Consider the following 72089-nt stretch of genomic DNA (forward strand, 5'->3'; position numbering starts at 1 on the left):
GTATAAAACTATATCCTTTGATCAACTTATCAAAGCGTATATTCCAACTCCGAGATGCTTGCACCAGTCCATAGATGGATCGCTGGAGCTTGCATATTTTGTTAGCAACTTTAGGATTGACAAAACCTTCTGGTTGCATCATATACAACTCTTTTTAATAAATCCATTAAGGAATGCAGTTTTGTTTATCCATTTGCCAGATTTCATAAAATGCGGCAATTGCTAACATGATTCGGACAGACTTAAGCATAGATACGAGTGAGTAACTCTCATCGTACTCAACACCTTGAACTTGTCGAAAAACCTTTTGCGACAATTCTAGCTTTGTAGATAGTAAAACTACTATCAGCGTCGTCTTCCTCTTGAAGATCCATTTAATTTCAATGGCTCGCCGATCATTGGGCAAGTCAATCAAAGTCCATACTTTGTTCTCATACATGGATCCTATCTCAGATTTCATGGCCTTAAGCCTTTTTGCGGAATCTGGGCTCATCATCGCTTCCTCATAGTTCGTAGGTTCGTCATGGTCAAGTAACATGATCTCCAGAACAGGATTACCATACCACTCTGGTGCGGATTTCATTCTGGTTGACCTACGAGGTTCGGTAGTAACTTGATCTGAAGTTACATGATCATCATCATTAGCTTCCTCACTAATTGGTGTAGGAGTCACAAGAACCGGATTTTTGTGATGAACTACTTTCCAATAAGGGAGCAGGTATAGTTACCTCATCAAGTTCTACTTTCCTCCCACTCACTTCTTTCAAGAGAAACTGCTTATCTAGAAAGGATCCATTCTTAGCAACAAAGATCTTGCCTTCGGATCTGTGATAGAGGGTGTACCGAACATTTTGGGTATTCTATGAAGACGCACTTCTCCAATTTGGGTTCAAGCTTATCATGTTGAAACTTTTTCACATAAGCATCGCAACCCAAAACTTTAAGAAACAACAACTTTGGTTTCTTACCAAACCACAGTTCATAAGGCGTCGTCTCAACGGATTTTGATGGTGCCCTATTTAACGTGAATGCAGTTGTCTCTAATGCATAACCCCAAAACGATAGTGGTAAATCGGTAAGAGACATCATAGATTGCACCATATCTAATAAAGTACGGTTACGATGTTCGGACACACCATTACGCTATGGTGTTCCAGGTGGCATGAGTTTGTGAAACTATTCCACATTGTTTTAATTGAAGGCCAAAATCGTAACTCAAATATTCGTCTCCGCGATCAGATCTTAGAAACTTTATTTTCTTGTTACGATGATTTTTCACTTCACTCTGAAATTCTTTGAACTTTTCAAATGTTTCAGACTTATGTTTCATCAAGTAGATATACCCATATGTGCTCAAATCATCTGTGAAGGTCAGAAAATAACGATACTTGCCGCGAGCCTCAATATTGATCGGACCACATACATCAGTATGTATGATTTCCAACAAATCTGTTGCTCGCTCCATTGTTCCGGAGAACGGCGTTTTAGTCATCTTGCCCAAGAGGCATGGTTCGCAAGCATCAAGTGATTCATAATCAAGTGATTCAAAAAGCCCATCAGCATGGAGTTTCTTCATGCGCTTTACACCAATATGACCTAAATGGCAGTGCCACAAATAAGTTGCACTATCATTATTAACTTTGCATCTTTTGGCTTCAATATTATGAATATGTGTATCACTACGATCGAGATCCAACAAACCATTTTCATTGGCTGTATGACCATAGAAGGTTTTATTCATGTGAACAGAACAACAATTATTCTCTAACTTACATGAATAACCGTATTGCAATAAAAATGATCCAATCATATTCATGCTCAACGCAAATACCAAATAACACTTATTTAGGTTCAACACTAATCCGGAAAGTATAGGGAGTGTGCGATGATGATCATATCAATCTTGGAACTACTTCCAACACACATCGTCACTTCACCCTTAACTAGTCTCTGTTTATTCTGCAACTCCCATTTCGAGTTACTAATTTTAGCAACTGAACTAGTATCAAATACTGAGGGGTTGCTATAAACACTAGTAAAGTACACATCAATAACATGTATATCAAATATACCTTTGTTCACTTTGCCATCCTTCTTACCCGCCAAATACTTGGGGCAGTTCCGCTTCCAGTGACCAGTCCCTTTGCAGTAGAAGCACTTAGTCTCAGGCTTAGGTCCAGACTTGGTCTTCTTCACTTGAGCAGCAACTTGCTTGCCGTTCTTCTTGAAGTTCCCCTTCTTCCCTTTGCCCTTTTCCTTGAAACTAGTGGTCTTGTCAACCATCAACATTTGATGTTTTTCTTGATTTCTACCTTCGCCGATTTTAGTATCGCGAAGAGCTCAGGAATTACTTTCGTCATCCCTTGCATATTATAGTTCATCACGAAGTTCTAGTAACTTGGTGATAGTGACTAGAGAACTTTGTCCATTACTATCTTATCTGGAAGATTAACTCCCACTTGATTCAAGCAATTGTAGTACTCAGACAATCTGAGCACATGCTCACTGGTTGAGCTATTCTCTTCCATCTTGTAGGCAAAGTACTATCAGAGGTCTCATACCTCTCGACACGGGCATGAGTATGAAATACCAATTTCAACTCTTGGAACATCTTATATGCTCCGTGGCGTTCAAAACATTTTTGAAGTCCTGGTTCTAAGCCGTAAAGCATGGTGCACTAAACTATCAAGTAGTCATCATACCGAGCTTTTGTCAAAACGTTCATAACGTCTGCATTTGCTCCTGCAATAGTTCTGTCACCTAGCGGTGCATCAAGGACATAATTCTTCTGTGCAGCAATGAGGATAAACCTCAGATCACGGATCCAATCCGCATCATTTCTACTAACATCTTTCAACTTAGTTTTCTCTAGGAACACATATAAAACATAGGGAAGCAACAACGCGAGCTATTGATCTACAACATAGATATGCTAATACTACCAGGACTAAGTTCATGATAAATTAAAGTTCAATTAATCATATTACTTAAGAACTCCCACTTAGATAGACATCCCTCTAATCATCTAAGTGATCACGTGATCCAAATCAACTAAACCATAACCGATCATCACGTGAAATGGAGTAGTTTTCAATGGTGAACATCACTATGTTGATCATATCTACTATATGATTCACGCTCGACCTTTCGGTCTCAGTGTTCCGAGGCCATATCTGCATATGCTAGGCTCGTCAAGTTTAACCCGAGTATTCTGCGTGTGCAAAACTGGCTTGCACCTGTTGTAGATGGACGTAGAGCTTATCACACCCGATCATCACGTGGTGTCTGGGCACGACGAACTTTGGCAACGGTGCATACTCAGGGAGAACACTTTTATCTTGAAATTTAGTGAGAGATCATCTTATAATGCTACCGTCAATCAAAGCAAAATAAGATGTATAAAAGATAAACATCACATGCAATCATAATATGTGACATGATATGGCCATCATCATCTTGTGCCTTTGATCTCCATCTCCAAAGCATCGTCATGATCTCCATCGTCACCGACATGGCACCATGATCTCCATCATCTTTATCTATATCAATGTGTCGTCACATGGTCGTCTCGCCAACTATTGCTCTTGCAACTATTGCTATCGCATAGCGATAAAGTAAAGCAATTATTTGGCGCTTGCATCTCATGCAATAGAGAGACAACCATAAGGCTTTTTCCAGTTGCCGATAACTTCAACAAAACATGATCATCTCATACAACAACTTATATCTTCATCACGTCTTGACCATATCACATCACAACATGCCCTGCAAAAATAAGTTGACGTCCTCTACTTTGTTGTTGCAAGTTTTACGTGGCTGCTACGGGCTGAGCAAGAACCGTTCTTTCCTACGCATCAAAACCACAACGATAGTTCGTCAAGTTAGTGCTGTTTTAACCTTCTCAAGGACCGGGCGTAGCCACACTCGGTTCAACTAAAGTTGGAGAAACTGACACCCGCCAGCCACCTGTGTGCAAAGCACGTCGGTAGAACCAGTCTCGCGTAAGTGTACGCGTAATGTCGGTCCGGGCCGCTTCATCCAACAATACCGCCGAACCAAAGTATGACATGCTGGTAAGAAGTATGACTTATATCGCCCACAACTCACTTGTGTTCTACTCGTGCATATGACATCTACGCATAAAACCAGGCTCGGATGCCACTGTTGGGGAACGTAGTAATTTGAAAAATTTTCCTACGCACACGCAAGATCATGGTGATGCATAGCAATGAGAGGGGAGAGTGCTGTCCACGTACCCTCGTAGACCGAAAGCGGAAGCGTTAGAACAACGCGGTTGATGTAGTCGTACGTCTTCACGATCCGACCGATCAAGTACCGAACGTACGGCACCTCCGAGTTCAGCACACGTTCAGCCCGATGACGTCCCTCGAACTCCGATCCAGCCGAGTGTTGATGGAGAGTTTCGTCAGCACGACGGCGTGGTGACGATGATGATGTTCTACCGACACAGGGCTTCGCCTAAGCACCGCTACAGTATTATCGAGGTGGACTATGGTGGAGGGGGGCACCGCACACGGCTAAAAGATCAAACGATCAATTGTTGTGTCTTTGGGGTGCCCCCTGCCCCCGTATATAAAGGAGCAAGGGGGGGGGAGGTGCGGCCGGCCAGGAGGAGGTGCGCCAGGAGGAGTCCTACTCCCACCGGGAGTAGGACTCCCTCCCTTCCTTGTTGGATTAGGAGAAGGGGGGAAAGAGGAGGGAGAGAGGAAGGAAAGGGGGGGGGGCGCCGCCCCCCTCTCTTTGTCCTATTCGGACTAGGGGGGAGGGGCGCGCGGCCCTGCCCTGGCCGCCTCTCCTCTTCTCCACTAAGGCCCACTATGGCCCATTAACCCCCCCGGGGGTTCCGGTAACCCCTCCGGTACTCCGGTAAAATCCCGATTTCACCCGGAACACTTCCGATATCCAAATATAGGCTTCCAATATACCAATCTTCATGTCTCGACCATTTCGAGACTCCTCGTCATGTCCGTGATCACATCCGGGACTCCGAACAACCTTTGGTACATCAAAACTCATAAACTCATAATATAACCGTCATCGAAACTTTAAGCATGCGGACCCTATGGGTTCGAGAACTATGTAGACATGACCGAGACACGTCTCCGGTCAATAACCAATAGCGGAACCTGGATGCTTATATTGGCTCCCACATATTCTATGAAGATCTTTATCGGTCAGACCGCATAACAACATACGTTGTTCCCTTTGTCATCGGTATGTTACTTGCCCGAGATTCGATCGTCGGTATCTCAATACCTAGTTCAATCTCGTTACCGGCAAGTCTCTTTACTCGTTCTGTAATACATCATCCCGCAACTAACTCATTAGTTGCAATGCTTGCAAGGCTTAAGTGATGTGCATTACCGAGAGGGCCCAGAGATACCTCTCCGACAATCGGAGTGACAAATCCTAATCTCGAAATACGCCAACCCAACAAGTACCTTCAGAGACACCTGTAGAGCACCTTTATAATCACCCAGTTACGTTGTGATGTTTGGTAGCACACAGAGTGTTCCTCCGGTAAACGGGAGTTGCATAATCTCATAGTCATAGGAACATGTATAAGTCATGAAGAAAGCAATAGCAGAATACTAAACGATCAAGTGCTAAGCTAACGGAATGGGTCAAGTTAATCACATCATTCTCCTAATGATGTGATCCCGTTAATCAAATGACAACTCATGTCTATGGTTAGGAAACATAACCATCTTCGATTAACGAGCTAGTCAAGTAGAAGCATACTAGTGACACTCTGTTTGTCTATGTATTCACACATGTATTATGTTTCCGGTTAATACAATTCTAGCATGAATAATAAACATTTATCATGATATAAGGAAATAAATAATAACTTTATTATTGCCTCTAGGGCATATTTCCTTCACTGCCAGCGCGACGCTGGCGGCGGCGGGTCGCTCCTTTGGGGGGCGCAGGGGCCCCCTGACGGTGGTAGTGCTGCTCTGCCGGCAATGGTGTGGCTCGGCGGCGGTGATCCTGTGGGCCACAGGTGCCCTTGACGCGTCCGTTGGTCGTGGGGATGCCTGCTCGGCCCAGATCTGGTCCCTTTAGGGCCCGATCTGGGCTAGTGCGGCGGCGTTGTTCCCTGGTGGTGGTGAGGCGTCAGTGGTCTACGGGCGGTGCTGGCTTCGTTGGCCGGCATGCTGTAGCATGGGGACAGGGACTGTCCGGACCCGTTTGGGTCCGACCGGGCCGCCGGGGCCTGGCAAGTCCTTGTCGCCGCATCCGGTCGGCTCCGCGAGAGCGATGGAGGTTGTCCCCTCCTGCCGGTCGAGTTGTGGTTTCCCCCGTGGCCGTTGTCTCCTTTCCCTCCCTCCAGGTCTCGTGTTGGCGTCCCCAGTGAGACGGCGATGTTGGTTCGGTGACCGTGGTGGCACAGGCTGGTGGGCGGAAGATTGGGTGGTGCATTATGGAGAGTCCGGGGTGGTGGTGGTTGTTTGGGTTGGGAGAAATCCCTGGCGGCTCGTCCGGCTCCAACGCGGTGACGTCTGCGGGCGCCGCCGGACCTTCCTGAAGGGCGTCGGGTATGCCCCTTCCCCACTGCCCCCCGCGTACTGAGGGAAACCCTAGGACTCCTTCAGGCAAAAGCGGCGGCGCCGTCGCATTCCTTCTTGAAGGTGTTGCTCGGTACGTGATGCTCCAGAATGCTAGGAACGACGTGGTACTTCTCCGGAGGGTGCAGCGGTTGCCTGTCTTCATCGCTTAGTTGATCTGCCGGTGAAGGCATTTGTTTCTCTTTTCTTTCTCTTGTTTTTCCTTTTGGTCTTGTTTGTGCTATGGCCCCAGCAAGTTGGATGTTTGGATGGTTGCTTTATATTATAAAGTGGGGGGAAACCCTTTTTCGTGATTCACTTGGTGAAGGCACTAATGTTGTACTTATGTACCCTCTCGCTCAGCCCCCAGTTTATAAATAATCAAAACCTTTAGTGCTACAGAGTTCACAAGAAGAAGAAATGTGTGCTATGATTGCTAGTTGTGCAAGCATGGGGAAGATATCCATGAAATTGATGCAATGTTTGACATGATGAGACCAAAAAAATACTGCATGGGAGTAGGAGGTAGCAGGAAACTTAATTTGTGGCCAACAAGGTAACCAAGCTCAGGGCAGAGAAGGTGCTCTGCCGGCGGCTGGGTATACTTCGCGAAGGAGACAACGTCATGAGAGATGCCATCACCAAGTTATTGAGTTGTTTCGTGGAAAGCTGCCTGCCATTGCTGTCAGTGCACTTGACACCCTTTTTTGGCTTGAATGTGACCTTGCCACAGTGGTTGAAGATGCGCTCATCGAGCACGGGGGTGCTGATGTTTTAGATCATGAGCAGATCGAGCCGGCTGACGGCACAGTTGTGGTCTGATCGTCGCCTCTAGTGGCCATCACTACAAAAAATACACTTCTGTGATGATACGTGTTTGTCACAGTAGGTCATGTTTTCTCTCATGCGTGTACATCAATGACAATTTTATGACAGAATCAAGATAGTCATACCTGTGTTGTCGTAGAATTGTTCCATGACATTACCAAAATTATCATCACGGAAGTGTTCACTTCCATGACGATAAATCGCGCGTCATAGAAGTGCTTTCGGCAAGGGTGACCGACACATGGCATCCACCGTAACGGGACGCTGTTAAGCTATCGGGTCGATTTTGGATCCGATAACCCGCTAACAGCAACGACCAATGCCGATTTTCCACTTGTAAAATTCTCATTGGCTGATGGAACCACGTGTCAGCTCCGTGTTGGCACAGGTGTCACTCATCCAATGGGCGAGATACGCCTATGATACGTTGACACGTGGACCGGCCCAAAAGTGGCCCATAAAGATTAAATGGGCCGGCCCAACTAAAGGCCCACAAGATTTAGCGGGCCATAATGGGCCGGCCCAGCTAAAGGCCCACAAGATTTTGCAGATCATAATGGGCCGGCCCAGCTAAAGGCCCAACATTCTTAGTTAAGGCCCGTACGGCTAGTGTTAAATCGGCCCGTCAACGGCCCGTCCTAAACTTGTCATCATTGCAGCCCATGGTCACTTCTGGCCCATTAGCAGCCCGCTAAGAATTTGGGCCGAATTACGGCCAGGTGTGTTTCTGGCCTGTTAAAGGTCTTGCTTCATTTGGGCCCATTTATAGGCCATTGAAACTTTCGGCCCATAAACGACCGTGAAGGGTATGGGTCATATTCGGCCATGTATGACATTCGGCCTGTTAGAGGCCCACTACAGATTTGGGCCACTTTTAGCCCGTTGTGACTTTCGGCTTGTTAACGTTAGACGAAATCCATGGGCCATATGTGGCCCAATGCCACATCGGGCCTACTAACGGCCCATATAAAAATGACACTAATCAAGCCCGACTGAACTTCCGGCTTGTTAAAGGCTCGTGTAGTAGGTCGGCGCATTTACGGCCCGTCTGAATTTCAGCCTGTGGACGATCCGCATTGTAAATGGGCCACCATTTCGGCCTGATAAGACCAGTGGGTTATTTGGCACAATCAGGGCCCAATCTTACTTTCGGCCTACTAAAGGCCCATGTTTTTTATGGGCTCGAGATATTTACACATGTAAACGGCCTATTATTACTGAGGGCCCAAATTATATTTAGGCCTGTTAAAGGCCCGCTATGGGCACGGGCCTACCAGAAAAATATGAAAGCTTATGCTGATTTAGGCGTAGATATTTTTAGTGGGCTACATGCAAATTTCGGCCCAAAATCGTTTTTAGCCCAATTGGAATGGGCCCGATGAATGTTGGCATGTTGGGCTCCTACGAAGCTTTCGGCCGAATACATTACTAAGATAAACCTACACTATACAAAAATAGCGTCGTAATTACTGCAACCTTTGGCAGCATCATAAATGCTGTATCACAACAAAATAAATTCCAACCATACAACAAAAGGCCTGTTGGCATAAAGTTTAGAGTCCTTGCAGATAAGCACCATCAGATGTATAGAAGCACAGATCATTTGACCTAAGTGCTTATGCTTCAGGCTGTAGAATCTAATGGAGCAGCACGATCTTCCCCTTTTTCCCGCCATTGCTCTTGAACAACAAAGCAAATGTCTGATAGTCTGGTTTCAAAACCAATCATATCTTCACGACATTTGTCAACCACTATTTTTGTTTTCGACACAACGTCCATTAGGGATTGGACTTGTGTCTGGAGCACATATATATCACTCTGTCTAGCCGGAAGATTTTGTTCAGTAGGCAATTTGGACGAGGTTACCTTGACAACCAACCCAGAATTACGCACGAAGGTGCTTTTTGCACTGTTAGTGGATAGATATTGACGCACTGCAGCAAGAGGTGACATTGTGCCTGTGGTAGCCTCATCACCTTCAGGTGGTTGTGGCTGTTCAATCATTTGTTCCATAGCTTGCTAAAAGTTTGAACTTGTAGATTAGTGTACCAGATAAGTTACTAATGAGACAAAAACAAACAAAGTATGTTTCACGTTTATACATAACTTATTTTGGTGAACTACTGTAATACACATTAGCATGTATTGTAGTGCCAACTACATAATAAAATCACTTTCGGAACATATGTCCATGTAGCATGCCTACTGTATTGTCTATTTCCTCACATTCGTTGACATCTAAGGATGAAGAGACATGGTTTAAAGTAGGATAAAGAGACATCATTCATATCACGGGCAAACAGATATAAAACAAACAGGCTATTGTATCATTGTGTGCGCACGTGAACATCACAACTAGATTATAGATCAAGACCAAAAGAATATCCTTCATCTCTTTTAAACCATGTAAGGTGAAATGATACGTTAATACAACTGTGTATAAAAGTGAACAGAGTAACTGACATTGGTTGCAAACGAAGCAGTTAAATGAACACATCATAGTACCAATCAGTTCAAAGGCAGGAGGAGTAAGGACTTACAACAGCAGCGTGAACTGGTGTGCTCATGCCCTTCATCTTGCTGGTGTGGCAATCCTTGAAGATTTGCACTACATTCGGTTCAGGTTCTTTTTGGTCCGCACGGGTTTTCCTCTGTATTTGGAACAAGTCAATATAGATAAGATAATATGGCACAGAAAAAAGAAGGAAGTAGCAGCTATTTACAAGACCCTCGTAGTGTGCAATATAGCTACGAGATCCTGTTGTCTGTTGGAATTTCACTTTAGAACGGTTGGTCTTGTTCTTCAAATAGTTAGCCTAGAAGAAGATACACTTGTAAGGCACATACATAAATACAAGTTCAATATGTGGTCTGATCAAATACATATACCCTACCTGATACTTTGGACCAGACCAGTGTTTAATAAGGGTTGTCCAGTCTTCATCTGTAATATATTCCACTAGAGATGTTTGGGCGATTTCATTGTTAGCCTTGCCTTCAAAGTGAGATTTTCTAAGGTGGTACCGATACTGTCGCAGAGCAGACTGAAAAACATGAGTGCATGCTTGTTTAGTTGCATCATCTTTCGGATCCAACTTGAACCTCATCTGTTGAAAAAAGAATGTGAGTCTTATTAGGAGGAAGCTAGAAAGTATGGCACAGAGCAAGACAATATTACAAATTGCAATGAATAACATCACTTACGGATAAATGGTCAAGGAAGGTGTTAAACTGGGTATTGTCTTTCTCATTCCTGTACTGGATCCACGTTGGGAGGATACGTGCATGACACCTAACGGCAATGGCTGCCTCTGATACTAACTTGGCTGACTCTGTAGCATCACGTGGCCTTTTTAAACCGCCTCAAAATGGATCTCCATTCTTCCTCCTTTAGATTTTGTTAATCTGTCAAGCATTATCCCTGATGTCTGTGTGACGCCCGGATAATTAAGCTACAGTAATCCCTCGTTAACGATGCCACGTCACCCCGTTACTGTTGATAAACTCTCGATGGTTCAGAACCGAAACAAATTCAAAATTTAAATAAAAGCAAACAACAAAAGTTTTCAGATGTTAAAACTAAAATGTTCGGATCGTGACAAATATTGCGTAGGTAGTTATGGTGAAGAAACAACATTTTTATAAAAAGTTTAAATACACTTAAATGATTAAAACAGTAGGTAAAACTATTAAATAAATGCCTTTGATATTTTATAAAATCATAAACTATTTTATCTTGAGGTAAAACTTTTTAGGGTAGTGGGTTGTTTTGGAACACTAATTTGGAGCTATTGTCATGTTTTACTGAACTAAGAATAAAGTGTAACTAAAATAAAACAGAAAAGGAAAAAGAACTAAAACTAAAACAAACAAAAAAAAGAAAAAGAAAAACAACTGCCCCCCCTGACTTGGCCTTGGCCCAGTTGGCCGTGTGGCCGAGCGGCCTGCCGGCCCAACCCCCCCGCGCCCCTGGCCTACTAGGCCCCCCACCAGTAAACCCTAGCCGTAACCCCCCACTTCCCCACTCCCTCGTCTCCCTCCTGGCGCCCCCCTGCACGCACGCGACACACACACACCATCGCCGCCACCCTGGGCTCTGGAGCACCCGCGCTCGAGCCCCGCACCATCCGGCGATCCGGCGGCCGTGGATGAGCCGCCCGCCAGCGACGACCTCCGCCACCTCGCCTCCCCGCGTCGGCCTCGACACCCCCGGCCCGAGCCACCACCCGTGGCCCCATCACCGGACCGCCGCCGCCCGGAGCTGACCTCGCCTGACGCTGCCCTGCCGTCGCCGCGTCCCCGTCCTCCTCCCCGCCGGACTGCGTCCGCCTCCCCGACACGGCGACGACGCCTCGTCCCCATCCTCCTCCACAACGGTCGCCCCGAGCCTCGCCGCCCCGCTTCTCTCCAACGCCGGTGAGGCCACCTCCGGCCTCCAGTCCCTTCTCCCTTCCCCGCGCCATACCCGCCCGCTGCCCGCCTCGCATCGCCCCACCGCGCCTGTTCCGGTAGCCGCCCGTGGCGCCGCGGATGTCGACTCCGCCGTCGACGCTGGCCAAGTCCGGCCGCCCCGCGACCACCGGTCGACGTGGTCGACCCCTAGCTACCCATCGGTCCCCTTCGCGCACTATAACTCCTCGCCGGCGTTAACCACGATGACGTGGACGTCATTAACCCCCCTAACCAAATCCCTAACAGCCACTGACATCGGACCCCACAGTCCTAATTAATCTCATCGGTTTTGTTTAAAAGTCTGTTAAACAAATCACTCAATGACACTCGGGCCCCACTGGGCCCTTTGACCAGTCAAACTACTGACTAGGACTAGCCCAGTCAATGGTAGGTGGGACCCCGTGGCCCACTTTGACCAGTCAACAGGGACCAGCCAACTGCTGACTGAGCAGTCAACTGGGACCCACTGTCATCCTCACATACAAATAGCTGGGTACACTCTCTGTGTACCCGTAGCAAATTAACATTTAATTTCGAATTAAAACAATTTAGAAAATGTTTTAAAACTTTAAATATTAATAATAAATAATAAAAATAATAAAATAAATAAATAAAAATAAATAATTAAAATAATAATAATAATAAATAATAAAGATAATTAATTAAGATAATTAATTAACTTAATTAATCGTGTTAAGTTAAACTAATTAAACTTAATTAACCTAATAACTAGTTAACCTAATTAATCACTGTTAATTAGCTAAACAGTCCCTGACAGGTGGGACCCATCTGTCAGGTTGACCAGGTCAACGGTCAATGTTGACTGCTGATGTCAGCATGACATCATGCTGATGTCATAAATCCAAATTTCGAATTAAATTAAATAATTAATTAAATTCCAAAAATTAATAAAATCTTTAGAAAATCATATCTTTTAATCCGTAACTCGGATTAAAATATTTTCAACATGAAAGTTGCTCAGAATGACGAGACGAATCCGGATACGCAGTCCGTTCGTCCACCACACCTCCCTAACCTATCGAACTCGCAACTTGCCCCCTCCGGTCCGTCTGTCCGAAAACGCGAAACATCGGGAATACTTTCCCGGATGTTCCCCCCTTCGCCGGTACCACCTACTGTCGCGTTAGGACACACCTCGCACTGTTCATTGTCATGTCACGCATCGTCATGCTTATGTTTGCATTGTATTTACTGTTTCTTCCCCCCTCTTCTCTCCGGTAGACTACGAGACCGACACTGCTGCTGCCCAGTTCGACTACGGAGTTGACGACCCCTCCTACTTGCCAGAGCAACCAGGCAAGCCCCCCCCCTTGATCACCAGATATCGCCTATTCTTCTCTATACTGCTTGCATTAGAGTAGAGTAGCATGTTACTGCTTTTCGATATCCTATCCTGATGCATAGCCTATCCTTGCTACTACTGTTGATACCTTTACCTGCAATCCTACATGCTTAGTATAGGATGCTAGATTTCCATCAGTGGCCCTACATTCTTGTCCGTCTGGTGTGCTATACTATCGGGCCGTGATCACCTGGGCGGTGATCACGGGTATATACTATATACATTATATACATGACACATGTGGTGACTAAAGTCGGGTCGGCTCGAGGAGTACCCGCAAGTGATTCTGATGAGGGGGCTGAAAGGACAGGTGGCTCCACCCCGGTAGAGGTGGGCCTGGGTTCCTGACGGCCCCCGACTGTTACTTTGTGGCGGAGCGACAGGGCAGGTTGAGACCACCTAGGAGAGAGGTGGGCCTGGCCCTGGTCGGCGTTCGCGGATACTTAACACGCTTAACGAGTTCTTGGTATTTGATCTGAGTCTGGCCATTTGGTCTATACGCACTAACCATCTACGCGGGAGTAGTTATGGGTATCCCGGCGTCGTGGTATCAGCCGAAGCCTTCTTGACGTCAGCGACTGAGTGGCGCGCGCCGGATTGGACTGGAACGCCACTAGGCTAGGTCTGCTTCCGGCCGCGTACGCAACGTGCAGGTGTGCATAGGGCGATGGGCCCAGACCCCTGCGCGCATAGGGTTAGATCGGCGTGCTGACCTCTCTGTTGTGCTTAGGTGGGGCTGCGACGCGTTGATCTTACGAGGCCGGGCATGACCCAGAAAAGTGTGTCCGCCCAAATGGGATCGAGCGTGTTGGGTTATGTGGTGCACCCCTGCAGGGAAGTTTATCTATTCGAATAGCCGTGTCCCTTGGTAAAAGGACGACCCGGAGTTGTACCTTGACCTTATGACAACTAGAACTGGATACTGAATAAAATACACCCTTCCAAGTGCCAGATACAACCCGGTGATCGCTCTCTAACAGGGCGACGAGGAGGGGATCGCCGGGTAGGATTATGCTATGCGATGCTACTTGGAGGACTTCAATCTTCTCTCTTCTACATGCTGCAAGATGGAGGCTGCCAGAAGCGTAGTCTTCGACAGGATTAGCTATCCCCCTCTTATTTTGGCATTCTGCAGTCCAGTCCACTGATATGGCCCTTTACACATATACACATGCATATGTAGTGTAGCTCCTTGCTTGCGAGTACTTTGGATGAGTACTCACGGTTGCTTTTCTCCCTCTTTTCCCCTTTCTATACCTGATTGTCGCAACCAGATGCTGGAGTCCAGGAGCTAGAGATCCCGAGGATGATTCTACATGGAGTTCGGCTTCGAGCAGTAGTTAGGAGGTCCCAGGCAGGAGGCCTTGCCTTTTCGATCGTTGCTACTTTGTGCTAGCCTTCTTACGGCAAACTTGTTTAACTTATGTCTGTACTCAGATATTGTTGCTTCCGCTGACTCGTCTGTGATCGAGCACTTGTATTCGAGCCCTCGAGGCCCCTGGCTTGTATTATAATGCTTGTATGACTTATTTTTGTTTTAGAGTTGTGTTGTGATATCTTCCCGTGAGTCCCTGATCTTGATCGTACACATTTGCGTGCATGATTAGTGTACGGTCAAATCGAGGGCGTCACGTGAAGACCCTGAAGATACTCTCCGCTGATAACCCGAGAACTTGTGTTTATCGCTTTTGCAATTCCCTTTCATCGATAAACTCCTATGGATAACCACGTATACTCGCCACTCATACAATGTTTCCCAGTTGATCTTGTTATTACAAGATACCCCGAAATTCTCTTTGCTGCTCCGAGAATCTTTTGAGCTTACTGCATTGCTGTTCTTTGCCACATGAATACCACTACGGATAATTTCTCGCACTTACCGAGTATCCGGTCATCCCCAGTTGATTCAAGTATTCCACAATAGTCTTCAAAATACTATTCGATCTTTCGAAAATCCTCAGGAGCCTATTGCTCTTGAAATTCTTGTTTGCTTGCATTATGGTTAATCCCATAAGTCTCGTAATCTTATTGGCATCTCTTGTCATTATCATTTTGAGTCCGTTGATTCAATTTGTTGCGAATGCTCTCAATCCTCAATCATATCCTAGAATTCATTCTTCCGGCTCAGACGACATTTTAAACGTGAACTGGATCTCGACCTATCAAATTGCCATCGATTGTACCCCTAAGCCTACTCAACTTATCCATCCTTGATCAGAGCGTTGCTTCTGACCCCATGATTTGGACATCATAATTCTTTTGCATTTGAACTTTGAGTTAGTCAGTTGCTTCTATAATTAGATCTCCTTGCATTCTCCTTCCTCTGGTTGAGTACCGATGCTCACATCAGATCCCTTGTGGACCATCGGTTCCTTTGTTGGATTTTATCTGACAGTGTCCTTCATAATGAATAACCTTGTGAGCCTTTCCATGGGTATATAATGCCTTTGGTAAATTGTATCATCTGTTTTTGAACAATGCTCTTCTTTCGAGCTTGTAATATTTAGTCCAAAGTTTGTGGTATATGTTCCTAAGATGCCTTGATGGGTTGAACCTATACCTTCCCTAAAAACCGTATGAACCCGAAGGTTTTCACAAGCCATACCCTTCTGGTATTTTACCAGATAATTTTCTACCATACAACTTCATCGAACGCGAGAAGTGAATGAAAGGTTATGCATTGAAGAAGTGGGAGTCGACCTTGAACTTTGCGTTCATGCCCATGGACCCGATGAAGATCTTATCATTAAAGCTTTTCTTAAATTAAATTGTTCCATTGGTATAAGTTCATCTTATATCTAGGATCTGGCCTTTTTCAATCATGGTTCCGACCATGTTCTCTTTTAAATACCATTTGTCATACAAGTTGAGCACTTGTCTTCTGCAGAGCAATACCCTAGTCCAGCCTCTACCTTGATCTGTCATCGAGTATTACCCCCTAGTATCTCGAGATTATCATGGAACTGCATAACTTCTTATGAGTTCTTCATCAAGTGCTACATTCTCACTGATTCCAATTTTCCACGGGCTCTGAGTTATTAGTCACTCGAGAACACCGACAAGTGAATCGATTCCGCACTCCGATTCAATAACTCTAAGTAATTCTTGTTGCTTACGAGTTTAATAATCCTTCAAGTCATTACTAGCCTTATCGGCTATATCCTTATCGTGAAAACTTTTTAACTGTGCTACCCGGTCCTTCCCGGAACACAACTTTCGATGATGAGCTAAGCTTACCTCGATCTTCCTCGTCATATTAGTTCGCCTTGAACAACAAGCTTGATTTCAAGTTTGTGCCGTACCCTTGGTTCCATTAACCTATCGCTTTCATCATTCCTCTGACTTGATGTCATCGCCGATAGATTACATCTTCATGAAATCTCTTGACAAATGTGTCGTGATCAGCACCAACATTTTGAGCTCTTCCAGGATATCAGTCGAAATTCAGGATGAGAAATACCATCCTTGCCCCTCGATGATTTGTGTTATCATCGGCAACGTTATTGCCCCCCCACTCCAATTCAGACTTGATCATGATATGGAGCTCTTTCCTATCTAGCTTATGTTATGTTCTACATTGAAGTATTACTGTCCTTGATGTCAAGGATATTGTGAGAATTTCTCCACCTCTTGAGAATTCTTGATATAGTAATACTTCTCGCCATCTCCATTTGTTTTATGATCCCCGTGTTGTTTCTAACCTGAATACCGACAATTGAACTATGATGTGCGACTTCAAAACTTCTAGCAACCCTATTGCTTTGAAGTTAATGGTCGATATTTCATTCTTAGATCATTGGTTATCGAATCACCGTTCTAACATTGATCATTCTACCTAAGCCCATATTCGGGTGCACCTAACAACCAATGTTTAGCTGTGTATGTTTTCCTCGAGCATACATCATTAAGTCATTCGATCTAGCTAATGTTATCTCCTTGTTCACATAGTGGTGGAAATCCATCTTTTGGAAATCTCAATGGATTGTCGCTAAGTCAATCAGTCACCTCCTCACCTCTCCTTGATGAAATGAACCCTTGTTCGGAACTCGCTTCCATAGTTCATCTCCCGAGAATCTTCGATGTCGTTTCGACAATTTGTGTTGCACCTTTCTTCTCAGGCATCCTGAGTCTGAGTTATCCTGACACCAATCAGATCTGAATCTCGGTCAGATATGATGGTTGGAACATATTTCCAAGAGTTATAACATTGGCCTATTTATGACCCGGTAAGGTGATGATACCCAGCACACCTGGCGGGAGGACCTATTGCTATAAGTTTTCCCTTTTAGCAAGGTTAGCTGTTGTTCCATGAGGAAATTGTAAGACTTATTCTATAAGTTGTTCCTGATGGATCCTTTTTGTTTCCAAAGTCTGATCTTCACCTGTTGACCATGTCAATGCTACCTCAAAGCATGTCTATGCTACTCCGATTTTCAACAGGAACATTTGAAGCCCAATGCTAAATGTTTCCTGCTCAATTATCCAAACACCGTTGTATGGGTAATGCCATGAAATTTCTCTCCCCTACCTAAAGAGTTTTCTACATTATATCCTGTCATGAATATCATACTCAGCTTGTCCTTGGGAAGGATATAACCTTGAAATATGTGTTTAAACACATTTTCCTTTCCATTCTTCTGTTTAATCTGATAATCATATTTTCCTTTCCATTGTGTGGTTTAACCTTTCTGGTGAACTATATGATCTAAGCAGTAATATTCTCCTGCTTATGTAAACACCTCGGTGTACAACTCTGTCAGTAAGACCCTGTTATTATTGTTGGTGACATTTCGGTAACCACCGATGGACGAGAACTTTGCCTAATGGTCCGCCTCGTTTCAACGAGCAGGAAAATGGTTCTCTTCGTCCCTCGCCCTTGGTACCGACGATGTTGCTGACATATAACTGACAGGCTACCCTCTGCCATGCCTTGCTATCATGATCGTGCAAGATATCACCGCCCTTCCTATTTTAACCCACATGGTGGGCCCATAACCCACAGTTCCACAAGATCGAAACCTGACTCTCCTGTGCACCCCCTGTTCCCAAATTTATTCATCGCGCGTGGCCTCGTATGTAATTCACGGGCCACCGTCCCAAGTGATCAATTTTGGTATCGGACACAATACTTATTCCCGTTGCTCTGAACCCCTTTTCACTCTGTTTCAAGCAATGAACGATTGCCTATCCGCTCGAAACTTCTTATTGCACTGTCCTACTCTGCTCTCGATGTGTTTCATTTGTTCAACTCGAGAGATACTCATATGTTCATTCTTGGGATAACCCCCCAGATGATTTTCCCTAATAACATCCTATCGTTGAAGAGTTGCCCCTTACCTATTCGTAAGTACGATGGAGTTCCCCGAAGAAAGGACGACAACATCATCATGATGCATAGGAATAAAGAATTGAAGACATCAATGAAAGGGATTAACTTCTTCGAGAAGATCCGTTATAATTTCGTAACCAGAACTTTCCCCCTTACCCCACCTCCTAAATCTCGGGACGAGATTTCTTGTAGTGGAGGAGAATTGTGACGCCCGGATAATTAAGCTACAGTAATCCCTCGTTAACGATGCCACGTCACCCCGTTACTGTTGATAAACTCTCGATGGTTCAGAACCGAAACAAATTCAAAATTTAAATAAAAGCAAACAACAAAAGTTTTCAGATGTTAAAACTAAAATGTTCGGATCGTGACAAATATTGCGTAGGTAGTTATGGTGAAGAAACAACATTTTTATAAAAAGTTTAAATGCACTTAAATGATTAAAACAGTAGGTAAAACTATTAAATAAATGCCTTTGATATTTTATAAAATCATAAACTATTTTATCTTGAGGTAAAACTTTTTAGGGTAGTGGGTTGTTTTGGAACACTAATTTGGAGCTATTGTCATGTTTTACTGAACTAAGAATAAAGTGTAACTAAAATAAAACAGAAAAGGAAAAAGAACTAAAACTAAAACAAACAAAAAAAGGAAAAAGAAAAACAACTGCCCCCCTGACTGGGCCTTGGCCCAGTTGGCCGTGTGGCCGAGCGGCCTGCCGGCCCAACCCCCCCGCGCCCCTGGCCTACTAGGCCCCCCACCAGTAAACCCTAGCCGTAACCCCCCACTTCCCCACTCCCTCGTCTCCCTCCTGGCGCCCCCCTCCCGCACGCACGCGACACACACACACCATCGCCGCCACCCTGGGCTCTGGAGCACCCGCGCTCGAGCCCCGCACCATCCGGCGATCCGGCGGCCGTGGATGAGCCGCCCGCCAGCGACGACCTCCGCCACCTCGCCTCCCCGCGTCGGCCTCGACAACCCCGGCCCGAGCCACCACCCGTGGCCCCATCACCGGACCGCCGCCGCCCGGAGCTGACCTCGCCTGACGCTGCCCTGCCGTCGCCGCGTCCCCGTCCTCCTCCCCGCCGGACTGCGTCCGCCTCCCCGACACGGCGACGACGCCTCGTCCCCATCCTCCTCCACAACGGTCGCCCCGAGCCTCGCTGCCCGCTTCTCTCCAACGCCGGTGAGGCCACCTCCGGCCTCCAGTCCCTTCTCCCTTCCCCGCGCCATACCCGCCCGCTGCCCGCCTCGCATCGCCCCACCGCGCCTGTTCCGGTAGCCGCCCGTGGCGCCGCGGATGTCGACTCCGCCGTCGACGCCGGCCAAGTCCGGCCGCCCCGCGACCACCGGTCGACGTGGTCGACCCCTAGCTACCCATCGGTCCCCTTCGCGCATCGAACCGACGCCCGTAGCGCAAGCCCCGGCGGGTTCCCGCGTTGCTGCCGTCGCCGGCGCACTGTAACTCCTCGCCGGCGTTAACCACGATGACGTGGACGTCATTAACCCCCCTAACCAAATCCCTAACAGCCACTGACATCGGACCCCACAGTCCTAATTAATCTCATCGGTTTTGTTTAAAAGTCTGTTAAACAAATCACTCAATGACACTCGGGCCCCACTGGGCCCTTTGACCAGTCAAACTACTGACTAGGACTAGCCCAGTCAATGGTAGGTGGGACTCCGTGGCCCACTTTGACCAGTCAACAGGGACCAGCCAACTGCTGACTGAGCAGTCAACTGGGACCCACTGTCATCCTCACATACAAATAGCTGGGTACACTCTGTGTGTACCCATAGCAAATTAACATTTAATTTCGAATTAAAACAATTTAGAAAATGTTTTAAAACTTTAAATATTAATAATAAATAATAAAAATAATAAAATAAATAAATAAAAATAAATAATTAAAATAATAATAATAAATAAATAATAAAGATAATTAATTAAGATAATTAATTAACTTAATTAATCGTGTTAAGTTAAACTAATTAAACTTAATTAACCTAATAACTAGTTAACCTAATTAATCACTGTTAATTAGCTAAACAGTCCCTGACAGGTGGGACCCATCTGTCAGGTTGACCAGGTTAACGGTCAATGTTGACTGCTGATGTCAGCATGACATCATGCTGATGTCATAAATCCAAATTTCGAATTAAATTAAATAATTAATTAAATTCCAGAAATTAATAAAATCTTTAGAAAATCATATCTTTTAATCCGTAACTCGGATTAAAATATTTTCAACATGAAAGTTGCTCAGAATGACGAGACGAATCCGGATACGCAGTCCGTTCGTCCACCACACCTCCCTAACCTATCGAACTCGCAACTTGCCCCCTTCGGTCCGTCTGTCCGAAAACGCGAAACATCGGGAATACTTTCCCGGATGTTCCCCCCTTCGCCGGTACCACCTACTGTCGCGTTAGGACACACCTCGCACTGTTCATTGTCATGTCACGCATCGTCATGCTTATGTTTGCATTGTATTTACTGTTTCTTCCCCCCTCTTCTCTCCGGTAGACTACGAGACCGACACTGCTGCTGCCCAGTTCGACTACGGAGTTGACGACCCCTCCTACTTGCCAGAGCAACCAGGCAAGCCCCCCCCCCTTGATCACCAGATATCGCCTATTCTTCTCTATACTGCTTGCATTAGAGTAGAGTAGCATGTTACTGCTTTTCGATATCCTATCCTGATGCATAGCCTATCCTTGCTACTACTGTTGATACCTTTACCTGCAATCCTACATGCTTAGTATAGGATGCTAGATTTCCATCAGTGGCCCTACATTCTTGTCTGTCTGGTGTGCTATACTATCGGGCCGTGATCACCTGGGCGGTGATCACGGGTATATACTATATACATTATATACATGACACATGTGGTGACTAAAGTCGGGTCGGCTCGAGGAGTACCCGCAAGTGATTCTGATGAGGGGGCTGAAAGGACAGGTGGCTCCACCCCGGTAGAGGTGGGCCTGGGTTCCTGACGGCCCCCGACTGTTACTTTGTGGCGGAGCGACAGGGCAGGTTGAGACCACCTAGGAGAGAGGTGGGCCTGGCCCTGGTCGGCGTTCGCGGATACTTAACACGCTTAACGAGTTCTTGGTATTTGATCTGAGTCTGGCCATTTGGTCTATACGCACTAACCATCTACGCGGGAGTAGTTATGGGTATCCCGGCGTCGTGGTATCAGCCGAAGCCTTCTTGACGTCAGCGACTGAGTGGCGCGCGCCGGATTGGACTGGAACGCCACTAGGCTAGGTCTGCTTCCGGCCGCGTACGCAACGTGCAGGTGTGCATAGGGCGATGGGCCCAGACCCCTGCGCGCATAGGGTTAGACCGGCGTGCTGACCTCTCTGTTGTGCTTAGGTGGGGCTGCGACGCGTTGATCTTACGAGGCCGGGCATGACCCAGAAAAGTGTGTCCGGCCAAATGGGATCGAGCGTGTTGGGTTATGTGGTGCACCCCTGCAGGGAAGTTTATCTATTCGAATAGCCGTGTCCCTCGGTAAAAGGACGACCCGGAGTTGTACCTTGACCTTATGACAACTAGAACTGGATACTGAATAAAATACACCCTTCCAAGTGCCAGATACAACCCGGTGATCGCTCTCTAACAGGGCGACGAGGAGGGGATCGCCGGGTAGGATTATGCTATGCGATGCTACTTGGAGGACTTCAATCTTCTCTCTTCTACATGCTGCAAGATGGAGGCTGCCAGAAGCGTAGTCTTCGACAGGATTAGCTATCCCCCTCTTATTCTGGCATTCTGCAGTCCAGTCCACTGATATGGCCCTTTACACATATACACATGCATATGTAGTGTAGCTCCTTGCTTGCGAGTACTTTGGATGAGTACTCACGGTTGCTTTTCTCCCTCTTTTCCCCTTTCTATACCTGATTGTCGCAACCAGATGCTGGAGTCCAGGAGCTAGAGATCCCGAGTATGATTCTACATGGAGTTCGGCTTCGAGGAGTAGTTAGGAGGTCCCAGGCAGGAGGCCTTGCCTTTTCGATCGTTGCTACTTTGTGCTAGCCTTCTTAAGGCAAACTTGTTTAACTTATGTCTGTACTCAGATATTGTTGCTTCCGCTGACTCGTCTGTGATCGAGCACTTGTATTCGAGCCCTCGAGGCCCCTGGCTTGTATTATAATGCTTGTATGACTTATTTTTGTTTTAGAGTTGTGTTGTGATATCTTCCCGTGAGTCCCTGATCTTGATCGTACACATTTGCGTGCATGATTAGTGTACGGTCAAATCGGGGGCGTCACAGTCTGTTTCCTCTTGCACCATGGTGCTAGTTCAACAACGAATATGGAAAGTGTTAGTGCACATCAAATTGTGAGAGTACATATAAAGCAGCATGCAACTGCAACTTGACTCGGTCACGTACCGTCTTGGTATTGATGCTCATGAGGTTCATCTGATCTTGCCAAGTCCTGTTGTGTCAGCAGTGCTTCAGAAGTAGTGTTAGGTGTGAATGCAGCTTGGGAACTGGCCAGTTCCGGAGCAAACGAGTGAGTAACTCGTTGAGATGCTGGTATAGTTGAAGCGGATGCTGCAGCTGGTGGATTGATACGTCTCCAACGTATCTATAATTTTTGATTGTTCCATGCTATATTATATTCTGTTTTGGACATTAATGGGCTTTATTCATACACTTTTATATTGTTTTTGGGACTAACCTATTAACCGGAGGCCCAGCCCAGAATTGCTGTTTTTTGCCTATTTCAGAGTTTCATAGAAAAAGAATATCAAACGGAGTCCAAACAGAATGAAACCTTCGGGAACATGATTTTCGGAACGAACGTGATCCAGAGGACTTGGACCCTACGTCAAGACATCAACCAGGAGGGCACGAGGTAGGGGGCGCGCCTACCCCCCTAGGCATGCCCTCCACCCTCGTGGGCCCCATGTTGCTCCACCGATGTACTTCTTCCTCCTATATATACCTACGTACCCCCAAACTACCAGATACGGAGCCAAAAACCTAATTCCACCGCCGCAACCTTCTGTCCCGTGAGATCCCATCTTGGGGCCTTTTCCGGAGCTCCGCCAGAGGGGGCATCGATCACGGAGGGCTTCTACATCAACACCATAGCCTCTCCGATGATGTGTGAGTAGTTTACCTCAGACCTTCAGGTCCATAGTTATTAGCTAGATGGCTTCTTCTCTCTTTTTGGATCTCAATACAATGTTCTCCCCCTCTCTTGTGGAGATCTATTCGATGTAATCTTCTTTTGCGGTGTGTTTGTTGAGACCGATGAATTGTGGGTTTATGATCAAGTTTATCTATGAAAAATATTTGAATCTCCTCTGAATTCTTTTATGTATGATTGGTTATCTTTGCAAGTCTCTTCGAATTATCAGTTTGGTTTGGCCTACTATATTGAACTTTCTTGCAATGGGAGAAGCGCTTAGCTTTGGGTTCAATCTTGCGGTGTCCTTTCCCAGTGACAGTAGGGGCAGCAAGGCACGTATTGTATTGTTGCCATCGAGGATAACAAGATGGGGTTTATATCATATTGCATGAGTTTATCCCTCTACATCATGTCATCTTGCGTAAAGCGTTACTCTGTTCTTATGAACTTAATACTCTAGATGCATGCTGGATAGCGGTCGATGTGTGGAGTAATAGTAGTAGATGCAGGCAGGAGTCGGTCTACTTGTCTCAGACGTGATGCCTATATACATGATCCTAGATATTCTCATAACTATGCTCAATTCTGTCAATTGCTCAACAGTAATTGGTTCACCCAACGTAATACTTATGCTCATGAGAGAAGCCACTAGTGAAACCTATGGCCCCCGGGCCTATTTTCCATCATATTAATCTTCCAACAACAAGCTATTTCCATTGCCTTTTATTTTGCTTTTATTTTACTTTGCATCTTTATCATAAAAATACCAAAAATATTATCTTATCACATCTATCAGATCTCACTCTCGTAAGTGACCGTGAAGGGATTGACAACCCCTTTATTGCGTTGGTTGCGAGGATTTATTTGTTTGTGTAGGTGCGAGGGACTCGTGAGTGGCCTCCTACTGGATTGATACCTTGGTTCTCAAAACTGAGGGAAATACTTATGCTACTTTACTGCATCACCCTTTCCTCTTCAAGGGAAAACCAACGCAGTGCTCAAGAGGTAGCAAGAAGGATTTCTGGCGCCGTTGCCGGGGAGGCTTATGGAAGGTCAAGTCAAGATTTGGACTCCCGACAACGAGCCATTTGTGGCGCCGTTGACGGGGAGTCTACGCAAAAGTCAACATACCAAGTACCCATCACAAACCCTTATCTCCCGCATTACATTATTTGCCATTTGCCTCTCGTTTTCCTCTCCCCCACTTTGCCCTTGCCGTTTTATTCGCCCTCTCTTCTCCTTTTGCCTCCCTCTTTCTCTTTGCTCCTCGCACTTTCTGCCGTTATGTTTGAAATTGGGGAAACTATTGTCAATATGGACAATAGTAATAATATAGAAAATTCTGATGCTCCCGCTGAAGAACCCCCTATCCTGCATACAAAAAAATTCCGAATTGGTAGTGGTACCATTATTGGAAAAGGGGTTATTCAAGATTTCTTTACTTGTGCCGGTGCTTTGCCTTCTATGGGCAGTTCTATTCTTCATAGAACTAGTAGTCTTGCGGACGCTATTGCCATGCTTGTAGTTGAACTTGAAAGGCAATTTATGCACATGCACCCTTGCATACAAAGGATTTTCCTAGAATTTTCTAATATTGAGCATTCTTATGTTAAGCGTGCCGCTACTATCTTTTTGGCTCATGAGTTTAGATTTATAATAAAAGAGGCCAAAGAAATCTTTGCGCATTATAGGGTAGACGCTGGCCGTCCTCCCATAGAAACTATCTTATTCGATCAAGAGGAAATAATGCGTTTTCAATCTCTAGATTATGTTGCTTTTAATGAGAACTTTAGAAAAAAGGTTCCTACCAATGTTCTAGTTGATAGAATTTCTGAACTTAATGATGATTTTGCTATCCGAAATAATGAGCTAGGATATTCTCTCGAGTATAGGCTCACAAAGTTCTGTCAAAAGAATGCTTATAATGATGAATTGGTTGTGCAATACGAAGGGCCGAAGGAGGAACCTATACCTCCTAAAGTTGATCTTGGGGACTTTTGTCCCATTAAATTTAGCCCTTTTGATTACTTTTGCTTGCCTCAAAGAAAACTCGCTGCTGAATGTAGAGAATATGAAATGAGTTTTAATGATCTATCCTATTATTATGGCAATACCTAGATCTATCCTTGCTATTATGCCTAGCTAGGGGCGTTAAACGATAGCGCTTGTTGGGAGGCAACCCAATTTTATTTTTATTTTTTTTGCTTTTCGCTTCTGTTTAGGAATAAATATTTTATCTAGCCTCTGGTTAGATGTGTTTTTATGTTTTATTTAGTGTTTGTGCCAAGTTAAACCTATAGGATCTTCTTGGATGATAGTTATTTGATCTTGCAGAAAATTCCAGAAACTTTCTGTTCATGAAAATAATTGTTAAAAATCACCAGAACGTGATAAAATATTGATTCCAATTGCTGCTGATCAATAAACAAGTTTTCTAGGTCGTCCTATTTTGGCTGAATTTTTGGAGTTCCAGAAGTTTGCGTTAGTTACAGATTACTACAGACTGTTCTGTTTTTGACAGATTCTGTTTTTCGTGTGTTGTTTGCTTATTTTGATGAATCTATGGCTAATAAAATAGTTTATAAACCATAGAGAAGTTGGAATACAGTAGTTTTAACACCATTATAAATAAAGAATGAGTTCATTACAGTACCTTGAAGTGGTGTTTTTTTTTCTTTCGCTAACGGAGCTCATGAGATTTTCTGTTAAGTTTTGTGTTGTGAAGTTTTCAAGTTTTGGGTAAAAGATTTGATGGATTATGGAACAAGGAGTGGCAAGAGCCTAAGCTTGGGGATGCCCAAGGCACCCCAATATAATCTAAGGACACCAAAAAGCCAAATCTTGGGGATGCCTCGGAAGGCATCCCCTCTTTCGTCTACTTCCATCGGTAACTTACTTGGAGCTATATTTTTATTCACCACATGATATGTGTTTTGCTTGGAGCGTCTTGTATTATTTGAGTCTTTGATTTTTAGTTTACCACAATCATCTTTGCTGGACACACCTTTTGATGAGAGACACACATGATTCGGAATTGATTGTAATACTCTATGTGCTTCACTTATATCTTTTGAGCTATATAGTTTTTGCTCTAGTGCTTCACTTATATCTTTTAGAGCACGGTGGTGGATTTGTTTTGTAGAAACTATTTTTCTCTCATGCTTCACTTATATTTTTTTGAGAGTCTTAAACAACATGGTAATTTAGTTAATCCTAATATGCTAGGTATTCAAGACCAGTAAAGACTTTCTTATGAGTGTGTTGAATACTAAGAGAAGTTTGATGCTTGATGATTGTTTTGAGATATGGAGGTAGTGATATTAAAGCTGTGCTAGTTGAGTAGTTGTGAATTTGACAAAAACTTGTGTTGAAGTTTGCAAGTCCCGTAGCATGCACGTATGGTAAATGTTATGTAACAAATTTGAAACATGAGGTGTTCTTTGATTGTCCTCCTTATGAGTGGCGGTCGGGGACGAGCGATGGTCTTTTCCTACCAATCTATCCCCCTAGGGGCATGCGCGTAGTGCTTGGTTTTTGATGACTTGTAGAGTTTTGCAATAAGTATGTGAGTTCTTTATGACTAATGTTCAGTCCATGGATTATACGCACTCTTACCCTTCCATCATTGCTAGCCTCTTCGGTACCGTGCATTGCCCTTTCTCACATTGAGAGTTGGTGCAAACTTCGCCGGTGCATCCAAACCCCGTGATATGATACGCTCTTTCACACATAATCCTCCTTATATCTTCCTCAAAACAGCCACCATACCTACCTATTATGGCATTTCCATAGCCATTCCGAGATATATTGCCATGCAACTTTCCACCGTTCCGTTTATCATGACACGCTCATCATTGTCATATTGCTTTGCATGATCAGGTAGTTGACATCGTATTTGTGGCAAGGCCACCATTCATAATTTTTCATACATGTCACTCTTGATTCATTGCATATCCCGGTACACCGCCGGAGGCATTCATATAGAGTCATACTTTGTTCTAGTATCGAGTTGTAATCATTGAGTTGTAAATAGATAGAAGTGTGATGATCATCATTTTTAGAGCATTGCCCCAAGTGAGGAAAAAAAAGAGAAGAGAAAGGCCATAAAAAAAAGAGAAGAAGGCCCAAAAAAAGAGAGAAAAAGAGAGAAGGGACAATGTTACTATCCTTTTACCACACTTGTGCTTCAAAGTAGCACCATAATCTTCATGATAGAGAGCCTCTTGTTTTGTCACTTTCATATACTAGTGGGAATTTTCATTTTAGAAGTTGGCTTGTATATTCCAACGATGGGATTCCTCAAATGCCCTAGGTCTTCGTGAGCAAGAAAGTTGGATGCACACCCACTTAGTTTCTTTTGTTGAGCTTTCATGCATTTATAGCTCTAGTGCATCCGTTGCATGGCAATCCCTACTCCTTGCATTAACATCAATCGATGGGCATCGCCATAGCTCATTGATTAGCCTCGTTGATGTGAGACTTTCTCCTTTTTTGTTTTCTCCACATAACCCCCATCATTATATTCTATTCCACCCATAGTGCTATATCCATGGCTCACGCTCATGTATTGCGTGAAGGTTGAAAAAGTTTGAGATTACTAAAGTATGAAACAATTGCTTGGCTTGTCATCGGGGTTGTGCCTGATGAGAGCATTCTTGTGTGACGAAAATGGAGCATGACTAAACTATATGATTTTGTAGGGATGAACTTTCTTTGGCCATGTTATTTTGAGAGGACATAATTGCTTAGTTAGTATGCTTGAAGTATTATTACTTTTTTGTCAATATGAACTTTTATCTTGAATCTTTCGGATCTGAATATTCATACCACAATTAAGAAGAATTACATTGAAATTATGCCAAGTAGCATTCCACATCAAAAATTCTGTTTTTATCATTTACCTACTCGAGGACAAGCATGAATTAAGCTTGGGGATGCTTGATACGTCTCCAACGTATCTATAATTTTTGATTGTTCCATGCTATATTATATTCTGTTTTGGACATTAATGGGTTTTATTATACACTTTTATATTATTTTGGGACTAACCTATTAACCGGAGGCCCAACCCATAATTGCTGTTTTTTTTTCCTATTTCAGAGTTTCGCAGAAAAAGAATATCAAACGAAGTCCAAACGGAATGAAACCTTCGGGAACGTGATTTTCGAAACGAACGTGATCCAGAGGACTTGGACCCTACGTCAAGACATCAATCAGGAGGGCACGAGGTAGGGGGGCGCGCCCTCCACCCTCGTGGGCCCCATGTTGCTCCACCGACGTACTTCTTCCTCCTATATATACCTACGTACCCCCAAACTACGAGATACGAAGCCAAAAACCTAATTCCACCGCCGCAACCTTCTGTCCCGTGAGATCCCATCTTGGGGCCTTTTCCGGAGCTCCGCCGGAGGGGGCATCGATCACGGAGGGCTTCTACATCAACACCATAGCCTCTCCGATGATGTGTGAGTAGTTTACCTCAGACCTTCGGGTCCATAGTTATTAGCTAGATGGCTTCTTCTCTCTTTTTGGATCTCAATACAATGTTCTCCCCCTCTCTTGTGGAGATCTATTCGATGTAATCTTCTTTTGCGGTGTGTTTGTTGAGACTGATGAATTGTGGGTTTATGATCAAGTTTATCTATGAACAATATTTGAATCTCCTCTGAATTCTTTTTTGTCTGATTGGTTATCTTTGCAAGTCTCTTCGAATTATCAGTTTGGTTTGGCCTACTAGATTGATCTTTCTTTCAATGGGAGAAGTGCTTAGCTTTGGGTTCAAACTTGCGGTGTCCTTTCCCAGTGACAGTAGGGGCAGCAAGGCACGTATTGTATTGTTGCCATCGAGGATAAGAAGATGGGGTTTATATCATATTTCATGAGTTTATCCCTCTACATCATGTCATCTTGCTTAAAGCGTTACTCTGTTCTTATGAACTTAATACTCTAGATGCATGCTGGATAGCGGTCGATGTGTGGAGTAATAGTAGTAGATGCAGGCAGGAGTCGGTCTACTTGTCTCAGACGTGATGCCTATATACATGATCATACCTAGATATTCTCATAACTATGCTCAATTCTGTCAATTGCTCAACAGTAATTTGTTCACCCACCGTAATACTTATGCTCATGAGAGAAGCCACTAGTTAAACCTATGGCCCCCGGGTCTATTTTCCATCATATTAATCTTCCAACAACAAGCTATTTCCATTGCCTTTTATTTTGCTTTTATTTTACTTTGCATCTTTATCATAAAAATACCAAAAATATTATCTTATCATATCTATCAGATCTCACTCTCGTAAGTGACCGTGAAGGGATTGACAACCCCTTTATTGCGTTGGTTGCGAGGATTTATTTGTTTGTGTAGGTGCGATTGACTCGTGCGTGGCCTCCTACTGGATTGATACATTGGTTCTCAAAAACTGAGGGAAATACTTACGCTACTTTACTGCATCACCCTTTCCTCTTCAAGGGAAAACCAACGCAGTGCTCAAGAGGTAGCAAGAAGGATTTCTGGCGCCGTTGTCGGGGAGGCTTACGGAGGTCAAGTCAAGATTTGGACTCCCGACAACGAGCCATTTCTGGCGCCGTTGACGGGGAGTCTACGCAAAAGTCAACATACCAAGTACCCATCACAAACCCTTATCTCCCGCATTACATTATTTGCCATTTGCCTCTCGTTTTCCTCTCCCCCACTTCGCCCTTGCCGTTTTATTCGCCCTCTCTTTTTTTGACTTTGCCATCTCAAGGCACACCCACAACACAAAAGAATAAAATCGCTCTTTAGAACTCATTGATGCATGATACAAACAAGCAATACTTTGATGTAAGACAATCGTATGAGGATGGAATATGTAAGAAAAACAGGACGGCGTGACATATTCACAGCTACGATGTGTAAACTGAGCAGAAGGATTTTCAAGAAAATAGAAGTAATGCAAGCTAGACACCATATGAAGGACGAAACCAATATCACTCTGCCTAGTTAAAAGTGTCATTTCAAAAAATTAGAAGCAGTACAATGTAGAAATCAATGCAAGATGCAACCACTAGCAAACTACCATGTTAAAAGCGTCCAATCACGAGTGACTGATGCGGGATACACAACAGCAGTACTTTGATGTAAGAACATGGTATGATTGATAGATGGAGTGTATTCTAGACACAGAAAGGCATGTCATATGCACATGTATAACCTATAAACTCAGCAGGTGCAGTTTAATCAAAATAGAAGAAATACAGGTGAGACAACATATGCAACATGAAACCAATTATCACACTGTCAACTTAGAGCAAGCACCTGCGATGGTGGAGTATGGGAGATGAACTCATCATGTAGACTTGGGACTTCAGCTTCATTAGCAGTAGCAGTGGCAAATCTAGAGAGTCTCTGTTTGCGTCGGTCCGGAGGACCACCAACATCCCCTAACTTACTCTTTTCCTTCCTATTTTCTGATATTGCCTTATGAAGTCAAAACCAAAAGAAGATGAATAAAATTAGCTCTGCATAACTGGTTGATGCAGGATACAGACGAACACTACTTTGATGTAAGGCAAGTGCAAGATAGGAGGATGGAATATATACAAAAAAAAGACAGCATTGCATATTCAGACATACGATAGGAGGATGGAGTATGTATGAGAAACAGTAAGCATAAGGCATTTCAACAAAATTAGAAGAAATGAAAGCTAGGCACCATATGAACATGCAACCAATATCACTATCAGGTAAAAAGTGTCGTGTCGTAAGTGCCATTTCAAGAAATTAGAAGCAGTACAAGCTAGAAGACAATGCAAGATGCAACCTACATCACACTCCCAAGTTAAATGTGTCTTATGGGTAAGTGATTGTTGCAGGTATAAGTTGTAAGCTACTCAGATGCAATTCAAGAAAATCAGAAGCAATACAAACTAGACATCATATGAAACACGCAACCACATATAACAGTTCCAAGTTAGAGCAAGCACCTGTGATGGTGGAGTAGGGGAGATGTGCTCATCATCTACACGTATGTTCTAGAAACAGGAACATGTGTCATATTCACAGGCATTATGTGTAAAGTAAGCAGATGCAATTCAACAAAGTTAGAAGCAATACAAGCTAGACATCATACGCAACATGCAACCACATATAATAGTGCCAAGTTAGAGCAAGCACCTGTGATGGTGGAGTAGGGGAGATGTGCTCATCATCTACACAGCTACGTTGACTGTCTAGCCTTGCGTTGTCTTGCGAATCTTGTTGGGAGGATGGCGGAGTAGAATCTGTAGAGACCCTCCGTTTCAGTTGCTCGGAAGGACCACCATCATCCAATGCCTTACCAATTTCCTTCCGCTTTATTGATTTTGCATTGTGACGTCAAACCGACAAGAAAAAGGAATAAAATTCACTCTTCAGAACTCATTCATGCATGATACTGATGAACACTACTCTAATGAAAGGCAAAGTCATGATACGAGGATGGAATATGTACGAAAAACTGGACGGCTTGACATATTCACACCTATGATGTGGTAACTAAGCAGAAGGCACTTCAACAAATTAGAATCACCGCAAGCTAGATACCATATGGAAGGTGAAATCAATATCACTCTGCCAAGTTAAAACCGTCTCGTCATAGGTGGCGTTCATCAAACTAGAAGCACTACATGCTAGAAATCATATTCAAGACGCAAACCGATATCAGACTGCCAACTTAAAGGTGTCCCATCATATGTGACTGATGCAGGATACACAAGAAGAGTAGTTTCATGTAAGAACATGGTGTGATAGACAGATATAGTATGTACCAAAAACAGGAAAGCGTGTCATATTCACACATATCATGTGTAAGCTAAGCAGATGCAGTTTACACTAATTAGGAGCAATACAAACTAGACACCACATGAAACATGCAACCAGATATCACACTGCCAAGTTAGAGCAAGCACCTTGGATGGTGGAGTAGGGGAGCGGAGACTTGGAACTTGTAATGCACTAGCAGTACAAGGAGAATCCGTATAGATGCTCCGTTTACGTTGCTGCAGACGACCACCATCACCGCCTTCCTTACTCTTTTCCTTCCTCTTTTTTGATTTTGCCTTGTCAAGTCAAACCCACAAGAAAAAGGAATAAAATTTGCTCTTCAGAACTCATTGATGCATGATACTGACAAGCACTACTTTCATGTAAGACAGACGCATGATAGGAGGATGGAATATGTATGAAAAATAGGACGGCATGACATATTGACATGTATGATGTATAAAGTGTAAACTAAGCACAAGGTGTTTGAACTAGTTAGAAGCAATGCAAGCTAGAAACCATATGAAAGATGAAACCAATATCACTCTGCCAAATTAAAAGGGTGGCCTAACAAATGTATTTGACCAAATTAGAAGCAATACTCCCTCCGTTCCACAATGTAGTGCCTATAGATTTTTCTGAAAGTCAAACTTTGTGAACTTTGACCAAGTGTATAGAGAAAACTGTCTACATCTACAATACCAAACATGTACAATCTGAAAATACAACTCATTATGTATCCAATGATTTGCATTTGGTATTCTAGATGTGCCTATTTTTCTCTAGGCGTGTCATATTCACATGTATAATGTGTAAGTTAAGGAGATGCAATTTAACAAATTAGGAGCAATACAAGCTAGGCACCATATGCAACATGCAACCAGATATCACACTGCCATGTTAGAGCAAGCACCTGGGGTTGTGGAGTAGGGGAGATGAGATTTGGAACTTGCACTGCAGTAGGAGTAGCAGGAGAATCTGCAGAGATCATCTGTTTCGGTTGCTCCAGAGGACCACCATCATTCCGTGCCTTCGTCCTTTTAGATTATGCCTTGTCAAGTAAACACACAAGAAAAAGGAATGAAATTCGCACTTCCAAATTCGTTGATGCATGATACTGATGAACACAACTTTTATGTATGGAAACCACATTGTAGGAGGATGGAATATGTACGAAAAATGCTAAGCAGAAGGCATTTCAACAAATTGGAAGCAATGCAATCTAGACACCATATGAAAGATCCATCCAAAATCACTCTACCAAGTTAGATGTGTCTCATTATAAGTGGCACTTCAACAAATTAGAGGCAATACATGTTAGAAATGATATGCAAGATGCAACCAATATTACACTGTCAACTTGAAGGTGTCTCGTAAGAAGTGATTGATGAGGGATACACAAGAAAATTAGTTTGATTAAGAACATGGTTAATAGAAAGACGTAATATGTACCAAAAATAGGAACGCATGTCATATTCACAGGTATAATGTGTTAACTAAGTAGATGCAATTTACCCTAATTAGAAGCATTATAAGGTAGACACCATATGCAACATGCAACCACATATCACACTGCCAAGTAAGAGCAAGCACCTGCGATGGTGGTGTGGGGGAATTGCGCTCATCAACTAGAGAGCTACATTGACTATCTTCATTTAGCCTTGTGGGGAGGATGACTGCACTCTTTAAACGAGTAGCGCGTCTCACAGTAACCCACTGGGGTGACTGTCTCGTCATAAGTGATTGATGAGGGATACAAAAGAGCATTAGTGAAAGGATCGATATAGTTGACTAGAGGGGGGCGGGTGAATAGGCAACTAACAATTTTTAGCTTTTCTTTACCAAATTAAACTTTGCATCAAAGTAGATTGTCTAGATATGCAACTAGGTGAGCAACCTATATGATGCAACAACAACAAGCACACAAGCAAGCAAAGGATACAACACAATATAAGCTTGCACAAGTAAAGGTACGAGATAACCAAGAGTGGAGCCGATGAAGACGAGATGTGTTACCGAAGTTCCTTCCTTTGAGGGGAAGTACGTCTCCGTTGGACCGGTGTGGAGGCACAATGCTCCCCAAGAAGCCACTAGGGCCATCGTATTCTCCTCACGCCCTCACACAATGCGAGATGCCGTGATTCCACTATTGGTGCCCTTGGAGGCGGCGACCGAACCTTTACAAACAAGGTTGGGGCAATCTCCACAACTTAATTGGAGGCTCCCAACGACACCACGAAGCTTCACCACAATGGAATATGGCTCTGCGGTGACCTCAACCGTCTAGGGTGCTCAAACACCCAAGAGTAACAAGATCCGCAAGGGATTAGTGGGGGGAATCAAATTTCTCTTGGTGGAAGTGTAGATCGTGGCCTTCTCAACCAATCCCTAGAAAATCAACAAGTTTGATTGGCTAGGGAGAGAGATCAGGCGAAAATGGAGCTTAGAGCAACAATGGAGCTTGGGGATGGAAGAGGTGGTCAACTCGGAGAAGAAGACTCCCCTTATATAGTGCAAGAACAAATCCAACCGTTATCCACTAACTCAGCACGCGACGAGCGGTAGTACCGCACCTGGCAAGCGGTACTACCGCACGGGACCACAGTACTACCGCAGGGTACTGCAGTACTACCGCTGGCGCAGCAGGAGCTAGACCAGCTTGTGGCAAGGGCAGTAGAACCGCCGGAGCGGTACTACCACAAGGCAGGGTTGGTCTAGACTGAGAAGGCATAGACATATGAAAATACATCCGTAGCAACTTCCGCTGAGTTCTGATCCATGCAAAAATCCGACATGGTACTACCGCACCTGGCAAGCGGTACTACCGCGTAGAGCGCGAATGTAAAAAATTACATCCGCCCCTACTTCCGCTCATGTTGCTGTGCCAGGCCAGGGCTCACGGTACTACCGCGCCCATGGGGCGGTACTACCGCGTAGGGCGCAGATGTAAAGTAATTACATCCGCCCCTACAGCCGCTCGAGCAGCTGAGCCTAGCCAGAGGCCACGGTACTACCGCTCCCAAGGAGCAGTACTACCGTGAGTACCTGCGGTACTACCGCGCCTACGGTCGGTACTACCGCAAGGCACCGCGGTACTACCGCTCGGAAGAGCAGTACTACCGCATGCCCCAAATCAGCAACCTAGGAGTCCTTCATTTTGCAAAGACACGGAGAAATAGAGGATGCTCCAATGAGCCAAAGGAAAGGTGGTGCAAAAGGAGCAGATGTGTACGTGTTGATTCCACCCAAACCTTTCCAACGCAGACCCCCTCTTAATAGTACGGCTTTCCTACGACTCAAATCCACCGAAAAGAAACGTAGAGAAACGTCGTCTTCAATAGTCTTCGAGGGGCACCAAATCGTCTTGTGCCTAGTCATGATATGTCTGAAATGCTCAATGCACACGATTAGTTCGCAAAAGCATTGTCATCAATCAGCAAAACAACTAAGGGATAAATATGCCCTTACAATCTCCCCCTTTTTGGTGGATTGATGACAATACGGGATTTGCACATAGGGAAATAAAATAGAACATGGGCAAACCCCACATCTATAAAATATAGACGGGCTCCCCCTAGATGTGTGCTATCTAGAGAAGTGCTTTGGACTGCACGACACACATACTAGGATCAACACTCCCCCTATATTTTATAGACAAGGCATATCTTGCAACAATAAAGCTAACACTAAGCAAGGAGACAAGATAATAACTATGAGCATAAAGTAAAGAGCACAAGAAAGCATAGGCTCAATAGGGAATGCTAGAGTGCATATGTCTTACACCATATGATAGAAACTCTGGACTCACAAGCACAAACCAAACCTAAGCAAATGAGGTTCAACGGAACGAAAGCAAAGCGACAAGACGAAACACGACACACGACTCGCAAATCCTACACTCTCTCCCCCTTTGGCATCGAGACACCAAAAAGGCAGAGAGGACACCTACGACACAAGTGGTGGCTCAAGCTGAAGTGATCACTCGTCATGCTCCTCGTCGGTCTCGGCAGTGGGGATGGTCTCCTCTCAGATTTAGTCCACTGGTAACCTTGCTTCAGCATCCATTCAGCCTCTGTGGTGATGTGCTTCTCGTATCTGCTGGTTACATCCTCGCCAAATGTCCTCAAGATCCTCTTGTCGCGGTGGCGACTCTCCTTGGAAGCAACATGGGTCCGGTACTGGCCTTGGCCTGCATACAGAACAGAGCCTTCATCTTGTTCTTCAGCTTCTTAGCCCAAGAAGGCTCAGTAGAGGGAGGAGCATACCCAGCAGAGCTGTCCTCATCCGCTTCCTCCTCCTCAATCTCATCCTCATCAACATCCATTCTAGCAGCCTCTACCTTAGCACGAGTAGTGGTGTTAGCCCACTGAGGCTTGATGCGGAGCTTGATGGGTCGTGACGGATCCAGTCAGGTGCAACAAACTCCTCATCGGGATAGAGCTTCTCCCAAGTCCTCGTGATCAAGATAAACAGGTAAGGTCCATAGATGGGTACCTTACGGTTGAACACCGTGAACCGTAGCTCGTACCACATGATGTGTGAGACGTCAAGTGGTTGTGTCTGAGCGTGACGCGCCTCCTCACAAATGAGCATCATATCCACGAGATAGGCATGCACCTTGTCCTTGTCACCAATGCGTGGAAAGAGGGAGTTGCGGAAGATCCGGTGCATGATGTCAAGGAATGGGTTCAGCACCCACGCATTCTTGCCACTGGGAAGTGTCTTCTCAACATAGAATTGCTGAAGCTTGTTCTTGCTAGCGGACTCGGGGTTGGCATGAGGGCGGACACCAACGGGCGTGTTGAGCCCCTCATCAGGCACGTGCAGCGAAGCCATGAAGTCCTTCCACTTAGCAGTCATCTGTTGTCCATTGGTCATCCAGGTCATGGACCGTTCCTCATCAATATAGAAGTGGACCGAAGCGAAGAACTGGGCCACAATCTCAGGGTCAAAGTCCAGGTGGAAGGAGATCACGTCCTTAATGCCAAACTGCTCCACCAGGTCCAAAGCCTCACCAAAATAGTCATGGTGCTTATCCTGCCTCATGTGATTCATGTCAATCAAGTGCACGTCCATGTAGATGTTCTGCTTGGTCTTGATCACATCCAGATAGATAAGATTCTGCTGCTTGGTCCAGAACAGATCATTCCCTTTGAAGTTTGCATGGGGATTCACATAGGGATTGATCCTCCTTCTAGTGACAAACTCAGCAAGAGGTATCTCATCCATGCCCATTGAGGGCTCCTTGTGCTTGGTGGCGGTGGTCTTGGTTCTGCGTTGGGGGGCATTGGAGCCCTCTGGAGCTTCATCTTGGTTGCGTAGGCGCTTGGAGCCCGTGTCACGGCTTGGATTCGAATGGTGGACGTTGGAACCGGAGCCACCACCTATGTCACACAACACAAGAACACGCAAGAGAAGCAAGAAGGATCAATGCAAAGACCACAACAAAACAAGTGAAACAAGTAGAAATAGCATTGGGTAATTGCCACATGGAAGATTTGACATCAACGGTAGTACCACATGTATGTGCGGAACTAAATTTTTACTGCAGCTCCAGCCACGGTAGTACCGCGCCGAGACGGCACGGTAGTACCGCGCCTGGAGCGGAAGTAAAATTTTACTTCCGCGCCTCACGCGGTAGTACCGCACGGGAGGGGCAGTAGTACCACACGTGGTCGGATCCGAGACAACAGCGGATCTAAGCACGGCCGCGACAACGGAGCGGTACTACGGTTGATCAAATCTATCAAGGAGCAACATACCAAATAGCACCTCTACGCATTACTACTCTCCTCCACCCTACTCTTGCAAAGATTTGGCCTAAAATCACAAGAACAACATGCATCTCCCCAAAAACCTAAAGACAAGACAATGAGGCAAAAAGAGTTGAATGGGTATGGGGGAGTTGGAACTCCCCCTGCCCACTCTTAACCCCCACGCGCTCGCGTCTGCACGGTAGTACCGCGGGTCACCGCGGTAGTACCACCCGGGCGGAAGTACTGCTCACTGGGCGGTAGTACTGCTCGTCCAGCGGCAGTAATTTTTTTACTGCCGTGCTTGGTGCGGTAGTACCGTGCGCAGGTCCTGCGGTAGTACCGTGGCATGCCGCGGTAGTACCGCAGACCCAAGAAGATGCACGTTTCGCAAAAGAGAAAAACAGCCTTTGCAATACAACCTTCAAATGAACATACACACCAAGAACACACACACGAGGCAACTCAACCACAAGCACGGCTCGAAGAAAGAAAGACAAAGGACAACAAGGACCAAACAAGCGACACAACCTCTCCAAAGAGAGGGTGGTGGCTGAAGCCACCTATGTTTGAGTCAACTGGTATGACACCACGAAGAATTATCCTTGGGCCCATGACCAAAATTCGTCTTTGAAGCACAAGTACCATAAAAAATGGCTAATGTGAAAGAGTTGATCAATTTATGCATAATGGAGGGAGGGAGAGTTCATTGTGAGAACAACACTCCCCCTATGTCCATGCCTACACCTAAACAAGATAACAAGTTGAGTATGGTGGGGTGTGCAAGGGTTCAAGCCACATTGCTCGAATCAATGGTATTTAGTTCATGCCTTAACTCACGAAATCTTGCTTCATCCAAGGGCTTCGTGAAGATATCTGCAAGGTTATCATGAGTGTTGACATAGTTGAGCTCGATCTCCCCTCGCCGAATGTGATCCCGGATGAAGTGATACCGAATCTCAACGTGCTTCGTCTTGAAGTGTTGCACTGGGTTGAGAGAAATCTTGATGGAACTTCCATTGTCACACCAAAGAGGCACTTTGTCACAAATGACACCGTAATCCTTTAAAGTTTGCCTCATCCATAGTAGTTCGGCAACATACTCCGCTTCGGTGGACGAGAGAGACACACAAATTTGCTTCTTGGAAGACCAACTCACCAAAGAGCAACCAAGGAATTGGCACCCTCCGAAAGTTGACTTCCTATCACCTTGTCTCCCGCCCAATCGGAGTCCGAATAGCCTACAAGATTGAAGCTTGCTCGTCTTTGGTACCATAAGCCAAAGTTTGGGGTATGAGCCAAATATCGAAAGAGCCGCTTGACCACCACAAAGTGGCTTTCCTTAGGTGCGGCTTGAAACCGTGCACAAATTCCCACACTCAACATGATATCCGGTCTAGATGCACAAAGGTAAAGCAAGGAGCCAATAATGGAGAGATATACCTTTTGATCCACCGCTTTACCATTGGGATCTATGTTAAGTTGGCATTTGATAGGTATTGGAGTGGAAGCCGGCTTGACATCAATTAGCTTGAATCTCTTGAGCATGTCTTGAGTGTATTTGGCTTGGTTGATGAAGGTCCCTTCTCTTCTTTGCTTGACTTCGAACCCGAGAAAGAACTTCAACTCTCCCATCATGGACATCTTGAACTTTGAGGTCATGAGAGAGGCAAATTCCTCATTGAAAGCTTTGTTAGGGGAACCAAAGATAATATCATCAACATATAGTTGGCACACAAACAACTCCCCTTTGACCTTCTTAGTAAAAAGAGTGGGGTCGATTTTCCCAATTTCAAACCCATGATCTTGCAACAACTCGGTAAGGTGGTCATACCACGCACGCGGGGCTTGTTTAAGGCCATAGAGTGCCTTATCGAGTTGGTACACATGATCAGGGAAATAGGGATCCTCGAACCCGGGGGGTTGTTTGACATACACCAACTCATTAATAGGACCATTAAGGAAAGCACTTTTCACATCCGTTTGTTGCAACTTGAAATTATGATGAGAAGCATAACAATCAACAAACGAATAGATTAAAGGCGAGCAACGGGAGCAAAGGTTTCATCGTAGTCGATACCCTCGACTTGGGAGTAGCCTTGTGCTACCAAACGAGCCTTGTTGCGGACTATAATTCCATGAGCATCTTGCTTGTTCTTGAATATCCACTTGGTTCCAATGACATTATGGTTCCCCGTTGGCCTCGGCACAAATCTCCACACCTTGTTGTGCTCGAAGTTATTGAGTTCTTCATGCATGGCACTAAGCCAATCCAGATCTTCGAGCGCCTCATAGACCTTTTGGGGTTCAACACAAGAGACAAACGCGTGATGTTCACAATAGTTTGCCAATTGTCTACGAGTGCTTACCCCCTTTCGTATGCTTCCAAGCACATTTTTCATGAGATGACCCTTGGTAGAGAGCTTGGATGCAATCTTGGCGGCACGACGCTCCAATTCCTCCTCAGGAGTGAGTTGAGGAGCGGTTACTTGATCATCTTGAGCGTCGTCTTGAGCTAGTTCTTGGTCTTGAGCTTGCTCTTGATCTTGAACTTGCTCGGAGGAGAGAACTTGACCTTGGGCATCACTTGGTGGTTCAACACCGTCTTGAGGTTGATCTTGCCCTTGGTCTTGTTCATGAGGTTGAGGGCCTTCACTTTGTTCTTCGGAAGCGTGTGGGCCTTGGGTTGGTGATGGTTCTGCTTGAGTGGAACATTGTCCTTCTCCTTCGGCCACAAGGGGTTCCTCAATGGGTAGGATAAAACCAACACCCATTCTTCTTATGGCCTGGGGAGGAATTTCATCACCTACATCACAAGTGCCACTTTGCTCCACTTGGGAGCCGTTATTCTCATCAAACTTCATGTTACAAGTCTCCTCAATAAGTCCCGTGGACTTACTGAGGACACGGTAAGCATGAGAGTTTGTAGCATAACCAACAAATATGCCCTCTTGAGATCTAGCCTCAAATTTGGACAAATGAACACCTTTCTTGAGAATGAAACACTTACACCCGAACACCCGAAAGTACTTGAGGTTGGGCTTGTTACCGGTGAGTATCTCATATGGAGTCTTGTTCAAGCCTTTGCGGAGATAGAGCCGATTGGATGCATGACACGTGGTGTTGATGGCTTCAGCCCAAAAGTTGTATGGCGACTTGAACTCCGCCATCATGGTCCTTGCCGCATCCATCAACGTCTGGTTCTTCCTCTCCGCTACACCATTTTGTTGAGGGGTGTAAGGTGCGGAATATTGATGCTTGATCCCCTCATCACTAAGAAACTCATCCAAGGTGTAGTTCTTGAACTCAGTGCCGTTGTCACTTCTTATTGTCAAGATCTTTACATTGTGTTGGCATTGGGCTTCATTTGCAAAGTCAATGACGGTTTGTTGAGTCTCACTCTTCCTCTTGAAGAAGTATAACCATGTGTATCTTGAATAGTCATCCACAATCACCAAGAAATACTTCCTACCCCCAAGACTATCAAAGGATGGAGGCCCAAAGAGATCCAAGTGAAGGAGCTCCAAAGGCCTCTTTGAGTAGATGATAGTCGTGGGAGGGTGAGCCTTCTCATGTAGCTTTCCTTCGATGCAAGCATGATCTTTGGCAAAGCTAACATTTGTTAGTCCACGAACATGGTCCCCCTTGAGAAGACTTTGCAAATATCTCATATTGACATGGGCTAAACGGCGATGCCAAAGCCACCCCATGTCAACTTTAGCCATTAGGTATGTCGCGGTCTTAGTGGGTCGCTCCGGAAAGTTAATCACATAGAGACCGTTCTCGACATGCCCAACAAAGGCTACTTTAAGAGTATTGCTCCACAAGAGGGCCACGGTATCAATATCAAAGAAAGTGGCAAATCCCATGATTGCAAGTTGACGAACGGAAAGGAAATTGTATGCAAGGGACTCAACAAGCATGACCTTCTCGATAGTGAGATCATGAGAAATGACAACCTTGCCAAGTCCCAATACCTTAGAGGACGAGGCATCACCCCACTTGACATTGGTGGGCATAGATGGAATCTTGTGCACGTCCACCACCAAGTCCTTGCTTCCGGTCATATGATTAGTGGCTCCACTATCGAGCAACCATGATGCCCCACCGGAAGCAAACACCTACAAGAGATCAATGCTTGGTTTTAGGTACCCATTTTGTAATGGGTCATTTGATGTTAGTGACAAGGGTCTTAGGAACCCAAATAGACCATTCAATGTACTCATAAGGAGAACCAACAAATTTAGCATAAACATGCCCATCACTAGCACGACATAACACATAGGAAGGGTTAAAGTCGCCGGCTTTGTTGGAAGGGGTGGCATTGCCCTTCTTGACACCACCACCCTTCACATTGTTCTTCTTCTCCTTAGGAGTGCCATCTCCCTCTTTCAAAAAGGTTTGCTTGAGAGGAGGAGGTCGTTTGGCCTTGTCATTCTTCTTCTTGTTCTTGGGTTTTTGGGGGTGAACCCAATCCCTTCCTTGGCCACAACTTCCTTTTGGTTGCTCAAAAGGACGTTGAGATTCTTCTCACCTTGTATGCAAGACACAAGGCCTTTCTCAAGTTGCTCCTTCAACTTTGCATTCTCCTCAACAAGATGCACATGCTCACAACATGGGTTAGTAGCATTTGTATTATCAATTAAGACCATATGAGGAAAAGTGGCTATCTCCTTAGTTAGATTTAATTGGAGTTGATCATGAGACTCTTTGAGGCTAGCATGAGCACCCTTCAAGACCTTGTGAGCCTTGTCAAGTACATCAAACTCCTATTTGAGTCTAGCAAGATCAACCCCAATCTTGGCATTCTCGGAGTTTAGCACACGAGATACAACAAGAGCATGATCAAGATCTTTCTTCAATTTAGCATGGTCCTCGTTGTATGACTCCTCAAGAGCCAAACGATGACCGCGCTCTTCCTCAAGAGCATTGGAGAGATCCGAAATCTCATCGGCATAGTCACGACTATGCCCCTCCATCTTAGAGATGGTATCTGCGTGAGCTTCGATCATGTCATTGGCTTCACCAAGTTGTTCCAAGAGAGCAACGAAGTGCTTCCTGGATTTACCCTTGAGCTTACTCATAAAAGACTCAAATTCATTTTCCTCCACATTGGACCCCTCACTTTCATCAATGGAATCCGTCAACGAAGTATTAGTAATGATGGTAGTTTTGATGTTGGGGGTTACCTTGTTAGTGGCTTTCACTACAAAAAAATACACTTCCGTAATGATTCGTGTTTGTCACAGTAGGTCACGTCTTCTGTCATGCATGTACATCCATGACAATTTTATGATAGAATCAAGATAGTCATACCTGTGCTGTCGTAGAAGTGTTCCATGACATTAACAAAATTATCGTCACGGAAGTGTCCACTTCCATGACGATAAATCGCGCGTCACAGAAGTGCTTTCGTCAAGGGTGACAGACACATGGCATCCACCGTAACAGAACGCCGTTAAGCTATCGGGTCCGGTTTTGGATCCGATAACCCATTAACAGCCCCGACCAATGGGGATTTTCCACGTGTAAAATCATCATTGGCTGGAGGTGTTGGAAATATGCCCTAGAGGCAATAATAAATGGGTTATTATTATATTTCCTTGTTCATGATAATCGTTTATTATCCATGCTAGAATTGTATTGATTGGAAACTCAGATACATGTGTGGATACATAGACAACACCATGTCCCTAGTAAGCCTCTAGTTGACTAGCTCGTTGATCAATAGATGGTTACGGTTTCCTGACAATGGACATTGGATGTCGTTGATAACGGGATCACATCATTAGGAGAATGATGTGATGGACAAGACCCAATCCTAAGCCTAGCACAAGATCGTGTAGTTCGTTTGCTAAGAGCTTTTCTAATGTCAAGTATCATTTCCTTAGACCATGAGATTGTGCAACTCCCGGATACCGTAGGAATGCTTTGGGTGTACCAAACATCACAACGTAACTAGGTGGCTATAAAGGTGCACTACAGGTATCTCCGAAAGTGTCTGTTGGGTTGGCACGAATCGAGACTGGGATTTGTCACTCCGTGTAAACGGAGAGGTATCTCTGGGCCCACTCGGTAGGACATCATCATAATGTGCACAATGTGACCAAGGAGTTAATCACGGGATGATGTGAGTTACGGAACGAGTAAAGAGACTTGCCGGTAATGAGATTGAACAAGGTATAGGGATACCGACGATCGAATCTCGGGCAAGTAACATACCGGTAGATAAAGGGAATTGTATACGGGATTGATTGAATCCTCAACATCGTGGTTCATCCGATGAGATCATCGAGGAGCATGTGGGAGCCAACATGGGTATCCAGATCCCGCTGTTGGTTATTGACCGGAGAGTCGTCTCGGTCATGTCTGCTTGTCTCCCGAACCCGTAGGGTCTACACACTTAAGGTTCGGTGACGCTAGGGTTATAGAGATATTAGTATGCGGTAACCCGAAAGTTGTTCGGAGTCCCGGATGAGATCCCGGACGTCACGAGGAGTTCCGGAATGGTCCGGAGGTAAAGATTTATATATGGGAAGTCTTATTTTGGTCGCCGGAAAAGTTTCGCACTTTATCGGTATTGTACCGGGAGTGCCGAAAGGGGTCCGGGGGTCCACCAAGGGGGTCCACCAGCCCCGGGGGGGCACATGGGCTGTAGGGGGTGCGCCTTGCCCTATATGGGCCAAGGGCAGCAGCCCCAAGAGGCCCATGCGCCAAGAGATAAGGAAAAGGGAGAGTCCTAAAGGGGGAAGGCACCTCCGAGGTGCCTTGGGGAGGATGGACTCCTCCCTGGCCGCACCCTTCCTTGGAGGAAGGGCCAAGGCTGCGCCCCCCTCTCCCTTGGCCCTATATATAGTGGGGGGGAGGGAGGGCAGTAGCAATCCATGCCCTGGCGCCTCCCTCTCCCTCCCGTGACACCTCTCCCTCCCGTTAGTGCTTGGCGAAGCCCTACCGGGATCCCCGCTACTTCCACCACCACACCGTCGTGCTGCTGGATCTCCATCAACCTCTCCTCCCCCCTTGCTGGATCAAGAAGGAGGATACGTCGCTGCTCCGTACGTGTGTTGAACGCGGAGGTGCCGTCCATTCGGCGCTAGGATCATCGGTGATTTGGATCACGACGAGTACGACTCCATCAACCCCGTTCTCTCGAATGCTTCCGCTCGCGATCTACAAGGGTATGTAGATGCACTCCCCTTCCCCTTGTTGCTAGATTACTCCATAGATTGATCTTGGTGATGCGTAGAAAATTTTGAATTTCTGCTACGTTCCCCAACAGTGGCATCATGAGCTAGGTCTATGCGTAGTTTCTATGCATGAGTAGAACACAAAGCAGTTGTGGGCGTAGATGTTGCCAATTCTTCTTGCCGCTACTAGTCTTATCTTGTTTCGGCGGCATTGTGGGATGAAGCGGCCCGGACCGACCATACACGTACGCTTACGTGAGACAGGTTCCACCGACTGACATGCACTAGTTACATAAGGTGGCTAGCGGGTGTCTGTCTCTCCCACTTTAGTCGGAACGGATTCGATGAAAAGGGTCCTTATGAAGGGTAAATAGAAATTGGCATATCACGTTGTGGTTTTACGTAGGTAAGAAACGTTCTTGCTAGAAACCTATACAAGCCACGTAAAAACTTGCAACAATAATTAGAGGACGTCTAACTTGTTTTTGCAGCATGTGCTATGTGATATGATATGGCCAGAAGATGTGATGAATGATATATGTGATGTATGAGATTGATCATATTCTTGTAGTAGGAATCACGACTTGCATGTCGATGAGTATGACAACCGACAGGAGCCATAGGAGTTGTCTTTATTTTTTGTATGACCTGCGTGTCATTGAATAACGCCATGTAAATTACTTTAGTTTATTGCTAAGCGCGTTAGCCATAGAAGTAGAAGTAATCGTTGGCGTGACAACTTCATAAAGACACAATGATGGAGATCATGATGATGGAGATCATGGTGTCATGCCGGTGACAAAGATGATCATGGTTCCCCGAAGATGGAGATCAAAGGAGCAAGATGATATTGGCCATATCATGTCACTATTTGATTGCATGTGATGTTTATCATGTTATGCATCTTATTTGCTTAGCACGACGGTAGTAAGTAAGATGATCCCTCACTAAAATTTCAAGAGACGTGTTCCCCCTAACTGTGCACCGTTGCGAAGGTTTGTTGTTTCGAAGCACCACGTGATGATCGGGTGTGATAGATTCTAACGTTGGCATACAACGGGTGTTGACGATCCTAGCATGTACAGACATGGCCTCGGAACACATGCGAAACACTTAGGTTGACTTGACGAGCCTAGCATGTACAGACATGGCCTCGGAACACAAGAGACCGAAAGGTCGAATATGAGTCGTATAGCAGATACGATCAACATGGAGATGTTCACTGATGATGACTAGTCCGTCTCACGTGATGATCGGACACGACCTAGTTTGACTCGGATCATGTATCACTTAGATGACTAGAGGGATGTCTATCTGAGTGGGAGTTCATTAATCAGATGAACTCAATTATCATGAACATAGTCAAAAGGTCTTTGCAAATTATGTCATACGCTTTAGTTCTGCTGTTTAAGATATGTTCCTAGAGAAAAATTTAGTTGAAAGTTGATAGTAGCAATTATGCGGACTGGGTCCGTAAACTGAGGATTGTCCTCATTGCTGCACAGAAGGCTTATGTCCTTAATGCACCGCTCGGTGTGCTGAACCTCAGCGTCGTCTGTAGATGTTGCGGAACATCTGACATACACGTTTTGATAACTACATGATAGTTCAGTGCGTAATGCTAACGATTTAGAATTGTGGCACCAAAGACGGTTTTGAAACGTCGCAGAACATATGAGATGTTCCGAAGACTGAAATTGGGATTTCAGACTAGTGCCCACGTCAAGAGGTATGAGACCTCTGACAAGTTTCTTAAGCCTGCAGACTAAGGGAGAAAAGCTCAATCGTTGAGCATGTGCTCAGATTGTCTGAGTGCCACAATCGCTTGAATCGAGTGGGAGTTAATCTTCCAGATGAGATAGTGATGGTTCTCCATAGTCACTGCCACCAAGCTAGTAGAGCTTCGTGATGAACTATAACATATCAGGGATAGTTATGATGATCCTTGAGCAACTCGCGATGCTTGACACCGCGAAAGTAGAAATCAAGAAGGAGCATCAATTGTTGATGGTTAGTAAAACCACTAGTTTCTAGAAGGGCAAGGGCAAAAGGGATACTTCATGAAACAACAAATCATTTGCTGCTCTAGTAAAGAATGCCAAGGTTGAACCCAAACCCGAGACTAAGTGCTTCTGTAATGAGGGGAACGGTCACTAAAGCAGTACTACCCTAGATACTTGGTAGATGAGAAGGCAGGCAAGGTCGAAAGAAGTATATTGGATATACATTATATGAATGTGTACTTTACTCCTAGCAGCACCAGGGTATTAGATACCGGTTCAGTTGCTAAGTGTTAGTAACTCGAAATAAAAGCTGCGGAATAAATGGAGACTAGCTAAAGGTGAGATGATGATGTGTGTTGGAAGTGCTTCCAAGGTTGATGTGATCAAGCATCGCATGCTCTCTCTACCATCGAGATTTGGTGTTTGCGTTGAGCATGATTGGATTATGTTTATCGCAATACGGTTATTCATTTAAGGAGAATAATGGTTACTCTGTTTATTTGAATAATACCTTCAATGGTCTTGCACCTAAAATGAATCTCGATCGTAGTGATACACATGTTCATGCCAAAAGATATAAAATAGTGATGATAGTACCACATACTTGTGGCACTGCCATTTGAGTGGTATAGAGCGCGTGAAGAAGCTCCATGTAGATGGATCTTTGGACTCACTCGTTTTTGAAAAGATTGAGACATGCGAAACATGTCTACTGGTATGAAGAAACTCCATGCAGATGGATTGTTTGGACTCACTTGATTTTGAATCACTTGAGACATGCAAATCATACCACATGGGCAAGATGACTGAAAGACCTCGTTTTCAGTAAGATGGAACAAGAGAGCAACTTGTTGGAAGTAATACATTTTGATGTATGCAGTCCAATGAGTGCTGAGGCATGCAGTGGATATCGTTATGTTCTTACTTCACAGATGATTTGAGTAGATGCTGAGTGTATTTACTTGATGAAACACAAGTCTGAATTATTGAAAGGTTCAAGTAATTTCAGAGTGAAGTTGAAGATCGTCGTGACAAGAGGATAAAATGTCTATGATATAATCATAGAGATGAGTATCTGAGTTACGAGTTTGGTACACAATTAAAGACATTGTGAAAAGTGTTTCACAATTAATACCGCCTGGAACACCATAGTGTGATGGTGTGTCCGAACATCATAACTGCACCCTATTGGATATGGTGCATACCATGATGTTTCTTATCGAATTACAACTATCGTTTATGGGTTAGGCATTAGAGATAACCGCATTCACTTTAAATAGGGCACCATGCAATTCCGTTGAGACGACACCGTTTAGAGAAACCTAAGTTGTCGTTTCTTAAAAGTTTGGGGCTGCGATGCTTATGTGAAAAAGTTTCAGGCTGATAAGCTCGAACCCAAACCGGATAAATACATCTTCATAAGAATACCCAAAACAGTTGGGTATACCTCCTATTTCAGATCTGGAAGCAAAATTAATTGCTTCTAGTAACAGGGTCCTTTCTCGAGGAAAAGTTTCTCTCGAAATAATTGAGTGGGAGGATGGTGGAGACTTGATAAGGTTATTGAACCGTCACTTCAATTAGTGTGTAGCAGGGCACAGGAAGTTGCTCCTGTGGCACCTACACCAATTGAAGTGGAAGCTTATGATGGTGATCATGAAACTTTGGATCAAGTCACTACCAAACCTCGTAGGACGACGAGGATGCGTGCTACTTTAGAGTGGTACGTGATCCTGTCTGAGATATCATGTTGTTGGACAATACTGAACCTACGAGCTATGGAGAAGCGATGGTGGGCCCATATTCCGACAAATGGTTAGAAGCCATGAAATCCGAGATAAATGGATCTTTGAGAAGAAGACGGACATGGACGGTAATGCTACCGTCTATGAAGCTCGACTTGTGGCAAAGAGTATTTCCACAAGTTCGAGGAGTTGACTACGATGAGATTTTCTCATCCGTAGTGATGCTTAAGTCTGTCGGAATCATGTTAGCATTAGCTGCATTTATGAAATCTGGCAGATGGATGTCAAAACAAGTTTCCTTACCAGTTTTCGTAAGGAAAGGTTGTATGTGATACAATCAGAAAGGTTTTGTCGATCCTAAGGATGCTAAAAGGTATGCTAGCTCCAGCGATCCTTCCATGGACTAGAGCAAGCATCTCGGAGTCAGAATATACGCTTTGATGGAGTGATCAAAGTTTTTGGGTTTATACAAAGTTTGTTAGAAACTTGTATTTACAATAAAGTGAGTGGGAGCGCTACGACATTTCTGATAAGTATATGTGAATGAAATATTGTTGATCCGAAATGATGTAAAATTTCTGGAAAGCATAAAGGGTTGTTTGAAAGGAGTTTTTCAAAGGAAGACCTGGATAAAGCTACTTACATATTGGGCATCAAGATCTATAGAGATAGATCAAGACGCCTGATGATACTTTCAAAGAACGCACACCTTGACATGATTTTGAAAGAGTTCAAAATAGATCAGCAAAGAAGGAGTTCTTGGCTGTGTTACAAGGTGTGAGTATTGAGTAAGACTCAAGACCTGACCACAGCAGAAGAGAGAGAAAGGACGAAGGTCATCCCCTATGCTTCAGACGTAGGCTCTACAGTATGCTATGCTGTGTACCGCACATGAAGTGTGCCTTGCCATGAGTTGGTCAAGGGGTACAATAGTGATCCGAGAATGGATCACATGACAGCGGTCGAACTTATCCTTAGTATGTAGTGGACTAAGGATTTTCTCGATTATGGAGGTGAAAAGGAGTTCGTCGTAAAGGGTTACGTCGATGCGAACTTTGACACTAATCCGGATGACTCTGAGTAGTAAACCGAATTCGTATAGTAGAGCAATTATTTGAAATGGCTCCAAATAGCGCGTGGTAGCATCCACAAGATGACATAGATATTCGTAAAGCACACACGGATCTGAAAGGTTCAGACCCGTTGACTACATAACCTCTCTCACAAGCATAACATGATCAAACCAGAACACATTGAGTGTTAATCACATAGTGATGTGAACTAGATTGTTGACTCTAGTAAACTCTTGGATGTTGGTCACATGGTGATGTGACCTATGAGTGTTAATCACATGGTGATGTGGACTAGATTATTGACTCTCGTGCAAGTGGGAGACTGTTGGAAATATGCCCTAGAGGCAATAATAAATGGGTTATTATTATATTTCCTTGTTCATGATAATCGTTTATTATCCATGCTAGAATTGTATTGATTGGAAACTCAGATACATGTGTGGATACATAGACAACACCATGTCCCTAGTAAGCCTCTAGGTGACTAGCTCGTTGATCAATAGATGGTTACGGTTTCCTGACCATGGACATTGGATGTCGTTGATAACGGGATCACATCATTAGGAGAATGATGTGATGGACAAGACCCAATCCTAAGCCTAGCACAAGATCGTGTAGTTCGTTTGCTATGAGCTTTTCTAATGTCAAGTATCATTTCCTTAGACCATGAGATTGTGCAACTCCCGGATACCGTAGGAATGCTTTGGGCGTACCAAACGTCACAACGTAACTGGGTGGCTATAAAGGTGCACTACAGGTATCTCCGAAAGTGTCTGTTGGGTTGGCACGAATCGAGACTGGGATTTGTCACTCCGTGTAAATGGAGAGGTATCTCTGGGCCCACTCGGTAGGACATCATCATAATGTGCACAATGTGACCAAGGAGTTGATCACGGGATGATGTGAGTTGCGGAATGAGTAAAGAGACTTGCCGGTAACGAGATTGAACAAGGTATAGGGATACCGACGATCGAATCTCGGGCAAGTAACATACCGGTAGATAAAGGGAATTGTATACGGGATTGATTGAATCCTCAACATCGTGGTTCATCCGATGAGATCGTCGAGGTGCATGTGGGAGCCAACATGTGTATCCAGATCCCGCTATTGGTTATTGACCGGAGAGTAGTCTTGGTCATGTCTACTTGTCTCCCGAACCCGTAGGGTCTACACACTTAAGGTTCGGTGACGCTAGGGTTATAGAGATATTAGTATGCGGTAACCCGAAAGTTGTTCGGAGTCCCGGATGAGATCCCGGACGTCACGAGGAGTTCCGGAATGGTCCGGAGGTAAAGATTTATATATGGGAAGTCTTATTTTGGTCGCCGGAAAAGTTTCGCACTTTATCGGTATTGTACCGGGAGTGCCGAAAGGGGTCCGGGGGTCCACCAAGGGGGTCCACCAGCCCCGGGGGGCCACATGGGCTGTAGGGGGTGCGCCTTGCCCTATATGGGCCAAGGGCAGCAGCCCCAAGAGGCCCATGCGCCAAGAGATAAGGAAAAGGGAGAGTCCTAAAGGGGGAAGGCACCTCCGAGGTGCCTTGGGGAGGATGGACTCCTCCCTGGCCGCACCCTTCCTTGGAGGAAGGGCCAAGGCTGCGCCCCCCTCTCCCTTGGCCCTATATATAGTGGGGGGGAGGGAGGGCAGCAGCAATCCATTCCCTGGCGCCTCCCTCTCCCTCCCGTGACACCTCTCCCTCCCGTTAGTGCTTGGCGAAGCCCTACCGGGATCCCCGCTACTTCCACCACCACGCCGTCGTGCTGCTGGATCTCCATCAACCTCTCCTCCCCCCTTGCTGGATCAAGAAGGAGGAGACGTCGCTGCTCTGTACGTGTGTTGAACGCGGAGGTGCCGTCCGTTCGGCGCTAGGATCATCGGTGATTTGGATCACGACGAGTACGACTCCATCAACCCCGTTCTCTTGAACGCTTCCGCTCGCGATCTACAAGGGTATGTAGATGCACTCCCCTTCCCCTCGTTGCTAGATTACTCCATAGATTGATCTTGGTGATGCGTAGAAAATTTTGAATTTCTGCTACGTTCCCCAACAGGAGGAAACACGTGTCGGCTCACCGTTGGGACATATGTCATCCAATCATTGGACCCAAAGCGCCTAGGATACGTCGACACGTGGCACGGCCCAACAGAGGCCCATTCCTGTGAAAAGGCTGGCCCGTTTGACTTGGTCAAAAGGTGGCGGGCCGGCCCACGGCAAGCCTGTTAACGGCCTGTTTGCATATAGCCCATTTACAACCCGCTAACCCAGGGCCCGTTTACCACCTATCCGAATTAGGCCCAATAGCGTCATATGGGTCGTCCAATATAATTCCAGCCCATTTTAACTTCTGGCCCATGTATGGGCCATGACGTATTTTGGCCCATATGAGTCCCTTTGTAACTCTTGGCCCATTAATGGCCCGTGGTGAAACCGGCCCGTAATGAACAGTGTATCGCTTTATACCCATTAGCGGCCCATTATTCCATTGGGTCGTTTCCAGCCCGTGTTACCTTTCGGCCTTGTGAGGGCCCATTTATTCTTGGGCTCATTTCCAGCATTCGGTTACTTACGGCCCATTACTGGCCTTTTCTGCTTGTGGGCCAAATTGAGCCGGTGGATACAGTCGGCCCGTTTGTGGCCCGTTAATCTGTTGGGCCATTTTCATAGCATCATCAAATATGTCCTATTAACGGCCCGTTATGGTCAGCCCATAAAACGTACGATTTCCACTCTAGCCCGTTTATGCCCCCTTATACGGCCCGTACAAGGCCCATAGATGAGACGGCCCGTAGAAGGCCCATGGATCCTATGGGACGTAGAAGGCCCATTGACCCGATGTCCCATAGAAGGCCCATTGATCCGACGACCCATAGAAGGACCATGGATCCGATGGCCCATGGATCCGACAGCCGATAGAAGGCCCATGGATCCGACAGCCCATAGAAGGCCCACGGATCCGACGGCCATGGATCGTCCATCCCGTAGATGGCCCATGGATCGTACGGCCTATGGAGCGCCATGGTCACTACAACGTTTGGCGAGTTGGCCCCCGTTTGAACGATATAGCATATTCAAAGAATTATCCTACTCTATACTATCACCTCTAAAAAACGTACACTATACAATAAAGAGACTAAGGCATAGAAACGTAGAATAATCCTACACTATACAATAAAGAAATTACAGCCGATTATACCCACTGGGCATTATGGTTCGGCACCAGTGATAATAAAGCATACACAAACAACAAATTACATACACAGGGCAAATACAACTCATACATCATGGACACGCATCAACATAACTTACCATTTGAACTATAATCTCTTCAGAAAATAGGATTGGCCGGATTTAGTAGCACAAATTTCAGTCTGCAAAATCTCCAATTCCTTCGTTGTTACCTCCGTGTCTTGTTTCATTTTTTGACTCCTGCATCTAATACCTGCATGTCCAGTCTCAACTTGTTGATTGTACGTTCAGAATCATGTACACGTTGTCTTGCCACCTCTAGTTGATGCTCGAGAACATCAGCACATTGCAATTCCAATCCATAATCATTCGGTAACGGCCATGCCGCACTGCTCGCAGATCTTTGTGTTGATGTCACTTCATCCTGAAATGTTTCTGTAAGTACACATGACTAGGGCAAAAATATAGTTACAACAGTGAAGCGAGCAAGACAGACTATTTTGTACATGGCAAAACAGGACTAACAATAATGTTACACGTCATGAAGCATAAGCAGGTGATATTTTAAAAATTATAAAAAAGGTAGTCTGTGCAGCCTGCATACATAAATCTCTCTTAGCTCACCAGAGGAGAATGATGTTGGGGCCCAATCCAAAACACAGACAAGTTACAAATTTAGACAACACGTTGCGTAGAAGTAAGCAAGCAGTTGGCCATTCTGTAGCTCAATTAAAGTCATAGGGAGCATAATGAATAGCAGAAGGTATCATACAAACATACTACAACAAGCAAAACTATGTAATCATTAGCCTAGTATAAACTAGATTGTGAGCCTCATGCAATAATAGTTGGTTAATAGACTTCAAAGCTTCAGGCACACTTCGGCAGAGTAATTAAATGGTAAGGCCTTTAATTATGTCAACTAATAGTTATACAAGTACCCAACATCAGGCATCATTCTTTGGGAATCTCATTAACTGAGGACAAATAAAGCAATTGAAAAGAGCAAATTAACTATGCCTGAAACAAACAAGGAATTGAACTGTTGAGTTGGATACAGTGACTTACCTTAACAGGTTGAAGAGGCTCAGCGCAGCTCCTACTTCTCTTACAAGGCTCCTTCCTAACGTCTTGTACTTGGAAATCCTCAATCTTATCTTCATTGCACCCCCTCTACAAGGTGACACAAACTAGTTACTCGTCTCCTAGGAAGATAAATATGCATACTTTCCGGTCTGTGAACACAAAAGGATGAGATTATAACAAATCAACACCACATAATGAAACATGCCGCATCTCTTGCACTTGCACACAATGAAATGAGCATTTACTATGTCTGCACTATGTAAATACTAGGCATACCTTCAAACTGGATCTCCAGGTACTCTTGGAGAGCCTACTTTAGTGTACAGCCAAACCTTTATGTCACATATGAGTTAGAAAAGGCCCCACTACAGTAGCCCTTAGTGTTTAAATCATTGACAAGCTCTGTTAGAGTGTTAGGTCAAGAACAGCAAGTAATCAAAGCAAACAGTCCTAGTATGGCTGGCTGATGCAAACAAGCAATTGAACAGATGTGTGAGCAAATCTTACATATCAAGAAAAGAAGCAAAGAAGGAGGCTTAAAGACCATCACTTGACTGACCAGATTTAAGGGGCATTTAAACATCATGTGCAACATATGAACTAACATAAACATTGCATATTCCAGATTCTACAATGGAATGCACATGTATTAGGTTATGCCATGTATGATGATGCCTAAATGTACACTATAGCAGGCAGGAGTGATTCGTCATTGCACACACAATTGAATTGCAGGTTAAGGGCCAGTTCTATTCTGCCTTTTTAGGGCTTATTGTCAAAATAAGCCATAAAAGATGGAAAGAAGTCATTTTTGAGTTATGGGCTTGGGCTTAACTAATTTCGCTTGGGAGGGGGTTGTTTCGGGTAGAACCTCACTAAAAATTGAAGGGAAGGGGAATAGTGAAATGACTCTGTTGTCTGCCTATATTACACTCAAAATGCAACTGGTGACGCCCGCATCACACCTCACCCTCAAGTAAAAACAAACACGCAAGCGTTCATTGCCCTGCCCGCTTGCATCTCCTCTCCCCTTTCCCTCTACCTCGATCCCCTGCCTGCAGCACTAGGGTTCCTCCAGCAAGCCGTCACCACTGGTCCCATCTGGCCTAGTCCTCGACGATGCTCTGTCCAGCTAGGCTACATGGCCGGCGGGTAGGGGCAAATCTCCCTGGCTACTCCTTCCTCTGGCGCCGCCCCTCATTCTCATGGTCTCCAGCAGCTGCTCCACTGTGGTTCGTCCAACGCACTACTCCGGCAGGCGCTGCACAACTACGGTTGATGCCACACTGCGGCAGAAGGCACCTTATTCCCCCTCCCCACCTCCCAGGCCGTGGCCTTGAGGTGCTGTTGAAGGATGAGCTCATCCAACAAGGCGAGGATCTCCTCTGTTTTTTTGGCCAAATTTTCATTCTGATCCACTATACGATGAATTGCTATGAGCTGCTTCTACTGGTGCTATATGATGCATTGCTATGAGCTGCTCCTGCTGCTGCTATATGATGAATTGCTATGAGCTGCTGCTGCTATATGATGAATTGCTATGAGCTGCTGCTGCTATATGATGAATTGCTATGAGCTGCTGCTGCTGCTGCTATATAATGAGTTGCTATAAGCTGCTCCCGCTGCTGTTGTATGATGAATTCCTATGAGCTGCTCCTGCTGATGCTATATGATGAATTGCTATGAGCTGCTCTTGCTGCTGCTATATGATGAATTGCTATGCGCTGCTCCTGCTGCTGCTATATGATGAATTGCTATGAGCTGCTCCTGCTGCTGCTATATGATGAATTGCTATGAGCTGCTACTGGTATATGATGAATTGCACACTGCTGCTGCTGCTATATGATGAGTTGCTATGAGCTGCTGTTGCTGCTGCTATATGATGCTTTCAGGTGGTGCTACTATATGATAATAACCAGCCACTTGGACCATCGAATTTTAATAAATAATTGTTCTTCATTTAAATGTGGGTCATGCGTTTTTCGTTTAAATTAGGCAATGGGATCTCTATGGAAAACATTGACCAAAGTAAATTGTGCCAAGTAGATGGTATCTTTGTATTTGCATTTTGAGCAAATAGTGATGGTCTGTTTCCCTATCATATTAATTACTGCACTGGGTTCAATTTGTGATGTTTGCAAGTCAAATTAATTTTCATATGGGCAGCAAAATGAAAAAATATAATGCAATCTAGACTTTTCACTGATCATACCAAAGATAAGCTGAAAACGCAATGAAAAGAACTTGTTGGCTTATTACATGGAGCTTATATTCACAGGTGCTTATTTTATTAGGATAACTCGTAATAACTGTCCCTAAGAAACTTGGCCAATAGAACTGACATACAAATAACATGTCACGATGATTGCAATGGAGGAGTGATGTACCATAGCACACTGTATAGGCTCACCACTGGCTCTCCTTTTTTTGCGATGTTCCATGAAATTGCCACATACATCTTGTACTTTTTCATTGTGTAACCCTATCTGCAAGTTGACACGGCTAATTTCAGACATCTCTACATGATACTACATTGCATATCCCTTGCGCATATTTAAACCACCAATTAATGATTGTGTGCGTAGCATAAACTAGCCATGACTCTGTGTGCTGGACTAGCAGACACTCTAAGGGAGCCTAATGTAGTGTACTGGAATTCCTACATGCCACCTACGATTTTGTGTAATGTACTGCTTCTGTTCCTCAATATACGTCTGTGTAGAGATTCCACTATGGACCACATACAGATGTATATAGATGCATTTTCGAGTGTATATTCACTCATTTTGCTCCATATGTAGCCTATAGTGGAATCTCTAGAAAGACTTATATTTAGGAACGGAGGTACGAGGTAGTATCATGTATGACATCTACATATCTAATTTAGCAACCAGTAGTAGAAATCATTGTCTGCACAAAGGGATTACTGGTCAAAAATCCTAGCAAAGCACGCAGGCAGGCACAGAACAATACAAGAGAGAGAGAGAGACACACACACTTACAAGATCATAGCAATGCCTCGGTCCAGGATCTTGGTTGGCCAAGCTGTTAGATCCAGAAGAAACATCGTCCTTGTAGTTTTTTCCAGCTGCATAACAGGTAACAGCGACCTGTTAGTATATTTGAAGTACATCAGGCAGGTGATGCTGGACGGGTTTAAAGGTGACAAGTACCTAGGCCGTGGCGGGTGCTTGGCATCTTGCCAGACGGTGGGAATCAGGTTAGAAACATCAAGGGTGATGACATGCTGGCTGTCGGGGTCCGGTAAGGAGATCTAGAACCGTCGAGTAGGGTGTTTGTGGAGCGGCTCCGGTAGGGTGGACTACGGTGTGGGCGAAGCGGATCTGTGGCCATGGACGAGGGCGTAGGTGAAGCTGCTCTGGTGGTTGGGTTAAGGATGGTGTCGATGATGCGGATCTGCGGCCGTGGATGGGGCGTCAGAAGTTGCTTCGGTATGTTGCATGAGGGTGCGAGGAAGCGGATCTGAGGCCGTGGACTTGTGAGTTGGCAAAGCGGCCCCGGTAGGGTTGAAAATGGTATAGGCGAAGCTACTCCGGCGGGGTTGACGATGGTGTTGGCGAAGCGGCTTCGGTAGGGTTGAGGAAGGTGTCGGCGAAGAGGATCAGAGGCCGTCGATGGGGGCGTCGGTGGGGTGGCTCGGGGGGGGGGGGGTGGACGAAGCGTCTCCGGTGGGGAGTACGAATGAGCCGCTGCAGATGCGCTGCGGTTGACGAGAGTACCGGTGAAGCAGATCCGGTGCCGTGTGATACGTCCATTTTGCATCATGCTTTTATATCGATATTTATTGCATTATGGGCTGTTATCACACATTATGTCACAATACTTATGCCTATTCTCTCTTATTTTACAAGGTTTACATAATGAGGGAGAATGCCGACAGCTGGAATTCTGGGCTGGAAAAGGAGGAAATATTAGAGACCTATTCTGCACAACTCCAAAAGTCCCGAAACTCCACGGAAGTTGTTTTTGGAAATAATAAAAAATACTGAGCGGAAGAAATACCAGAGGGGGCCCACACCCTGGCCACGAGGGTGGGGGGCGCGCCCTACCCCCTGGGCACGCCCCCGTGCCTCGTGGGCCCCCTGTTGGCCCTCCGGTGCCCATCTTCTGCTATATGAAGTCTTTCGTCTGAGAAAAAATCACAAGCAAGCTTTCGGGACGAGACTCCGCCGCCACGAGGCGGAACCTTGGCGGAACCAATCTAGGGCTCCGGCAGAGCTGTTCGGCCAGGGACACTTCCCTCTGGGAGGGGGAAATCATCGCCATCGTCATCACCAACGCTCCTCTCATCGGGAGAGGTCCAATCTCCATCAACATCTTCACCAGCACCATCTCCTCTCAAACCCTAGTTCATCTCTTGTATCCAATTCTTGTCTCCAAGTCTGGGATTGGTACCTGTAGGTTGCTAGTAGTGTTGATTACTCCTTGTAGTTGATGCTAGTTGGTTTATTTGGTGGAAGATCATATATTCAGATCCTTTATGCATATTAATACTCCTCTGATTATGAACATGAACATGAACATGCTTTGTGAGTAGTTACGTTTGTTCCTGAGGACATGGGAGAAGTCTTGCTATTAGTAGTCATATGAATTTGGTATTCGTTCGATATTTTGATGAGATGTATGTTGTCTTTCCTCTAGTGGTGTTATGTGAACGTCGACTACATGACACTTCACCATCATTTGGGCCTAGAGGAAGGCATTGGGAAGTAATAAGTAGATGATGGGTTGCTAGAGTGACAGAAGCTTACACCATAGTTTATGCGTTGCTTCGTAAGGGGCTGATTTGGATCCATATGTTACATGCTATGGTTAGGTTTACCTTAATACTTTTGTATTTGTGGATGTTTGCAATAGGAGTAAATCATAAGTGGGATGCTTGTCCAAGTAAGGACAGCACCCAAGCACCGGTCCACCCACATATCAAATTATCAAAGTACCGAACGCGAATCATATGAACGTGATGAAAACTAGCTTGACGATAATTCCCATGTGTCCTCGGGAGCGCTTTTGTTTATATAAGAGTTTGTCTAGGCTTGTCCTTTGCTACAAAAAGGATTGGGCCACCTTGCTGCACTTTATTTACTTTTGTTACTTGTTGCTCGTTACAAATTATCTTATCACAAAACTATCTGTTACCTATAATTTCAGTGCTTGCAGAGAATACCTTGCTGAAAACCGCTTATCATTTCCTTCTGCTCCTCGTTGGGTTCGACACTCTTACTTATTGTAAGGTCTACGATAGATCCCCTATACTTGTGGGTCATCAAGACTCTTTTCTGGCGCTGTTGCCGGAGAGTGAAGCGCCTTTGGTAGGTGGAATTTCGTTAGGAAAAATTTATTTAGTGAGCTGAAATTTACTGTCACTTGTTACTATGGAAAGTAATCCTCTGAGGGGCTTGTTCGGGGTATCTTCACCCCGACCAGTAGAGCAAAGAGTTGCTCCTCAACCTACTGAAAATGAAAATGCCTACTTTGAAATTCCTTCGGGTATGGTAGAAGAACTGCTAGCTAATCCTTTTGCAGGAGATGGAACATTACATCCTGATGAGCACCTAATATATGTGGATGAAGTTTGTGGATTATTTAAGCTTGTAGGTATGCCCGATGATGTTATCAAGAAGAAGGTCTTCCCTTTATCTTTGAAGGGAGATGCATTGACATGGTATAGGCTATGTGATGATATGGGGTCATGGAACTACAAACGATTGAAATTGGAATTTCATCAGAAGTTTTATCCTATGCATCTTGTTCATCGTGATTGCAATTATATATATAATTTTTGGCCTCGCGAAGCAGAAAGCATCGCTCAAGCTTGGGGGAGGCTTAAATCAATGTTATATTCATGCCCCAATCATGAGCTCTCAAGAGAAATGATTATTCAAAATTTTTATGCTCGGCTTTCTGATAACAATCGCACCATGCTCGATACTTCTTGTGCCGGCTCTTTTATGATGAAGACTATTGAATTCAAATGGGATTTATTGGAAAGAATTAAACACAACTCTGAAGATTGGGATCTTGACGAAGGTAAGGAGTCAGGTATGACACCTAAGTTTGATTGTGTTAAATCTTTTATGGATACCGATGTTTTCGGTAAATTTAGCACTAAATATGGACTTGACTCTGAGATAGTAGCTTCCTTTGTGAATCTTTTGCTACTCATGTTGATCTCCCTAAGGAGTAGTGGTTTAAATATCATCCTCCCATAGAAGTAAAAGTAGCTGCACCTATTAAAGTTGAAGAAAAGACTATCACTTATAATGATCCTATTGGTCCTACTGCTTATGTTGAGAAACCACCTTTTCATGTTAGGATAAAGGATCATGCTAAAGCTTCAACTGTGGTTCGTACAAGCAATATTAGAACTTATACACCTCCTGAGCAAGTTAAAGTTGAACCTAATATTGCTATGATTAAAGATCTCTTGGCTGATAATATTGATGGGCATGTTATTTATTTCTGTAATGAGACTGCTAGAATTGCTAAACCTTGTGCTAAAGATAAACATAGACCTGTGGTAGGCATGCCTGTTATTTTTGTTAAAATAGGAGATCATTGTTATGATGGCTTATGTGATATGGGTGCTAGTGCTAGTGCAATACCTATTGACTTATACAAAGAAATTATGCATGATATTGCACCTGCTGAGTTAGAAGATATTGATGTCACTATTAAGCTTGCCAATAGAGATACTATATCACCAATTGGAATTATTAGAGATGTTGAAGTCTTGTGTGGGAAAACTAAATATCCTGCTGATTTTCTTATTCTTGGTTCTCCACAAGATAGCTTTTGTCCCATTATATTTGGTAGACCCTTCTTAAACACTGTTAATGCTAAGATAGACTACGAAAAGGATGTTGTCACTATTGGTCTAGGTGATATGTCTCATGAGTTTAATTTCTCTAAATTTCGTAGACAACACCGTGAAGAGGAATTGCCTAGTAAAGATGAAATTATTGGTCTTGCTTCTATTGCCGTACCTCCTAATGATCCTTTAGAACAATATTTGCTAGACCATGAAAATGATATGTTTATGAAGGAAAGAAGGGAAATAGATGAAGTGATCTTTAAATAGGGTCCTATTTTGAAACACAACTTGCCTGTTGAAATCATAGGGGATCCTCCTCCACCCAAGGGTGATCCCGTGTTTGAGCTTAAACCATTGCCTGATACTCTTAAATATGCTTACCTTGATGAAAAGAAGATATATCCTGTTATTATTAGTGCCAACCTTTCAGAGAAGGAGGAAGAAAAATTATTGAAAACTCTGAAGAAGCACCGTGCTGCTATTGGATATACTCTTGATGATCTTAAGGGCATTAGTCCCACTCTATGTCAACACAAAATAAATTTGGAGAAATATTCCAAACCAGTTATTGATCATCAACGACGGCTAAATCCTAAAATGAAAGAAGTGGTAAGAAAGGAAATATTAAAGCTCCTTGAGGCAGGTATAATCTATCCCGTTGCTGATAGTCAGTGGGTAAGTCCTGTCCATTGTGTCCCTAAGAAGGGAGGTATTACTGTCGTTCCTAATGATAAAGATGAATTGATTCCGCAAAGAATTATTACAGGTTATAGGACTGTAATTGATTTCCGCAAATTAAATAAAGCTACTAAAAAAGATCATTACCCCTTACCTTTTATTGATCAAATGCTAGAAAGATTATCCAAACATACACATTTTTGCTTTCTAGATGGTTATTCTGGTTTCTCTCAAATACCCGTGTCAGCTGATGATCAAGCAAAGACCACATTTACTTGCCCTTTCGGTACTTTTGCTTATAGACGTATGCCTTTTGGTTTATGTCATGCACCTGCTACCTTTCAAAGATGCATGATGGCTATATTCTCTGACTTTTGTGAAAAGATTTGTGAGGTTTTCATGGACGATTTCTCCGTTTATGGATCCTCTTTTGATGATTGCTTGAGCAACCTTGATCGAGTTTTGCGGAGATGTGAAGAAACTAATCTTGTCTTGAATTGGGAGAAGTGCCACTATATGGTTAATGAAGGCATTGTTTTGGGCATAAAATTTCTGAAAGAGGTATTGAAGTTGATAAAGCTAAAGTTGATGCTATTGAAAAGATTCCATGTCCCAAGGACATCAAAGGTATAAGAAGTTTCCTTGGTCACGCCGGATTTTATAGGAGGTTCATTAAGGACCTCTCAAAAATTTCTCGGCCTCTGACTAATTTATTACAAAAAGATATACCATTTGTCTTCGATGATGATTGTGTAGAAGCATTTGAAATACTTAAGAAAGCATTGATCTCTGCACCTATTATTCAGCCACCTGATTGGAATTTACCCTTTGAAATTATGTGTGATGCTAGTGATTATGCTGTAGGTGCTGTTCTAGGGCAAAGAGTTGATAAGAAATTAAATGTTATTCAATATGCTAGTAAAACTCTAGACTATGCCCAGAGAAATTATGCTACTACTGAAAAAGAATTCTTAGCAGTTGTATTTACTTGTGATAATTTTAGACCTTATATTGTTGATTCTAAAGTAACCATTCACACTGATGATGCTGCTATTAAATATCTTATGGAAAATAAAGATGCTAAACCTAGACTTATTAGATGGGTTCTCTTGCTACAAGAATTTGATTTGCATATTATTGATAGAAAGGGAGCTGAGAACCCCGTCGCAGATAACTTGTCTAGGTTAGAAAACGTGCTTGATGACCCACTACCTATTGATGATAGCTTTCCTGATGAATAATTAAATGTCATAAATGCTGCTCATACTACTCCATGGTATGCGGATTATGCTAATTACATTGTTGCTAAATTTATACCACCTAGTTTCACATACCAGCAAAAGAAAAAGTTTTTCTATGATTTGAGACATTACTTTTGGGATGACCCACATCTTTATAAAGAAGGAGTAGATGGTGTTATTAGACGTTGTGTACCTGAGCATGAACATGAACAAATCCTACGCAAGTGTCACTCCGAGGCTTATGGAGGACACCACGCTGGAGATAGAACTGCACATAAGGTATTGCAATCCGGTTTTTATTGGCTTACTCTCTTCAAGGATGCCCGTAAGTTTGTCCTATCTTGTGATGAATGTCAAAGAATCTACCATTCTTAAGAAGTTGCTCCCCACTTCTATCTATTCTCTCACAATGCACACTGTCCACATCAGCTTTATGCCACATCATCAATCTGTTGCAAAATCAGCCAATCAATTTTATCCCCCCTGCGGTCATGGCGTTGAAAAATAAAATCTTTTTCCCCTCTAACAAAGCAGCCGCTCATCCCGGGGATTTCAAGTGCTGCACGACCCTCCTCCTCCCTCTTCACCTTGCCTCCCGAAAACACGGTAGCTACTCTTTCCCCTTCAACCTCTCAAGTTGATGCGTCGTCCTCTTCTCCTTCCCATGATCTCCCCACCATAAACACACAAGAAACGGATGGTGGCATGCGAGCAATCATCCGTCTTCAACGCCCGTCGAGGGATTTTATTGCCCATCTCCTTCCGGTGACGGGACGAATTGGAGCCGCCCGGGATTCGGTGTCTCCTCGCCGCTACCTCTGCCGCTCTGCGCCACCGCGGACGCTTGCTGGCGAATCCGAATCCCTCTACTCAAAGAATTGGTAATATTAGTAGACATCAAGAAATGCCTGTGAATTATTCACTTGTTATCGAACCATTTGATGTTTGGGGCTTTGATTATATGGGACCCTTCCCTGCCTCTAGTGGATATACACATATTTTAGTTGCTGTTGATTACGTTACTAAGTGGGTAGAAGCTATTCCAACTAGTAGTGCTGATCATAACACCTCTATTAAGATGCTTAAAGAAGTTATTTTTCCAAGGTTGGGAGTCCCTAGATATTTAATGACTCATGGTGGTTCACATTTTATTCATGGTGCTTTCTGTAAAATGCTTGCTAAGTATGATGTTAATCATAGAATTGCATCTCCTTATCATCCACAGTCTAGTGGTCAAGTAGAATTGAGTAATAGAGAACTCAAATTAATTTCGCAAAAGACTGTTAATAGATCTAGAAAGAATTGGTCCAAGAAACTTGATGATGCATTATGGGCCTATAGAACTGCATATAAAAATCCTATGGGTATGTCTCCGTATAAAATGGTTTATGGAAAAGCATGTCACTTGCCTCTCAAACTAGAACATAAGGCTTATTGGGCTATTAAAGAGCTCAATTATGATTTCAAACTTGCCGGTGAGAAGAGGTTATTTGACATTAGCTCACTTGATGAATGGAGAACCCAAGCCTATGAAAACGCCAAATTGTTTAAAGAAAAAGTTAAAAGATGGCATGACAAAAGGATACAAAAGCGTGAGTTTAATGTGGGTGATTATGTATTATTATACAACTCTCGTTTAAGATTTTTTTGCAGGAAAACTTCTCTCTAAATGGGAAGGTCCTTATGTTATCAAGAAGGTCTATCGTTCCGGTGCCATAGAAATCAACAACTTCGAGGGCACAAATCCGAAGGTGGTGAACGGTCAAAGAATCAAACATTATATCTCAGGTAATCCGATAAATGTTGAAACCAATGTTATTGAAACCGTAACCCCGGAGGAATACATAAGGGACACTATCCGGAACGTTTCAGACTCCGAAAAGGAATAGGTATGTGGTACGGTAAGTAAACCGACTCCAAAACAGTTCTAATGGCAATTTTTCTCCGTTTTGGAATATTTAGAAAAATACAAAAATAAGAAGCAGTCAGGGAAGGTCACGAGGGCTCCGCGAGGGTGGGGGGCGCGCCCCTGCCTCGTGGGCACCTCGTGCGCTCTCCGGACTCCGTTTTCTTGCGCGATGCGTATTTTGGTCAGGAAAAATTCATTATATAATCTCCCGAAGGTTTTGACTCCCGTATCACGCAATTATCCTCTGTTTGTGTTTCAAGCTATTGCTGCTGCAGATTAGAGAAAGATGTCTTCTCAAGAGTCAATCGGGGAGAGCCGGGTGTCTCATCCGGCATCGAGATCAAGGACAAACAGCAATGCTGACCACTTTGGGCCAGCAACGGAGGAAGAGATGGAGGCTGATTTGAAGAGGATAGATGCCATGGAGGAGGATCAAGAAGTCAGTTCTCGCTTCCGAGCTGGATTCACAATGGGGGAACTACAGAGCTCGGCTATTCCAAACTCGGTTATCCCTTCCAATGTTAGATTTCTTTCTTATGAAAATATGATGAAGAGTGTCACTTGTTGTCCCGCAGCTATGCAACACCATTGGGTGCAAGGAGCTTTGGCCGTTACAGGAAAGCTTCGAAAGGAAATAATGGACCTCAAGCAGCAAGTCAATAAGCTCGAGGAGGAGAATCGTATCCTGAGGGGCATCATCGCCAAGAATATCACATCACCATCCCCGAAAAAGGAGACATAATCAAATGGGTATGGGCACTCCCCTTGGCAACTGCCAAGCTTGGGGGAGGTGCCCCGGTATGGTATCACCATCACATCTCTATCTTTACCATTTTTCTTTGTTCGATCCTTTTAGTAGTATCTTGATAAAGTAGAATAAAGTTTATGGTATAATTTAGTTTTGAGTTTTGCCTTATGATCCCTTTATGTAATCGAGTCCGTGAGTTATATAATAAAGATTAGTGTTGAGTCAAGGGCTTGATTATCTTGCTATGATCTTGAGGGAATAAAAGAAAGGAGAAAAAGAATAAAAAGAAACAAAGAGATCATATTGATCTTATGGAGAGTAATGACTTCACATAGAAAGAGTATGATGATTAAAAGTTGTTGAGAGTTGACAAACATAGTTTTGGTCATCGTTGCAATTAATAGGAAGTAATAAAGAAAGAGAGGTTTCATATATAAATATACTATCTTGGACGTCTTTTATGATTGGGAGCACTCATTAAAATATGACATGCTAAAGAGTTGATGTTGGACAAGGAAGACAACGTAATGGGTTATGTTTTCTTATATCTGAGATAAAGTATATTGTCATGGATCATCCAACATGTTGAGCTTGCCTTTCCCCCTCATGCTAGCCAAATTCTTTGCATCAAGTAGAGATACTACTTGTGCTTCCAAATACCCTTAAACCAGTTTTGCCATGAGAGTACACCATATCTACCTATGGATTGAGTAAGATCCTTCAAGTAAGTTGTCATCGGTGCAAGCAATAAAAATTGCTCTCTAAATATGTATGATTGATTGGTGTGGAGGAAATAAGCTTTATATGATCTTGTGATGTGGAAGAAATAAAAGCGACAGACTGCATAATAAAGGTCTATATCACAAGTGGCAATATAAAGTGACGTTCTTTCGCATTAAGATTTTGTGCATCCAATCCTGAAAGCGCATGGCAACCTCTGCTTTCCTCTGCGAAGGGCCTATCTTTTATTATTATCTTCTACCTTATGCAAGATTTATGGTGATCTTCACCTTTCCTTTTTACATTTTATCCTTTGGCAAGCACAGGATGTTGGAAAGATCCTGATATATATATATATATCTAATTGGATGTAGGTTAGCATGAACTATTATTGTTGACATTACCCTTGAGGTAAGAGGTTGGGAGGCGAAACTATAAGCCCCTATCTTTCTCTGTGTCCGATTAAAACTCCGTAACCACAAGTATTGCGTGAGTGTTAGCAATTGTGAAACACTAAATGATAGTTGAGTATGTGGACTTGCTAAAAAGCTCTGACATAGACTCTTTCTGATGTTATGATAAATTGCAATTGCTTCAATGACTGAGATTATAGTTTGTTAGTTCTCAATAAAGTTTCTGATTCATACTTTGCATTGTGAATAGATTATTACTTGAGCATAAGAAATCATATGACAATATCCATATATGTTGCTGTTATAAGATTAACCATGACGCCCTCATGTCCGTATTTTATTTTATCGACACCTCTACCTCTAAACATGTGGACATATTTATCGTTATCGGCTTCCGCTTGAGGACAAGCGAGGTCTAAGCTTGGGGGAGTTGATACGTCCATTTTGCATCATGCTTTTATATCGATATTTATTGCATTATGGGCTGTTATGACACATTATGTCACAATACTTATGCCTATTCTCTCTTATTTCACAAGGTTTACATAAGGAGGGAGAATGCCGACAACTGGAATTCTGGGCTGGAAAAGGAGCAAATATTAGAGACCTATTCTGCACAACTCCAAAAGTCCTGAAACTCCACGAAAGTTGTTTTTGGAAATAATAAAAAATACTGAGCGGGAGAAATACCAGAGGGGGCCCACCCCTGGCCACGAGGGTGGGGGGCGCGCCCTACCCCCCTGGGCGCGCCCCCTGCCTCATGGGCCCCCTGTTGGCCCTCCGGTGCCCATCTTCTGCTATATGAAGTCTTTCGTCCGAGAAAAAATCACAAGCAAGCTTTCGGGACGAGACTCCGCCGCCACGAGGCGGAACCTTGGCGGAACCAATCTAGGGCTCCGGCAGAGCTGTTCTGCCAGGGACACTTCCCTCCGGGAGGGGGAAATCATCGCCATCATCATCACCAACGCTCCTCTCATCGGGAGAGGCCCAATCTCCATCAACAGCTTCACCAGCACCATCTCCTCTCAAACCCTAGTTCATCTCTTGTATCCAATTCTTGTCTCCAAGTCTGGGATTGGTACCTGTAGGTTGCTAGTAGTGTTGATTACTCCTTGTAGTTGATGCTAGTTGGTTTATTTGGTGGAAGATCATATGTTCAGATCCTTTATGCATATTAATACTCCTCTGATTATGAACATGAACATGCTTTGTGAGTACTTACGTTTGTTCCCGAGGACATGGGAGAAGTCTTGCTATTAGTAGTCATGTGAATTTGGTATTCGTTCGATATTTTGATGAGATGTATGTTGTCTTTCCTCTAGTGGTGTTATGTGAACGTCGACTACATGACACTTCACCATTATTTGGGCCTAGAGGAAGGCATTGGGAAGTAATAAGTAGATGATGGGTTGCTAGAGTGACAGAAGCTTAAACCCTAGTTTATGCGTTGCTTCGTAAGGGGCTGATTTGGATCCATATGTTTCATGCTATGGTTAGGTTTACCTTAATACTTCTTTTGTAGTTGCGGATGCTTGCAATAGGAGTAAATCATAAGTGGGATGATTGTCCAAGTAAGGACATCACCCAAGCACCGGTCCACCCACATATCAAATTATCAAAGTACCGAACGCGAATCATATGAACGTGATGAAAACTAGCTTGACGATAATTCCCATGTGTCCTCGGGAGCGCTTTTGTTTATATAAGAGTTTGTCCAGGATTGTCCATTGCTACAAAAAGGATTGGGCCACCTTGCTGCACTTTATTTACTTTTGTTACTTGTTGCTCGTTACAAATTATCTTATCACAAAACTATCTGTTACCTATAATTTCAGTGCTTGCAGAGAATACCTTGCTGAAAACCGCTTATCATTTCCTTCTGCTCCTCGTTGGGTTCGACACTCTTACTTATTGAAAGGACTACGATAGATCCCCTATACTTGTGGGTCATCACCGTGGACAAGGCCGACACTGAATGGGCTGTGGTACAGTGGTGGATGAGCAGTCTACTTGTTTCTAGGGGAAGTGGGAGGGGTAGATGCGGCCGCAGAAGCAAATCCGGCGAGCTGGACGCCGCTGGCAGTGAATGGGCTCTGGTACGCCGGTGGATGAGCAGTCTAGGGTTTCGAGAGGGGAGGGGAGAAAGGCCGATGAAGTACGGATGACGTGATGTGAGATGCTCTGGTGCTGTGGAGTTAGTCGTTTTTGCGGGAGGGGGAGAGGAAATGGGGGTGCCGTGTAGTGGGGGGAACCGGAGGTTACCAAAGCAGCCCCGACCTATTATGTAGATGAGGGCGGTATTGTAACTGTTGGTCTCCGTGCACCAAGGACAAAGGGGAATTTCGCATGCTAAAGACTAAGGTGGCGGAAATTTTAGAAGGTGGTGGGAGATTTTGCCGCCCGCGGGATCGTTCGTATCCAGTTCAACTAATTTTGGACCGTGCTAGCGGGAATGTCATGCGAGACTGTGTACACGGGGCACACGTCAGCAGTTAATAACTGGTGTGAAGTCCACCCCAGAAAAAAGACAATAACTCGGGATGATGCGCCGATAACTTGGACGTTCACACGGGCGCGACCAATCGTACGGGTGTAGTGGCGCGTTCACAAAAAAGGGATCAAACGCTCAGCCTATGTATTTCTCATGTAAATAGATAATTTAGTGCAATTGGTTATTTACTTTAAACATAATGCATTGACGTGTTAGTGTAGAGGCACACAAAAAGAAATGGATATTGTAGTCCGCTACTTAAAAGTTTTACCTCATATGATTACATAGCCTCCATTTCATAAATTGCGTACCCGTCGAATTCATATATGACTATTACATATATTACTTCATAATTGAACCTTAAATCATCCAAGACTAATGATTTTGAATGCAAGAGTAACAATGGTGCATGTACATGATAGCTACATTGGTTGTTTGTACAAACATCACTGTAACTTTGGCATGCACAACTGAAAAGGTTTATTTAAATAGAAAAAATGTGATATGTGAGTGTCCAATCTTTATAGCGTTGAATCGATATTGTACCTTTGGCCACGATACGAAGTAGATATTGATTTATGTTCAAGTGATGCACGTCCACGATCGCTAGATAGTGATACGTGAATGAATTGTGCAATGTCTCTCACACGCATACATATCTCATTTCCCTGTGGGCATCAGAATCACACACGCGCACTTCATGTATTTCTCTTCCTCCGTCAAGGTTAGAATTCGTCTTTCTACCCCGTCCTACAAGTCTCTCACACAGAAACACACACGCTCTCTCTGTCGAACACGCCCACACCTTTAATTCCGCCCACCCACAACCACTAATGTCTCAAAGTAAAATAATGTCTCTCACACATATGCCTAAGGTTAACTCGAGTTCCGGAACCATATGAATACATACAATGGGATTCCAACAGAGCACCTTTTGTTTTGAGATTTTGCTCTCGCTCTCGCTCTCTCTCTCTCTCTCTCTCTCCCTCTCTCTCACACACACACGCGCGCGTGCACACACACACATTGTTTCTCGCTTCATTTTTCCGGCACTTGCATGCACACAATTTTGTTTATCTTCGTGATGCTTTAAGTATGCCTCGCGCAAATGCTATCTACCTATCCCTTAATATAGCTAGATATGTGTCACACAAACTCCTTCTCCCTACTATCAAGATGCCCATGCGTTGCACCGAACACCAAGATGCATTTCTATGAGTAGTTTATCTTGTGGGAGAAAAGGATGAACGAGGGAATGCCTTATTTGCAAATGCGGAGAGGGGTGTGGGTATCTTTTTGCAAATTTGTGACACCCCAGTAGTTAAGCTACAGTAAACCCCTGTTAATGATGCCGGGTCATCATAATTAAAATCTTGCTAAACCTCACTTGTTTCAAACTGAGTTCAGATTCAAATTGAAATTCAAATAACAAGTCAAACAATTATTTCTTCAAACTGTCAATAAAAATGTTCATTAGGATGCAGATATTCATCAACTAATTATCATTCATTAACCAACATTTTATAAAGTGGTTGAGTGCCCTAAAGTAAATGAAACAGGGGCCAATTCATTATTTAATATGTCATTTCTAATTTGTGAAAATACAAACTATTTTAAATAACCACCAAAACTTTTGTGGCTGTGTCTAATATTGCATCACTAATTATGGGCCAAGTCTCGTATATTATAAGACCGAAATAATATTGAAAGTAAATAGAAAACAAAACAAATAAAAAGAAAAGCAGAAAATTTAAAGAGAAAAGGAAAAAGGCAAAGTGCTACTGTGCACTTCGGCCTCCTGGCTACAGGAACCGGCCCAACCCACTTAGCACTCTTCTTCTTCTTCTGTTCATATAGGCGCCGTGGACAAAGCGCGTGCGTCGACGTCGCCGATGCCCACGCGTCCGCCATCCAGGCCTCCTTGACGCCTACAAGGCCTTCCCCACACCCCTCCCCAAAACCCTAACCCTCTCATTCCCTCTCCCTCGCGCATCTCTGTGATCTGGATCTCGCCCGAACCCCTCCTTGGACACATAGCCGTCGTTCGCATAGCCACCAAGCTCACCTCGCCTCGTCGGTGTGTCCAAAAGCTCCGCTAGGCTCGCCTTAGTCTTCCTTGACGCTGGATTGGAGCCGGGAGGCCACCTCGACAACGGACGGATCGATCCCCTCCGCCACGGCCATCGCACGCCACCAAAGATCGCCGTCATCCTCGACCTCTTCCGGCTGGCCCGAGTCGCTCCTCGACACCGATGTGAGCAGCAGCTTCGTCCCTCTCCTGTTTCCCCCTTTGAGTACTTCCACTAGCTGCCCCGCGCCGTAGCCGTAGCTCCGCCGTAATTTTACTCCCGTCGATGGACGCGTTGCCGTCGATCTCGTCCTATCCCAGGGGCGAACTGGAGCCACTGTCGTGCTCCTGGGGATCCCATGCAGCGTGCTACCCCCCTAGCCAAGCCGGCCCCGAGCGCGAAGGCCGCATGCCGTTCACCCGGCCAGGCCCGCCTCTGGCCACGCCCCCTGCACGTCCTCGTCCC

The sequence above is a fragment of the Aegilops tauschii genome, chromosome 7 (genome assembly GCF_002575655.3).
Source record: "Aegilops tauschii subsp. strangulata cultivar AL8/78 chromosome 7, Aet v6.0, whole genome shotgun sequence".
In the NCBI taxonomy this organism is placed as follows: Eukaryota; Viridiplantae; Streptophyta; class Magnoliopsida; order Poales; family Poaceae; genus Aegilops; species Aegilops tauschii.